The sequence below is a fragment of the Spea bombifrons genome, chromosome 5, assembly GCF_027358695.1.
Source record: "Spea bombifrons isolate aSpeBom1 chromosome 5, aSpeBom1.2.pri, whole genome shotgun sequence".
In the NCBI taxonomy this organism is placed as follows: domain Eukaryota; kingdom Metazoa; phylum Chordata; class Amphibia; order Anura; family Pelobatidae; genus Spea; species Spea bombifrons.
This window is the reverse complement of record NC_071091.1, coordinates 89,016,224-89,088,312: the sequence shown is the minus strand read 5'-3', so window position 1 is coordinate 89,088,312 and position 72,089 is coordinate 89,016,224. Positions and strand designations below refer to the sequence as shown.

Below are 72,089 nucleotides of genomic sequence, written 5' to 3'. Positions count from 1 at the left end.
AAGGCGATTTACTTAGTAACCAGGTGGGTGGATCTGGGGGCTTGGTCTATAAAGATAATAGGGAGAAGCATATGTTTTGCCCCCCAAAGCAAGGACAGAAAGTGATTGCAGCATCGGTGTTAAATGACAAGCTGAAGGTCATGTCTACAAATGCTCGCAGTTTAGGGAATAAGATCCATGAACTTGTAACAGTTGTGGCAACTGAGAATGTTGATATAGTGGCTGTTACTGAGACATGGTATAATGAGAAAAATGACTGGGACATATCAATACCGGGGTACTCTTTATATAGAAAAGATAGAAAGGGCAGGAAAGGGGGAGGGGTGGCCCTATATGTGAAAAATAACATCAAATCTAACTTAATACAAGTTGGTGAAGAGAACTTAGAGTCGGTTTGGGTTACAGTACAATTTGGCAAAAGTAAAGTAACTCGCATAGGTGTGATTTATAGACCCCCAGGACAAGTAGAAGAACTCGATAATCTACTAGTGGAGGAAATAGCTAAAATGACAGTGAAGGGGGATGTTATAATCATGGGTGACTTTAATCTCCCTGATGTGAACTGGAAAACGAAAGTAGCTGGTTGTACCAGGAGTGCGGATATTCTAAACTCCTTATTGGGATTATCTTTAAAACAGGTGGTTGAGGAACCAACTCGTAAGGAGGCCACATTGGATTTAGTGTTCACAAATGGAGATTTGTTAACAGATATTTCTGTAGGTGAAAGTTTGGGATCTAGTGATCATCAGTCTGTGTGGTTTAATATACGAACAGTGACTGAGTCACACCACACAAAAACAAAAGTTTTAGATTTTAGAAAAGCTGACTTTTCTAAAATGAGAAAATGTATAGAGGAGTCATTATCAGACTGGCACAATTTAAATGGTGTTCAGGAGAAATGGGATTTTGTAAAAGCTGTTTTATGGAAGATAACAGAAAATTGTATTAGGTTGGTCAGTAAGAGTAAAAAATTAAGGAAACCGCTGTGGTACTCTGCAGAAGTGGCCAAAATCGTGAAAGACAAGAAGTTAGCCTTTAGTAGATACAAAAATACCCAAAGTGAGGAAGATAGACAGATCTATAAAATTAGGCAGAAAGAGGCAAAGAAAGTTATAAAAACTGCCAAATCACAGGCAGAAGAGCGAATTGCCCTATCAGTAAAAAATGGAGATAAAACATTTTTTAGATATATAAATGAGAAAAGGAAAGTTAAACAAGGATTAGTTAGACTAAAAACAAAAGGCATATATGTAGAAGAGGATAAAGGTTTAGCTGACTGCCTCAACGAATATTTCTGTTCAGTTTTTACAGATGAGAATGATGGAATGGGACCTCAGTTGGGAAAAAAGACTGAATCATTTGAAATATGTGAGTTTATCGAGGCGGAGGTTTTACTTCAGTTGTCTAAGGTAAAGACAAATAAGTCGATGGGGCCTGATGGGATACACCCCAAGTTATTAAAAGAGCTTGGGGGTGTACTAGCAAAACCGTTAACTGATATATTTAACGAATCATTGGTAACGGGAGTTGTCCCTGGGGATTGGAAAGTAGCGAATGTTGTGCCTATACACAAAAAAGGCAGTAGGGAGGAGTCGGGCAACTACAGGCCAGTTAGTCTTACATCTGTAGTGGGAAAATTAATGGAAACCATGTTAAAGGAAAGGATTGTTGAACATCTGAAGTCACATGGCTTTCAAGATCAAAAACAACATGGGTTTTCCTCAGGAAGATCTTGCCAAACAAATCTTATTGATTTTTTTGATTGGGTGACTAAAGTAATTGATCAAGGTGGTGCAGTAGACATTGCGTATCTGGATTTCAGTAAGGCCTTTGACACTGTCCCACATAGAAGACTTATAAATAAACTGCAATCTCTGGGTTTAGATCCCAATGTTGTTGAATGGATTAAGGAGTGGCTGAGTGACAGAAAACAGAGGGTTGTAGTCAATGGCGTATATTCAGAACAAGGTCTTGTTACCAGTGGGATACCTCAGGGATCTGTACTTGGACCCATTCTCTTTAATATTTTCATTAGTGATATTGCAGATGGTGTTGATGGAAAGGTATGTTTATTTGCCGACGACACAAAAATTTGCAACAGGGTTGATGTTCCTGGAGGAAGAAGCCAAATGGCAAACGATCTAGGTAAGCTGGAAAAATGGTCAGAGCTGTGGCAATTGGCATTTAACGTGGATAAATGCAAAGTAATGCACCTGGGGCATAAAAACCCAAGGGCAGAGTATAGACTATTTGGTACTGTCCTAACCTCAACGTGTGAGGAAAGGGATTTAGGGGTAATTATTTCTGAGGATTTAAAGGTAGGTAGACAATGCAGTAGAGCAGCAGGTAATGCTAGCAGAATGCTTGGTTGTATAGCGAGAGGTATTAGCAGTAGAAAGAGGGAAGTGCTCATGCCGCTGTACAGATCACTGGTGAGACCTCACTTGGAGTATTGTGTACAGTACTGGAGACCATATCTCCAGAAGGATATAGATATGTTGGAGAAAGTGCAGAGAAGGGCTACTAAAATGGTTTATGAATTACAAAATAAACCTTACCCGGACAGGTTAAAGGATCTTAACCTATATAGCCTGGAAAAAAGACGGGACAGGGGGGATATGATAGAAACATTTAAATACTTAAAGGGAATCAACAAAGTAAAGGAAGAAAGTTTATTTAAAAGAAGAAATAAAACCACAACAAGAGGACACAAGCATAAACTAGAGGGGCAAAGGTTTAATGGTAACATCAGAAAATATTACTTTACGGAAAGGGTAGTGGACGCATGGAATAGCCTCCCAGTGGAAGTGGTAGATGTTAATACAGTAAAGTCATTTAAGCAAGCATGGGATAGGCATAATGCCAAGCTAGATATAGGATAAGGGCAAGTACTAAAGGAGAGTACTCAGAGGTTGGGCAGACTGGATGGGCCTTCTGGCTCTTATCTGCCGTCACTTTCTATGTTTCTATGTTTCTATGGTTTGAATAATGTTGCAAAATACCCTGCTAGCAAGCAAATCACGTCCTAACAGGAGTACTCCCCAAAAATGGACTAAAATCCACGGACAAGAAAAGTATTCTGCAAAGACTTTACTTCTTTCCGCCATAGTCTGTATAACAAAATTTCAATAGCACTATAAATTATGCTTTTTACAGTGGAGCAAAATCCACTGTATCACAAGTGAATCGGGTTAAGTGTTTATCACATTCAAATACTTCTTGAAAGTGTATTGTAAATATGTTATACGCTACTTTTAAACATATTTATATTCAATATTTTTAGTACACAAAAATGAGTTGGATGGTAAAGTAAACATATTAGAATGGACAAATTAAAAATACACATAATGCTATGAAGCACTCAGCGGCTTATCAAGAAAATGTTAAATGCCTTATTTCTTCGGGCACACATGCCGGCCAAATGCATTTAAAATGTTGCTTCTTATTTTGATTTAAAATGATAAACATTGGTTTGCAACTGTATGCTTTACTCTCTGTCATTTAAAGTAAGAGAAAGAGGGAGAAAGTCAAGAATGAAATTCATCTATGCATCTTGAATAAGGTTGTCACCTTTGCTGAGCTGTTTCCAGGACACTCTTTGAAAGGTTGCTCCTAGGGGAGTGGTTGGGGTATGGTTTGAAAATTGACAACAAAACGTTTTATTCATTAGAGAGAAAGCACAGAAAAAAAGAATTGAAAGACAAGTGAAAGGAGAGACGAGGAAAGACATAGAGGAGAGGCAAGAAAGAAGATATCTAATTAGAACATATAAAGGAGAGAAGAGAGTATGGTGAAAGAAAATAGAATAGGGAGACAAGAGATGAAAAAAGGAAGGGAGAGGAAAGTATAGAGAAAAGAGAGACTGAAGAGGAGAGGGACACGATCAATGAGAGAGATAAGAGGTGTAATGAGACGAGATTGTAGAGAGACAAGAAACAGGAAGATGAAAGGATATAAGGGAAGAGACAAGGGGTGCGAAAAGAGGGAAAGAAAATGAAGAGAGGAGAGATGGAAGAGACATACATTATACAAAAGCACACGCTCACTCTTACAGACAGATAATGCCTTCTCTCCCCGTCATGAAACTCACTTACCCTCTGCAAAACCCAACCTCTCTTCACATGACCCCACGGAACCCTGCATCTACAAGTGGGCCAGAAAGGCTCCCCAGACTGCTTAGAATTTACCTTCCTTTTTCCAGGCTCTCCTGGTCAAACCGAAACAGGTGGCAACCATAGTCTTGAAGGAAAGTTCAGGGTTCCAGTGCTAGCTCATGTCAGGCCTAAGCTTACACCAGCGTTTACAGTCCAGAACCTAGGCTCTACATCCTAAATTTGTGGGATGGTCACCCAGAATAAACCCTTTACTTACAGTCATCAAAGTCAAAGACGGAGTCAAAGTCAAAGATGGATGAAATAATGGTGTGTGAATTTCAATTACTTACCACTAACAAGAATGAGTAAAATGTTAGAAGATTTATAATCATGAGATACAACAAAGTTGGCCAGGTGGGACACTTATGAGTACCTCAAATGAAAGGCAGAAGTTCACTGTCAAGCATTCATTTCCTCTAATACTGGAATGTTTGTCAAGATAAGCAGAACATTCTACACAGTAAAGGAAAGCATGGAATGTTTCAGGCACTATGCATGATACCCATTTTTAGAATACAGTTTTGATTGTGTTGCTAAAGAAAAACACTTTATCAATTGTTGATTTAAATAATATTCAACTGTATTATGCAAGTCTATTTAATATGTCTATTTGATGGGTTTATCCTCATCTGAAACGGGTGAATGGCCTCAGAACATCCACGGGTTCTGACGTTCTCGTTATCACCCAATGAGAAACACAGCACATTGTCTACAAAGCTACATGGCATTTGGACAGGGAAGAAGTCTAACACACCACTAAATCCTGTCCCTGTTTTCCTCATTTCATGCATTTATCGTCCTGGTTATGCTGATATATTCCGTGTAGCACATTTTTTTTCATGTTAGGCTGCCTTGTCATGGTAGGTAAGTTTATGCACTTTGGCTAAAATATAGTATTGCAAGGTATAGCATTATCAAGGTCATCACACTCATACCCCCTTTAAGAGTGTCCACCTTTAAGAAAGAAAATACCCTATTTGGGGCCAGAATCCCTCTGTCCCTCTTACCCCAATGTCTTTCTTTTTCTAAAAACAGAGCGTGTTTGCTGGGTATGACTGTTTCACAGTTCTCGGCAGCCATAAAAGCCACAATAATGTGTTTGAGTAACAGATTAAATGAGTTTATAAATTAAATTGGGGAAATAAAATCCATCATCCTTCTTCTTGATGCCTTTTTTGAGTTATATAATCATAACTGGTCACAAAGTCACCTGAAGAAAACATTGTTACAGTGAAACACGTGTCAGGTAGTTTTCCTGACCAGCCGTGGTTGGGTAACACATATAGTTAATATGTCAGCTAATTAACAGGAACGGCTGCAGCGGACCAGGTTAGATTTTAGTGAGCAGAAGGCCCAGGACCAGCAATTTATAAGGAAGCAAAGAGACCTTTATAATAGTATTAGGCACACAATACGAGTACAGCGTTAGTCCTCAGATTTTAATTAAATAGAGATTCCACCTTTGAAGGCTATTAGAAAGTATTTTCTCTGTACCAAATATTAAGGATTGCTCGTTACATATCAAACTAAACTGTCACAGTGCTTAGTCATAACACAATTTACAATCGTTATTTGTTCACTTTTTAGGCAGCTATAGATATTACTATTATTTTCATTGTAACTAACAAACATGTGGCTTTTAATATATTTTTTCTTCCTGCCCCTAGTCATAATCAGCTTTACTTCTTTGGGTTACCCCAAGCTTATGAAGAAAGTGAAAAACATTCAGATCAGCAGCTTTTTTAATTTAAGGTCACAAAGTGATTCCAATGTCCCCATTTCAGTGTCATAAAGTGCCAACAGTGGCAGTGTTCGCCACATAGAAGGCATGAGCTGGCCCTGTATAATGTATTACTGAATGTGTGAGAAGCCTTAGAAAATAAATCTCACTGATTTAACTACACATTATTCTAGGCCAGCCAAGCTCTCCGTGAGGCGGAAGCTTACTGGAGTTGGACCTTCATAATGATAGTGACGTCCATAGTGCAATCTGTCCTGCTGACTTTCCCTTTAGTGAAATTCCTTTTAGTGATGAAACCCTTTTGTGTGGGATATTATTGTGCCTTTCATAGTGAAAGCCCTGTAACTGTACCACTGGGGCTAATAGAACTGGAATCAAGCAAGGCCACATGGAAGCAGTAAAGCTGATGATTTTGTAAGATAAAAATAGGTGTCTATTATATTTGCAGGAGGCCAATATTCCTATCTGATCATGCTAACAGTTAATATACGTTGGTAATAATTATACATATTTTAACATATGGTGATTTCTTAACATATTCAGTTAAAGTGTGATATTGAAGTCATATGGATTTTTTCTTCTATAATTAATAGCACTTAGTACATATCTGGTCACCTGTAACTGAAATAAATACTTCAACAGTATGTTTACAATACTCTTAGCCTTGGCTAAGTGCTTCTGTAGACTACAAACTCCAACCAGGCTCATTTGAAAAGCTTATTAATGGGTCCCATATGGTACAGCTATCAATATTATAGTATCAGATTCTGCAGCCATTAAAATGTTCAGTTTCAGGCAAAATTGAAATACGAAAAATGCATGTTTACATTTTTGTTTACTGGATTTTAAAATTCAAATTAAAATTACCAATGTACCCAAATATTTGTATTTGCATACAGATACAACGCAGTAAACACATATTTTACCCCAAAAAAAGGTTGTGTTTTTTTCTTTTTCATGATTTTTCCAGTTTGTTTAAATGTGCTTGTTAAGCATCAGGAAAATGCTGGTTATCATCATTGATCCGACCATTTCATCTCAGAGGGATTTGTTAAATAATGCATGTACCCTTGTGAGTTAACCTCCTTTAGTATAGTATGTACAAACCATTAGCCAAATATAGAAACAGTCATATCTCTCAACCTCTTGAAACCCATTGGTTTTCATTTAATTAAATGATCCCATTATGAAAACGTCTATAATGAGATTAAAATTAATTATTTATTAGACACTTATTTGCACTGAGGAGGTTATCAATTATTCATTGCACTACTCAATATTTTTCAATCCATCACCTTTGCTTTTTAAAAGGTGCAATTTATTAAGTGCTGTTAGAATTCTATGCGTTTAATATGAATATTCCTTTAATCAGGGGTCAACAATTTATTGGTCTTAGAATGCTTATATCTGTCAATAAAAAGTACATCAATATAGTTTAACTGAAGCACTTTACTGTTCTCGGAGGTAGAATAAAGCTCCATGGTATAATAGACAGGGTACCCTGCCTAGTTTACCTATTTATATAACAAAACCAAGTTCCTAGACACAAGATGAGAGCCTCATCAGTTTGAAAGTGAAGTCTGTGGACTGCATGATGATGTAGATCTCTAGTATATGACATCACATCCTGACACTTCCTGTTGGTGGATGCACTCATGCTTCATAGTGCATGATTTGCAGGTTAGCTAAACATTTTATCTCGTCAACTACACTATGCATTTTGAAGGACTATTTTCATTCAACATAAAAATGTGCTGAGCTTGCCCTATATATAATTCATAGTTGTTCCAGGATTTTTTTTTTTAAATCTTAGTGCTGTTTAAAGTTTAAACTACTATATACAGGACAAGTCAAGCTCTTCTTGCAGGAGAAACTCACTTGTGTTGGACCTTTAGGAGACAGAAATGAGGCACATCATAAACTGGGGGCACAGAGATGTAACACAAGATTCTGGGTCCCCTGGTAAGGCGGACCCCTGTGTGCAGTGAGAATAAATAATTAGAGGAGAGTATTAAGTGCTAATTTCAAATGGCCATTGTGTAGGAGCCTCACCTTCACTAAAGGGGTTGCAGTGCCTTTTGCCTGTTGCATCACAACTAGAAATATATAAAGAGATCCATGTATTAAAAATACACCTACCATAATATCCCGTTAGGTGATGGTCCTAGATTTTTGACGCGTCCCAGGAAATATGCAGGAATTTTGTCTATTCGGACCGGCATACAGCAGGTGAACTCCTACCGGTACAACTGAGATACATTTAAGATTTCATGTAAATATGTTATTGAGATTTTTGATGTCGGTGACAGTACATGAAACTTAAGGTTCTTCATAGCACCGGGCAATAGATATGGCACTCAATTTAAATGTGTAATACATTACTGCCCTGCAAGCTAATGGGGACTATGAACATCTACCAGTTTTTTTATCCCATGTTCTCCACATTGGCTGTAATAGGAAAAGAAAACACTCTATTTTATTTATATGTAAGAGGCCCAATGCAAGAAGGACAAAGAAAATAGGGCTTATCAAGCAGCTAGATTACCCCTGCCTGTCCGTGTTTATGTATAAGCTTCCCTAGGGGAGAAACTTGAGGGTTAAACTGGAACATGCAAAAAATGGTAATGTGATCGCTCAATGAGGGCGTAAGCCTTTGCTGAGCTGCTTGTGGGAACAGAGAGGAGGTAAGAAATGCTTAGAAAGGGACAGTTAGCCCTGCAAGTAATTGTGTCTTGCCAGTATCCCATATCCCACATCATTTAAAGGCCTCTCAGAACTTTCACATAACATCACCGACAGTATGAAATCTCGCTGACCACATAAAGATTCCTACACTTGATTCTGCTGAGAGCTCTGTATAAAGTGTTTGGACATGGTGATATGCGCTGTAAAGAGTAATGTAAATTATATGATTAATTCACAGTTAAACCCCATACCAATGTTTCAACCCTACCCTTCATCAGGATCAGACATTTTTAAAAAAAAAAAAACAGTTTACGCGAATATTTTATATTTTGTGTATCTGATAAATACCAACTCCCTTTTGTGATTATTTGGAGATTTACAGGCTGATTTTCCGACTTGTTCTAACTGCACTTCCGAATGCATATATTGGTTTTGGATTTTAGGGTCTACTTCTGTTGTACTGCTATAGAACCCCCCTCCAGGAGGTAGTCATGTGACAAATAAAGTGACAAGTGAAAAATACATTGGCGTGAATCTGAAGAAATAAATATACCGTAATAATTAAATAAAGATTATAAACTAGAGAGCTGGGCTTTCTTTACCTATGTAAATTGGAATAGTAATAAAATGGTTTGAAAAGCCATTATTGTCCCTTCTTTACGAAGACACCACGTTAAGTAGCCACACTTAGTGTGAAGCTTATTTTCTAACGCACAACTGGCTACATTCACCTAACCAAGAGATTTATTGTGTAAGTACTCGTATGTATATACGAGACCTGGAATGCTTAGCATGAAACATGGACATTTTTTCCACCCCACGGTGTTCTTTTCAGCTGAGCGCCCCATGTTGCACTTTCCTATGTTTTCCCCATAACTATAACTATATTATCCAGAAAGGATAATAGTTTCAAGGAGTATGAAGTAAAAGGGTGAATTGTAGGAAGTCGGATAGCCGGGTGACATCAACCATAGTATGGATGACCTATACCACAATGCAGAGTACACTTATAGAACCCGAAAGGTATAATTTGCCAGGTGCCTGAAGCAATCCCCTTAGGATTCAATGGTTGCTATGGTGATTAGACCACTAAAAAAAGAGCTGTTTTTTATACATAGTCCTATTTGGTTATAAGCAAAGGTGTTCTTTTAACTCACACAAACTTAACATCTTAAAATTAAAATGGCATTACTGCAAAGATTAGTTAATACAAAAATACAGCATTTGACTTAAAAAAAAGAACCATAGAACAAGTCTAGCCTGTCTGATATTTTACTGATGTAAGGAACATAATCAGAGTAAAAAAGTAATTTTAAGATGATTCCAACTTTAACATGTTAAAAAAAATATTGCTTTTAAACATGCGTATAGAAATGTAAACGCCGCATGCCCAATTAATAGATCATATGAAATAATGAAAAATAAAATTCTATAGAAGGCATAACTCAAAGCATGCACCTCAGGTGTCTGAACCTCCATCATAATTTATAGAACAGCTGTAAAGATAGTGTTACAAGCAGGGTCCTGCTCTGTTCCACATTGTGTTGTGATGGAGTTGTGAATTTACCATTGTCATATGCAAGGGGCATTCCTTATGTGAACGAACAAATTCTAACGATATTGTTTTTAGCCCAAGACGTGTGCCTAGTACAGCTGTCTTGATGGTGACATTTTCCAGAGTTAGTTAATGTTTCTTCTTTTTTTCCAGATCCAAGCACTGATCAATTAGTCCTAAATCCTTGAATAAAGTGCTCTCAGAGAAAAAAAATGCAATTTCTGTCATCGCAGCTGTTGTTGTATTTCAGAAACCATCATCCCGAGTGGAAAGATTGCAGACTTTGAAATATGGGAGTTGTAGTCCTAGAACAGCTGGAGTTATAGGGACGGGCAAGACATGGTTTATGACCTAGTAATTTTTACTTAACCCTTTGACTGACCAAGCTTTGATATGGAATAGGGGCACAACACTGCAGCCTTGAAAGAGTTCATACCAAGTGATAATAGCTCTGTGGCATCAAGGAGGAGAAGCGTGACTGAAAAGCACTTCCACTGCGACTCAAGTCTTGTGAGCTTTTCACTGACCTATGTCTCACAGCTGCTTTTAAGTACGTGCCACATGGCTTAAGTCATCTCTTCGCTGCAGTGATGTCAAATGTACGATGGTCAGACCAAACATGTAGTCTAGAGCTTTTCATATATCAGCTACATATAATTTTCATCTGGGTTATATACATGCTTACTTTCTACCAGCTTCCATTTTGCATATTCTGCTGTCCTTCACAAGGTATTAATAGTCCCGTCCGAGAGAGATGTATAATGTAACTAGGCAACAGTCTGCTCCTGTAAGGGGAAACCAGGTTATAACATCGCTTATCAAATGATCAAGTACAGAATTCAGACATTGTTGCAAGTTCACAAAATGCGTCCGCTGTTCTTCAGTTGTCCAGAGCAACTGTGTGATTTTAAAAACATACTATATTTTGCAATGCAGAGTACTTTCTTCTAGTCTTGGTTTCTTTTCATTGATGTAACATTCAATTTAATTTATATAACAATTTTAGAATATGTATGACTATTGGTGCTCATATGGCATTCATCAGGAACATGTTATCTTTTTGAAGCTGTAAGTAATGAAGAGCACTTTATAGATATGGAAGGAGAGCTTCTAAATTGTAAAATGACCATGAATGGCTTTGCATTGTTATACCTTACTTAATAAAATCTGTGATCATCGGAATTCAATAAAACAGGCAGCCACTCTAAGCCTGGAGCAACATTTAACTCAAAAGAGCGATAAGGTGGATTCATTCACCTTTAGCTGTGAGAGAAATACAACTGCACCATAAGGCTTTATGCAATCCATAGTTAAGAAGAATTTCCTTGATAGGATAGAAGTGGCAAGTAAATGAGCTCAGGTACATGTTGGATTACAAGAAAGGAAAGGTTCCTCCCTGGTTTCTCACCTTGAAGTGGCCCCACCTAAAATTACCAATGTTTGTTAGAGGAGAAGTTTGTACACTGAACTCCCAGAGGAATAATATTTCTGATGTTTTCTGTAAAATAGAGACAGTATAAGTGTGTGTGAGTGTGCATGTGTATACATAAAGGCATGAGAGGGACTGTGTTAGTATGTGAGTGTGTGTTAGTATGTGTGTAATTATGTGTAAGCATGAGTGTGTATGTGTGTTAGCACAAGTGTGTACTTTTGTGTAAATGGGAGAGTGTGTGTATAACTATGTGTGAATTACCGTGTGAGGTTCTCCTGAAAGAAAAAGGGAGTCAGCATGCCAGAAAAGATGACAACTTTCTTGGAGATTTATATATTGGATGTGCCATTTTTTATTGGGAAATTGGGCATCTTTTCTTTCCCAGATCTAATTTTTGGAGCAATTATTGCTTTTCCAAAATTTTCAGAAGGTATTTTTCAAAGGAGGTGAAATGTTAGGACAATATTTTGAACTTTAAGACAAGACACCCAGAGTCATAATGTTAGGAAGTTTTGCTTAATGAGAGGGTTAATTAACATAACAGTCTTTAAAACAGAAGTGGTAGAATTTAAACAGACATGGGACATCATGCTATCCTTGGTATACCAGAAGACTAAGAACCTAATAAAATTTGAAATGTCCATAGCAGGTAAAAAGAGGCAGACTAGATTGGCCAAGTGATTCTAATCAGTTCCCAAATTCTATGTTTCTATGTTTGTTTTAAAAACAATGACTGATTACGGTCTTTAAATAAAAAAAAAACAGGCATTTGAAGTTAACTAGACCAAGGGTTACACATACCATACATTTATAACATCAGATTTAAAGTGATTTAATATATTATATAATTTGTTGTATATTTTATTTAAAGTTCAGCTGTAATATCATGTCATGTATTATCCGTTTTATTTTACATAGCAAGAGGAGGGTTTAGGTTTTTACGTTGTATTTATTTGAACAGCCTCCTGCATTTCCTTATATTTGGAACAGACGGGTCTCTCCAAAACGTTACAACCTGAGGCCCTGGGTATCTACAGTGTAATTTTACACCTATAAGTCTGTGCTACATATATTTTATTCTGTTCTAAACACAAAACGTTTCTATTCCCTGCCTAGTATTGTCCTACGAATGCCCCACCCTAGTAGGCTGTTTTAATTACCTAATGCTCTGGGCCATATAGATCTTTGGTTTCTAGTACACAAAACAAATTATTACTATGGTGTCGGTTTACCGCAATGGCATAGGGACAACGCCATGACCTTTGCACTGATTGTATTCACTGATCTTGAAGGTCTTGAGACAGGGAACATTAACATATCATGCCTTATACTACAAATACAATCTGCTTGTATATGTAATGTTCTTTCATTTATATTTCCTATTAATTTGTACAGTAGCCTAACAACAATATTTGGGTTGTGGCTTTTCTAAGGCTTAATGTAAAGAAGGAGCTATGCCTTCTAGCCACATAAATAATAGCATGAACGGGACAAAGTACCATAAATTTCAACCAAAACTGCAATGCGCTGTAGGGCATCATGTTTCAATTTATTTTGCCATTATAAATGTATGCAAAGAAATATATACATGGAATACATAACTTAATCAACGTACTTTATAATTGAATAAGTGGGTGGCTGGAGAAAGAGATTTAACAGACACACCAGCTATTACCGTAACAAATTATTATATGTTAGCATGCAGAAATCCAGCATGTTACAGAAGGTTCCATGCTTCCTCCCAATCATAACATATAATTACAACTGGATTCCAAGAAGACTACAATAACCAAGGAGGCGCTGGGATAGGGCCACTCATTTAAAGCATATCAGCTCACAGGTTGAGTGATTAAATGTTGCCTGCTATTATTTTCATTAGTTATTGGTTTATATAGTGCCATGAAATTCAGCAGAATTGTACGATTGAAAAATAGGATTTAGTGGTTCCACAGCGGCTTAAGAACGCCTGTAAGAACCGGGTGAAATAGAGAGCTCAGCGGTCATGCTATAGGGACATGTAGACAAAAGTCCCTCCCCCTCCACGAAGATTGCAAATATGACTTATTTGTTAATGTTAATAGTGAATAGAGTGAAATCTGCAGAATATGTCATCTGTTTTTGCAATATTTTGCTATTTTTCTGCAGCACAGTTCTCTGTCACTCCCTTCATTTATATGTAATACGCACCAAAATGTCTCAATAGGCTGGATTTATCTATCTAATTGAATTGCAATCCTCGCATGGTTTCTTGTAATGGAAAAGAAATAAGATAAAAATAGCGATACATTTTATCAGTTAATGAATCTAGGCCATTTTACCTCTGCATTGATCCTATTTTCCCAAGTACATAGAATCCAGGCCAGTGTGAGAAAAAAATGAAGCCGCTTTTCCTTTTTTTGTTCAAACACATGTACAAAATTAATTAAAAGGAGACTTCAGCCATACGATACACTGTAATACATACCATAGCTGACTGGTCCCTCTAAAATGTGGTGGTTTCCCCTTGAAAATGCATGGGGGGATTCTGCAGAATACCCCCTGATCCATTAGCCTCTTTGCTAGTCCCCATCTATTTGCAATGCAGTTGATGTGTTTGGCGCTATTCATAAGGCAACCTTTTATTTTTAGATAATGTCTTTATATTAAAATGAAATTACTCAAATTTGTTTTTTTGCGCTGCTTTAGGGGCATATTAGTTATTAACAGCTTATGTTTGCTGTTATTCCTCTCCTTGTAGTTCGTGTTAGACATTTTTTTGCAATGTCAGCAAAAACACATAGATGCACAGTGCTTAAACATAAAGAATATGTATACTGTATATATTGTATATAATTAGGAGCAACAAAAAATGCAATGGGAGAACGAGTAAAAACACATGTATTATATATACCGTATATTTCTTATATTAAAACCACTGAAATTCCCAGAAAGCCTTACTGTCTTAAAAACGATATACATATAGGCATAGTATAGTAGGAAAAACAATTATACTAAATATCACACATTAAATCTAGTTTGACATTGTTGCATATTTCGCTTGTTCCCCTAATTCTTTCTTTCTGCTGGATTATGTCTGGCCTGGGTCTGGAACCAGAGGAGACTTTTCACCTCCCTTTTGATGGCTATTATCCATGGAGCTGGCTAGACACGAGAACATCAGTAGATACAAGGAGCCTCCTATGGGGGCAACGAGGAAAAAGCAGCTTTGCTCTCTGTAGTATGACATAGCATGTTCTCTGGCAGACGCAGAAAGCACTGAGAGTTTTGAAGAACAAAAAGAAAAATACTGAGTGAATTACTATCATGAGAAATACAGTATGTATTTAAAATGTGCTTTTTGAATCAAATTTTCTTTAGTATCAATGCATATTTTTCCTTCCTGTTTCATTGGTGGTTCCATAAAAATAATTACAATTAGAATGACATATAGATATAGTCTGATACCAACGATGCATAGGGGCCACAGTATCACACATGTATTTTAAAGCTTGTTTACACATACTGTATATAAAGCTAGCCATGGTTTTATGTAGAGAAATACCCTGGTTGGGTGGGGGGAAAAAAATGAAAGTAGAGACAGGAAAACAAAGTGTTATATTTCACATGCACATCTGTCATACATTCTCACTTCATTTTCCTCTTGCAAATATTATCATAATAATGTATTTATAATGTGCCAACATACCGTGTTGTGCTGCTCAGTCATCTGTGTCCGTAGAAAGTAATAACCAAATACATTAAACATACTAGTACAGGATGTAAAGAAGGGTCTAGTGAAAGGCTAAGGATCATACGTTTATGGAGTGTTAAAGGCGCTGTTCCACTTCAACACAACATTAATTGCACTCTGTGGTATGTGACGTAGATCTATCATTTTATTCTTGCCGCTGAATAGAGAAATTTTGAAGATGCTTTTCGAGTTTCTATGGCAACAGCTAATCGATGCCTGCTTTTGTGTCACATGGCAATTATGTATTCCCTGCAAAAACTATGAACAAGGAAAATTTTGACATTGTTAAATTATTATTTTTTAGAAAGGATATGAGCTTTCAACACAACTAGAAAAAGATGTTTCTAATGCTGTATTTAGTTTTAAAAGTGTAAGATTCAATCAGTAGATGGAACCACACGTTTACGCACAAGGCTCTTTTATTTGTGTATAGGTTTGTCTTCTTTATGATCTATTTATTTATACAGTTTTTACTTTATATTAGAATGCCTAGATACAAATAATTATGCGTACAAATCAAGTATTTGATCCAAAGCTGTAGTGCTTTTCTTTTTTGTTTCGATTGTAGAGTGCAGACTGTTTGAACTGTACACTACTGTCTGTTTTCTGGTGGGATCATTTCAGATACATGGTGTTGGTGCAGCCCTAGAATATGAATAGGGAGGCTCTGAAGAAGCCCATTGACAGAGCTTCAACTGGGCTTTTTTACACACACACAGCTGTATATTCAGACAGGGCTATGGATTCATTTACATAATACAATTTTCTGAAGTTGCAAGGTTGGATCAGACAGTAGTAGCTCAGCATTCATCACTATTGTTCTACTTAAACCAATAAGGTCTGAACAAGAGAATCACTGTGGTTTGCTTCCCCAAAACAAAAAAAAAAGCCCTCTAGCTACATGGGCTGATCTACCAGAGAAACCAAACAAATAGGAGGGAAGCCTATTCACATTCTTTGTTTAAGGCTCACAGATATTATCTGTATTTACTGTGGAAGGAGCTCTCTTCTCAAAAAGTGACTTGGGAGTAAAGGCTGATGGGGCTGATGCTACGTTACGGGCAGCCTTCCACTGCCAGCGCCTGCTGCAAGTTTTTCTACTAGCATTCATCCTTGGAAGTGTTCTTCCCCCCTTCTCCCTCCCAGAAACTCGGGCTTCAGAGCCTGGGACTTTAATCAGGCATTTCTTTCCTTCTGTAATCTGGTTTTGCCTTAAAGAAAGCGGACACTTCAGCTCTGATGTTCGGTTCAGAACCTTTTGAAAGCCAAACCCTTCAGAGTCCAACTTGTTAAGGAGTTACTGAATGTGAAGAAGGAGAAACATTATTGACAGTCATCATAACTGTGAGTATATTGACATCAGGAAGAGTAACTTTTTTTAATAATAAATAAAATGTATTTTGGTGTAAAAGAAAAACACTACATTTAGTTTATCTCTCTGCAGTGCCAGTGGGAAGTCTGCTTTCTCTGTGCATTATTAATAATGTGATTTTTTTTAGTTTTGAGGAATAGTAAAACTGTAAAAATATAACATAATTGTTTAAAATAAATAAAAAGAATATGTCTGAATTATTGCTTAAAAAAAAAATCAAGAGTATAAATGCTTAGGCCAAATTTCCTAGTAATAGGTTATCTCTTTATTTAGAGCATAATTAGTTCATCTGGTCCCTTTTAGTGAAAATATTAATAGAATATCAGCTAGTGTTGATGTTTAATTTATTGTTTAATTACATTTCTTTTCACTATTCTCAGCATTTATCAATAGTCCAATATTGAAAACATAACTTGTTAGCACATTTTTTATTTAATGCACACCTATGTATTGTACACACCTACTCTATATATTTTTCATATTTTGCATCTTATTTTTTATTTATTTATATTTTTGTTGGCATGTATATAACGCCAGGATATAAATAACCACCATTTAAAATGTCATTTGATTTTTAAAAAGTGGACGTAGAAAACATTTTACGAAAAATAAGGATGATATCATGCTATAAGTGTGTATACGCATATATACAACTTGGCAGAAAGGTATTTTTATGCTAGCAACATAAACTTTGATTAAATAAAAAAAAACATAACTAGCTTATAAATTAAATTCCTTATACGTCCCAAAAAATGTAGAAAACGTATCAAACTTTAATTGGTAATTTTTGGTTTTATTAGGCAATTTAGTATTGTCTTTATGCTGAAGCTGAATTTTTCATTTTTTTCTAAAATATCTATTTTTTAAATGCTGTAGTGAAGTAGGTGTCTGATAAGTATAACAATGCCAGTATGTATTTTAGTAATTATTCTCTAAAACAACCTATTTTTATTTGTAAGCTGTTAAACCTGCTAGAATAATATTTTCTGTTATAAATGGTAGGACATGTTTTTTCTTTTTCCAATATCTTCATATAAACTAATTTAAATCTTTGAAAATTACTCTGCTCTGGTCTGTTTTCTTTGGAAAGATTAAAACTACAACTCAACAAAAATGTCTATCACATCAGCTGAATTTATTTTGATAAGGCTGATACTTCCAACTCGAAAACATTCATTGCCTTGGAAAAAAAAATGTTTTAAATTATAGTCATTTTATAAAAATTGCTTTAAGTAAGCAAAAATACAAGGCTTAGAAAAACCCATAATTTACATAGATTCTGTTTTTGCTTTGAGATTTAAAATCCGTTCCCATCTACGATTAATGTTACACTGAACATTATTAACTTTTTTGGCTTTACACAGGCACTGCTGTCAGATTTTGTAATTTCACAAAGTATAATAAACAATATAAGAGTCATGAATTTTTTCCCCCGCATCCTGAGCTCTGTGGTAGGGAAAATGTGAGAAAATCTAAACCTTAAAATCTTGTTTGATGATCCTGAGACGCAAGTCTGCCTTCTGGAAATCATTTTTTTGTAGGCTGAAGAGCATGGTATTAACAGATTTAATGTGGCCATTCAATGGATTGCTCGGATACTGGGTAACGTTTAACTCTTACAATCCTATGAGGCTTTTCCACAAACTGCATGACACATTGCAGGTATAATTCCTTCCAATCCTGCATAGGTTAATGAAAGTAAAAGTCTGTGTCACCAATCAGCGAAAATCTACATCTGTGAAGAATTATATGTTTAATTACATAAAACAGGCAACTTAAAGATCCTCATTAACTAATCAGAACTTGTATGTGCTAGCCCTAAATATACTTCAGAGGAATCGGCTCTTGTTTTTCATTGAATGCCATGAGAAAGTGTCAGTGACTGCTTGTGTCCCATATAGTTGTTATATTAATCCAGAAACAACCCAAAAAAATATTTTTGTATTATTTGTATTTTTTACACACCGAATATATGACATCAGGCTTTTTTAGCACCAAAAAATCGACAAAACCTGTGTTATGTCATTTGGGCTAGTAACAAAGTGGAAATGTTCCATTCGTCTATCACTTATCAACCTTAAGTGTGGGATTCCTTTAGAATAACACATACAGTGGTGAAAAAAAAATAAATGTCAGCACTAAGCAGAGATGTATTTTCCTTGTCTCATTTTTTCCCCCCCTTTTCCTTTTTCAACATCATAATTTTTTTACCACGGATGTTGATAGAGCAGGGAAAAGGAGAAAAAAAAATCATGTGAAGTGTAGCATTTTGTAAACTGTAACTAATTTGACTCACATCTGTATCTAATTGTTGTCCGCTCTCAAATTCTTAGGACCCCATTTATTTTCTCTGGGCCACTATGTGGACTCAGCTGACCAGCCTAAGTGAGGATTAGTTATCTTAAAGTTATTTTGATTAAGGAGTCATTTCTTCATAATTTGGTAACACAGAACATATGGGTTTAAATACAAATAAATCACTTGACTTTTTTTGTATAGTTTTTATACACCTAAATACAGATATCCCGTACCTAGTGTTAGGGGTCACGTCAATTCACTTTTCATGGTTAAATGAAATTGTAGTGATATAATATGCAGGTCTGTGTGGCAATCACACGTTTTAATATACAGGTGACAGAAATATGATTTAGCAAATAGCTTTGAGATATTTTAGTGCACAGGATTTGGAACAAGATGGATGAGAAGGCCACTGAAATTATTTTGAAGGCATCCTTACATTTAAGATAAAAAATGTACTTATTTTAAGTTAAAATTATTACATGTTATTTAGAAAGTCTTAGGGGATCGTAGCACTATTACAATATCGCAGTGAAAATTAACAAAAATATTAACAGTGGCAATATACATAATTGGCATACAGATGGAGAAGAGGGCCTTGCTCTTGTGAGCTTATAGTCTATTAGCATTTATTTTTCTTGAAATTCTGTTTCTAAATGCTGTATTCTTAGATTAATATGACCTTATTAGTCTGCATGGTTGTGAATTATAAGGCTGCAATATCACCAGTTAACCTATAAGGTCTTGTGTACTATTCAGCATTGCATCAACACGTTAGAAAGTCTATTAACTAAATACACTCAGAATATGCCTCTTCCCTCAGTTAAGTAAAGGATGCCATCAGTCATGACTAAATATATTTTTAATGCAGAAAATTCAAATAAATATATATGTATGCCAATATTTGTTCCAGAATATTCAAATTGTTTTAAGGATAAACCCAGTACAAATATTTTACCTATGACAGACCATATTTCGCAGAAAGATAATTGATATAACATTGAAGTGTTTGTTAATATTAAATTCTCATTAAAATGTATTGAAAGGGTTCAGTCTTATTTGCTAGTGTTAGATTACCGCACCAATTTATTGTGTCACACACGCTAATGAAGCATTGTTATATCCTTTTAATGTTCCCAGGGTTATGTTTTCTTTAGCAAGTTGTATCTGCAGGCCATATTGTTTTGGCTTCTACATTACAAGTTATAATTGCCTCTGTGAATAAGGCAGAAATGTCTTCTCCCGTGGTTTACTAAAACTTGACGACTTGTGTTTTATTTTCCTTTCGACTGTTTAAAGAATAGCATCTGTGAAAGACAAAAAACAGACACAGAAGTGAAATTTGCTCAACTGGTTATGTTGCACTTAAAATGCCTCATCTCTATCCTTTTGTGTTGTGATCATCAAAGAGATCTCAGTTCATTCAGGTTGAGTGAAAATGCACATCAAAGTTTTTCGATGCAGACCTTTCTGTTGTGAAGTGTTTGTTGCTGGTTTCAAGTCTTTTAAAACCTTTCTTCACCTGGATTTTTATCACCTGTCTACAGTAGGCCTAGTAACACTGTGGACCATGAGCTGTCTTGGCACTAGGCTTTGTGACCTCTTCAGCCAGCCAATGTATGGTTGTGTATGATGGATGGTACCACAAAAGCCGTATTGCAACAACAGCTGGCTGAGGAACAATCTTTGGATATACATATGTTCTCATAGCAGAAGCTATATGTGTCTGCTTTGGGCTCGTAAATAATAATATTAGTACCTTTTCCAACAAACCTTCTCCAAACATATTTTTTGTCCAGCCACATATAACATGTTCTATAGACTTACTACAATCTGTATGTGGTAGAAATATTGACCCGCGCTGGCACGATTGTTTTGCTCTCTTAGTTTAAAAACACTTGCTGGAAAACTGCTGAAAGCTCTGATTAAACATCATAGAATTTTCAATTGTTTACATCACATTTCTGTGTTTACTCCAAAATGTGTGGTTTTCAGGTTTGTCTAGTTAGTATTTAAAAAAGAGGGCTACTGTAAAAAGGATAATTCCGGTTTTCCTGAGCAATCCAGAAACCAGTTGTGCTGAAATTAAAATGCCTACTAACAAATCGAGGAAACTCAAGTTGATAAGATTAGGACACAGTCAAGAGTTAAAGTGTGGAAGGGGGATGTATTTCATCCAGTGATAACAGAAGATGAAAGATTCTTTGAGGATGCTGCTGTGGGTTTAATGGTTTAGATACTTCTCTTCCACATGCGTATTCCTTTAATAGCTACCTTTTCCAAGCACCTTGTCTTAACTACCTTACAAAAACTGCTTTGCATGTTGATTGGGGGAGGGGTAATCCATTTTGCAGCTGTCATAGGCCAATGATGAATCACTATCCCTGCCATTTGGCTGCCTTCCCCCTGACGGGGAGAAAGAGGAGGAGAACAGCAGGGAGAATCCACAGTTGAGAGTCCTAACAATATGACTTTCCTGCAACAGTGTCCTCTTCTGCATTTGGTCACACTAACATTAGGCTAACGATATTGCCATCCTGCCACAAATTCCGACTAAGAGTGGGTTTGCCACTAACAAAGCCTTCATTTTGTAACTCATAGGTGCAACAACCTCAGACCTGTTCAGATGTTGCTGTTTCCCCAAATCACAGGTAAGGAAAACCACCTTGTCTTCCATAACAAATGATCGTTGATAATGTTCTAGGTGTAACAGGACAGAAGCCTGATATTTAAGTATCAGTTCTACGGGCTTTTACGTCAAATATAATTGTGTGGGGATTTATGTTTCTAAACTCTAAAAAAGTTTATATATATATATATATATAATAGTCTTACCAATTTTTTCTTTGTTTTTCTGTTTTGTTCAGTGATCTCTTTTATTTTATTATTCTATATTTACTTCTTGAAGGTGGTTCCATGAGATCCTGATTATTTCTGTAATTAGATCAGTTTTAGGTTTAAGTATGCCATCAATATAATATATACACGTGTAACTCCCCTTGAACCGTAACTCCGCAACTGTGCACTGTTTTTTAAATGCCTTAGTCTTATTGTGTAATGTGAGTAGTGGGAATGCCACATATTTGTAAGTTAAAATGTTGTAAAACTGTCCCCGTGCATTACGTGTACAAAAAGGAACAGTTTTTCCTTTTACGTGAATTGATCATTTGCACATACAATGTGAACTATGTCGTGGCAATGGTTTGGTGTAAATTATTTTAAACTCAAAGTTATAATTAGCATGACATATTCTAATTGCTATAAATAGACAGAAAACATCATTAACCTTTACAAAAAAGTGCTTCCTCCCATAAGATTAACACACACATTTTGTAAATTAAAAATAATAGTATTTATTAGCCAATATATTATAAATTGTTATATTTGCATATTTATCTTAATGTCTACTGTCATTGTAATGTTATTTTTTAATGCATATCTCTAATCTAGAAACAATGAGGGTAGATACATTTGAATTCACTAGCATTAAAGTTGTAAAATATTAATAAATTATTAGCATTTATTTTAAAAGTACTAAAATATCTAAAACGACTATTTTTTGGTGTGCTATGAACAGAAATTATGCATTTAACATCATGTTTGAGCACGTTTTATAAAAATACATATTCTAGAATAATTATTTACAGCTAATAATCGTTTTTCGTGGGCTGTTTGGAATAATTTATTTCTCGAATTCCGAGATGATAATATGACGTGCTTTCTCTCGAAACGCATTGTTATCTGCGGTCTTTACCTAAGTGACAGCTGAGCTACCCAACAGTGCTAAAGCAAACTAAAGCCAGTACGGATCCCCTGTATGTTGGCTTTATCCATTTAGAATTGGCCACGCTTTATGTAATCCTCAGAGCAAACAACCAGCAGACATAATAATGTTTAATGCTGCGTTTGCTTCAACGGAAACTGGGGAACAATTAACTGGTTTGCCAGAGTAAACATGTGCATCATGAATGCCTCATTCCCAGTCAGAGGACTACAACCTAACATCAATGGCTTCAAGTGTTTGTCGACCCTTTAAGTACAATTGAAAGATAAATCATGGGAGGCTGTGGGTGCTGAGTGCTAATAATAGTAAATTGTTTACTCTAATATGTTGATAATGTCAATTACTATCCAGATTAGAAAGAAGGGAGGAATAATGATTGAACCATAATCTGTTTGTACAAATTCAATATGGTTTCACATTAGTCACACATAAATAGTCTCTGTGACATCAAAGGCTTATTTTCCTCCTGGCGTATTGCTAACATGCACTTAAAACTGGTTGGCGTTTCTGAAGTATCGTTTAATATGATTGGCCCTATCGTGCTGATTAGATTACATTAAATAATGTTACCGTTTTGTGAACCTACAGTGTGATTAAAGAAATGTTGCAAGGCATTAAACAAATCTCTGCGTGGTATTGAATAATGAATGGACGCAAAGCAGATGTTTACTACACGTGTAGCTAGGCCTAGTTGTACCAGCAGTAGATCGTTTAAACAGCACAGCCTTTTATGCTCAATTAGGGTTGCCTTGATTATATTCTTAGAAGGATTCACCAACATGCTCTGGAAAGAATAGGATACACTTGAAGGAAATCTGATTACTTCCATACCTTGTGCACCATGTAGACTATATTGTGTTCTGATGTTTAACACACAAGGATCTTAATATTTCAACTGTGGTACTCTGCTCCAAAGTGAAATTTGGTTCCACGTTGCAGGTCTATGGAAATGCAGGATCTAGCAAGTCCACAGAGTCGTCTTAGTGGTAACAGTGATTCTCCAGGCGGTCCAAGCCTTGATAACTCTCACATCAACAACAATTCCATGACACCAAATGGCACAGAGGGTAAGTTACAGTAAACCTGTTCTTTTCTCCAAATTAAAATGTATTTTATATAGCTACTAGGACTTATCTGTTTTTTTGTAATTTTCAGAAATAATTCATGGATAAGCGTGATCTGTGCAAAATTATAATATATATATATATATATGAGTTAGGATTTAGGAATGCTTTTCTAAAGAATATAATTTTTATGTATTTGTGCTTTATTAGCATAGTCCATCACGTGCAAGTGTTTAATAAGAATACATTCAGTCTGTTCAGCTAAATCAGCTTGATCCCATAGAGCTTACAATCAAACTATATTGTAATTATAATTACAAAGTAATTACTAAGAATCTTGTTAATATCAGGTTGGTATTCAAGTCACTCAATTGTAAGGCAATTAACGGCTTCCCGTTTGAAAATGTTATATTTATTAATTGAGTTTGTTGTCTGTTATCATCCTGTTGGGGATAGGCTTTAACAAACTAGTCATAAATACCAGTAACATGAAATAATTAATAGGCAGTGTTTTTAATCAATTCAGGGTTTTACAGGGATAATAGACTGTCACAAGGAAGGTTGTTTATTTTTTTATTTTAATGTTAGATTTCAGTGACCAAAGCTTCATTGAATAGTTGTGGATCATTAAGTACTGATTTAAAAAGGTCAGGATTACCATGAGAGTCTTTAACCTCATCACTACAGGGGTCCATTAATACATTTAATATGTTTAGGTGTTTGCTTTTTTATGGTGCCCTGGAAGTGTCCCCAACTCATTATTACTCATGAGACACTCATGAGTATTTTAATCCTACGTCATGGCTATGAACATATTTTGTCCCAGATGAATATGATCATGGACACATTTTGTATTTTTACATTGTATGTAATGCATTTGTTTATCTTCAGGTAACGTTTGTAATGTATTTTTAAATCTTTTATTAAAAGAATAATATGGAAGTTTTGAAACGAAAAGAGAACGTGGCATTTCTACAGTAAACTGCTATTTCATAACCTGTGGCTGAAATTCACAATATAACAACCACATGCTTTGCTTTGAACCTATTATTCTCATTCTTGTAATAAAATATGTATTTCAAGAAACGCAATCGACAAAATTATTATCTTGCGTTGTTTGGCATGCTTCATTTAAAATTGACAAATGTTAGGTTTCTATAGGATATATATAGGATATATGCATTACAATAGATAAACAGGTATATGCAAGTTTCATAAAGCTTTGGCAGAGCATACAATAATTTATATATATATATATGTATTACTGTTCATTGGTTTGTGGGACGCCATTTTCCCTTGCACACATAACTTCCTGATCTCTCTAATGCTTTAAAACAAAGCATTCTAGAAAAAAGTTGCAAAAGGTATTTCCAAACTTGCTGTTTGTATTTTAGTACCTTTAATTACACTATCTTTTAAATCTCAGTAAATCTAAGCAAATTTAAAGTAACTACCCACTGTTATGTAAAGTCGTATACGCTGATTTTACTTTGGTTGTCTTCACCTACTGTTTCTCTTAACTTAACCTTAAATGACATATGGTAAATATAAGAAAATCAGGTTTGTAACGTGTTACATCAAATTTTGACGACAACTAAGAACATCCATGAAGTTCAATAGTCAATTATTTTAAAACAGGTGGCATTTGATTAGAAACCCCAAAGTTGGTCAATATGGATTATGGTAACTGTGATGTATAAATATTGAAAATGCGAAGAACATTTCTCAGGTTGCATTTATTCCATTAGAACAGATATAAATACATAGAAATTATTTACTCTAGTATTTTTGCATCGTTGCAAAAAGTAAATTTTTACTGTGATTATTAGAAGGAGCTTATATATAAAAATGTCATAGATATACGGTAATATAAAGCATGAAAAAATATAATTATATTTTCTCAGCCAGCAGAAAGACTTATTGGCCGGGAAAAGTTACCTGTCATCTCAATAATAGGTACAGGGAAAACCTTCAACTCACATAATGAGAATCCAGTGTTTATCCTGAGACACTCACTTTTTAAATGCATTTCTTTGAACTAATCACTGGTAGCTTCCCTTCCAGAGAAACCAGAAGAGGAGTGAAAGCGTATTAAGATATGACCATGTATCACTGAGATTAAAAAAAGTTTTCTTTAAGATATGTTTGAAATGATGCCGATGGGTTCTTTTGTTTGCGTTTTCCCTTTAGGGGACAACATGACTCTTCTGAACACTGCAGACTGGCTGCTAAGTGCCAATACGCAGACCTCTGCAGGTTTGTTCGTTTTTTATGAACCAACATTGAAAAATACGTGAATTGTGTTATATTTCTGTATATCAGATAGGCCTTGGCACCAATTGTGTGTTTACATGATTAGTATGTCGTATTTCTGAAGGTTCTTGTTGTACTTGGAGGCACTTAAGACTTTTGGGCATTTTCAGATTGTGTGTAGGGGCACTGGTTCTTAACACATACGTCTATAGTCTTTATAGTCCAGTTCAGAGAGACGCAGTCTGCTACCATCCAGCAGTGACTTGTGGTGGATCATGGGACTTGTAGTCTGACAGTTGCTGGGGACCTGCAGGTTGCCCACATTTGAGAAAGGGTTTTAAAGATGAGTTAATTGGAAAAATGTTTTTGTGTTATGTCTTACTTTATTTTAAACATGCTGTTAATACATTTTTGATTGTTGTACTTGTAGACATTTTTCGAATCTTTCACTGAAGCAGCTAATACAGGTGTAAATACCTACGACTGTCCATGACTCCCAAGAGAAAGTGGCTTTAAATTTCACTGCATGGTGGGTCAAAACTATCCTTTTGTGGAATCTGACAATAAATGCGTCCACCAAATTAGGAGTTGTCTGCACTCCTGACAAACCAACCCCAACACATCTAAGAGCACTAGTCATCCATCCCTTTTTACATCAGTATGCAAGATACCTCAATGAATGGGGCAGGTGGTCAGGGATCTTTTCTGGGAGTGTGATCAACCTCCAATTAAGTCTCACTTAGGCCACCCCTTGATCCTTCCAGGGGCACCTCCTGAATGCACTCCTGTTTTATCTAATGCCAGTTCATGCCTCCCCTCCACCTTGGCTATTCCAGGACTTCACTTTCATACCGAACAACCTGTGAAAACTTATTCTACTTATTTTCTTGTTGCAAAAATACAGCTTTTAGACTTACTGTCTACCATAATAAAGCTGCTGTGTTGAAAATGGCATGTTATTTTTTTGTAAATCATTTAAGTTCACATCATTACTTTAGGAGCCCGAGGATAGTTATAAGACCATGATTGCTTCTGTTTATGTTGCCCTGGTAATTTGTGATCCTTGACATGCCACTATCAAGATTATATTTTAATATACTGTTATTTTTTAAAGCAGTGTTTTTATGTCACCCATCATCATGGCTTCTATTAGCATACGTCATATAATGCAAATCTGTAAGATAGTCTACAAGTTCTTAAGACTATTTCAGTGATGGAAAAATCAACCACATTGTCTTTCTAGCTACCATTTCTTCACATACAGTAAAGACAATTTTATTTTAAAATCATTGTTACAATGTAAACATCATGTCCCCTAGGTGACTACACATGTCTAAACGGGCTGGTCCATTAATTATGAAGAATTCCCCGCATTCATTGCATTGCTAAACATAGTAGTGCATTAAACAGAAACAATGTTAGACTCAAAACTAATTAGTCACAGGAAAAGACCATGTGTCCATATTGCACACCACTGATGGGTACCATGCTTATGCATATAGGTAATCATTTCTGCCTGTTGTTTTTTAGGGGTTTCTGAATTCAATCTGAGAGGATTTTTCCATTTAATATGTGTCATTGAACTTCTTTTCTGTGTCATACTCTGATACATCTAGGTCCTACATAGCCAAAGAAGCGTTAGTGGGTTTATCATGAGCCAACAATAATATCATTGAGTGAACGTGCCTTCAGTAGATGTGTTTCTGTCCTAGCAGAATATAGCTTATCTGTATCTGGTCCTACTGTCTTTATCAAAATTAATCTTTTATAAATCTTTTTTTATTCTTTTGTGGAATGGACTTCTCTCCTTCCATTTGTGAATTCTAATTTTGTATATATTACTATTTCTACCGCTATTAGTCTGTCTGACATAGAAATGACAGATAAGAGCTATGCCTCCCATGTCTTCCTGTTTTTCTCTGTTAAAGATTCAGAGATTAATCAGTCCTTGGTCGTGTCTTCGATTCAGGATAGTTTTATGCCTATCCCATGGATGTTTAAATTCCCTCACGTGGGGCCGTTTCATTTATCTACCACCCTGACTCTTTGGCTTATTTAACCCACCCCGGTATTATTCTGAAGCCATTAGCCACAAGCCAAGTTAGACATGGCAGATCTAAAACATCCCAATGTGTTACTTAGTAATAAAACAGTGATATTTTGTGCAAATTATACCTTTATATAAGCCTAGCAGTAATTCATTATTGAGTGTCCCTCTGCTTCTCCCCAAATGCAATTAAACTTGGCTAACCGAAGATTTCAGGAGAACCAATTATAGTACAAGTATTTTTGATTTTAGGAAGTTTTATTTTTGGAAGTCAGGCATATAAACTTTGGCATGTTATTAGCTTTTACAACTTGTTGACGCTGTAAATAACGTGATGGCAGTAAAATAGCTTGTTGCTATACTGTAGTGGTAGTTGTAATATATAGATTTTATTATTTCTTAGGCAAAAAAGTTCTGGCAAATAATAATTGAGCCATTTTTTTTGCAGTTTTTCTTCTGTATTTCTTAACAAATTTGCAATCCTATTTGGACACAATTCCTTTATCCGTATTATTGAGTGCCTCATTGATCCTTACTATATTGATTAGTGTTTATAATCAGTTATGGCTATGGCTGGTTGCATGTGGCAGACTCTATAGGAAAAGGCAATGCATCAGGCATTGAGTTATGCAGGTATGATCGCTCTAGGTGTATACAAGCCTGAGCTAAAGATCTCAGGCCATTAACAAGATGACTTGAGCATCTTTCTTGAAACTCTTTAACCTATCTCACTTTAGTACATCTCTCCCCATTACCGGCTTTATATCTAGTGTAGATGCAAACTTAAGTCCATTCTTCAAGACCTTCTTGTTTTAGCCTGTGTTTATCTTTGACAGCTTCATGAATTTTTCATCCAATTGTGTTGTGTTTATGTCTTTTTTTTTTCCTTTTCAGTTAAAACTGAGCCAATGAGCAGCGCTGATATTGCAGCTACGACTGCAGACGGTTCATTAGACAACTACTCAGGGTCAGGTAAGAGATGCATGTGGTTTCTCCAGGTTTTCTGTCTATTTTTCAGACTATGATATTTGGAATCATACAACGAAAGCATACGTATACCTTACATAGACATATAAGCATCAGGGGAATTGTTTTCACAAAAAAGAGGACAGCCAAGAATGATGCTACTATAATGCCAACATGTCTATGCCCATTCAGACATAATGTAATTAAAGACCTTAAAATACACACTTACCAGATTTTCTCTATTGTTTAACAATAGATTGGATTAGTTCATCTAAACTATAAAAACAAAAGACACGTGTCTGAGTAATTTTATAACTAAAAGACCAAACGATGAATCATTGTCACTCCCTTTCTCCATGTTGATTTATATTTAAGTATTTGGTGCACCAAATTAAAATTATGTACGTTTGCATTTTTTACCCAACATTTTTTTCTAATGGTTTCTTAAAATGACGATTAGTACACACAAGAGTGTGTGAAGTAAATTGGAAAGTGAACATTTCAGTGAAAATGCTCCATTTATAAGAATTAGAATGTTTTTTTTTATTCCTAAATGCTTTACCATTCCTTAACTATACCCTACTATGTTTAGTCTTTGTGTCTGTACAGGTGTTTAATTTTTAATTTCCTTTTTTTCCTGTCTACATGGAGTTATTGGAAACAGTGGATTTAGCCCAAGACAGACACACCAGTTTTCTCCACAAATATATCCATCCAAGTAAGATTTCATTTTCTATGCAATAATAAAACTATCAATTAATCCTATAACGCTATTATTTGTACGATTATACGTATTGCCATTCCATTCTCGGGAATGATTGTAATATCTTGCAATGCATCAATGTGGCCGCTCCTTCCTTAAGAATGCATTGGCAAATGTTTTGTGTAGGTCCCGAAGTTCGTTGAATACATACTGTAACCGGTATGATTAATTATCCGATATAATCTTTCTTCTAAAAATGATTTGCAATTGCCAAAATGGCCTAAAAATTTGAATAAAATTACTTAACTAATTACAGTGAAATGTTACAATACCATCTTTAATTTCCAATGCATTGTGTTTCTTTTTTGTTATTTTTCATAAATAGCAGAGCTTACCCACATATTCTGCCTACCCCTTCCTCCCAAACTATGGCTGCGTATGGTCAGACTCAGTTTCCGACGGGAATGCAACAAACAACAGCATATGCTGCATACCCCCAACCGGGACAGCCTTATGGAATCCCACCCTATGGTAAGCAGTCTGTCACACCCATTCAATGTGTCATTCTATGCATTCTTAAACAGCGCTATGTTGCTCATCCTGCTGGCATTCAGTGAGTTAAAAATAAAATCAGAAATCTATTTCTGTTCTAGATAGAGCTAAGGTCTGTGCTTTCAGGGTTTACAGAAATTCTGTGATATCAGCAAGCAACAGATTTGTATCAGAGAGGAACGGGACAGTTTGTGTGATTTGTTAGCCGAGCAGTACAAAGGCTGGGTATTTCGTAACAGAATACAGACTACATAAGTCTATTCACTAAAGGATGAGTCTACAGGAGAATTTGCAGGAGGATTGTGGTGTCAACGGCTTTACATCACTATACAATATGAAGGTCCAACCCCAGTGAGCTTTTGCTGCAGGAAGAGCTTGGCTTGCCCTTGATATTGCATTCAATCAGTGAGATTTCTTCCGCGTCTCTTGACCCATATATATTATACAGACGGCCAGCTAAGCTCTTCTTGCCGAAGAAACCTGCCAGTGTTGGTCCTTCATAATGAATAGTGAAGTGAGGGGCTAAAAATCACACTTCTCCTCCAGCAAACTCTCCTGCCAACTCTTCCTGCCAACTAGTCAAAGCATACGCCGCTGTGTCCTTAACAGTACTGACTTGCAACTCATGGTTAGTGCTGACCTTAGGGTTTCTAGTACTCTAAGTAACATATCTCCAATGCCCCAAATAAGCCTGTACTAGCTTGCTAATCATTTTAAAAGCAAATCACTACAGGTACAATCAATCTTTATTATTGTTTTTAGCTTTTTTTTTTTACATTTAGTTAATGGTTCTACTTTCTACTACAGCAAATCTGCGGCATGTTCCTTTATGTAGATGTGCTGACATTCACAAATGTATGTATGTATATTGTGCAAACATGTCTTTCCGTACTTGCTTTTAACACACAAGGGATTAAGGAAAGATCTGGACAAATCCCTAGAGACAAAAAGTCCTGACATTATAGTATAACTTTTCAGGGTATTAGCCATAGAACCTACTCTTCAACTCTTCTAAGAGATTTTTTTAAAAAAATGTACAAGATTTTGGTCGATGCCTGTGCGAGACACAACAGGAAATGAAGAAAAATGTGTTTGCTCCAGTTCATTCGGTTATAAGAATTGTAATTGCTACAAAACGTAACCTATATATGCGATTGTTTTAAATGGAAATAAATTATTATTTGTTTTATTTATTTATAGTTCCACATCTAACATCTTTAAATATATCAGCTATTTGTTTAATCACAATGTTGAGCACTAAAGTTTGCTGTAATGTTCACTACGGTTATAGTTGATTTATTGAATGCGGCTCATTATTTCATTACATAAAATTCAATTCTATTTCCATTTCCATTTTGGCCATTTGTGTCTAGACTGGATTTGATTGGATTGCACTTGGGCTTTTAGAATTTGAGTTTGTGATGAGTGATGAGTAAAAGCCTTGGAAAGTCATTTTTCCCGTCTAGAACGTAGATTCTAGGTTGCTTGATTATTTAAAATCACATCACACACACACACACACACACATATATACATAAATATATACATATATATATATATATATATAGATAGATAGATAGATAGATAGATAGATAGATAGATAGATAGATAGATAGATAGATAGATAGATAGATACACACAGACCCAAATTGATTTGGTAAAGATCCTTGCTACATTGTAACCCAGGATTAGATTCCGCCAATCCAATACAATGAAGCACTAACAATGTTTTCATGTAGGAAGCAATATTCATTTTTATATGTCTGAAGCCTAACTGCGATGAATTCTAGTTTTATCAGTTAAAAGACAGTTAAGTAAATCAGCTTACCATCTATGTTAGTGGATCACAACCCAGACACACTTTCTTCTATGTCTTCTGGTTGGAGGTTTTGCCAGGTCACGTCTTCAAATGTGTTGAAATACATAATATTTATGTTACTAATAGAATAATAATAATTAGTTTATTTCTCATGGTTTAATTAATATGACATCTGGTGATATGTTCTGCTGACACTACCATTAGTTGAGATGCTTATAAGACGGCTTTTCAAACTTTGCACCACAATAACATTTTATGGGTATCACCCTCCAAAGAATTGGGCAAGGAAAAAGGGCTTAAACACTGGAGAACTTCACTGTTCTGTATACCGACCCTTAATTATCTGGAGCATGTAGTTAAAACATTGGTATTCCAATACTAGTGTTTATTGGCAAAGATAAGCAATATCTGGAACTCCACTCTAATTATCCTCAGCCAGATACTAAATGACCATAGCAGCCAAAAAGCCAGGCGCTCCCTGTCTGTGCCCATTGTTCTTTTCTATATCTGCTGGTGTCTGGACACATGGATCTGATATCACAAACTGATTTAGGTGCATTATGGGCAGGAATCAAGACTGAAGGTGGATTACCGCAATCACAGTCACCAGGACAGACAGGATTTCTCAGCTACGCATCAAGCTTCAGTGCCCCCCAACCCGGACAAGCTCCATACAGTTATCAAATGCAAGGTAGGTAAAAGCTTAATTCATATATGTATAATTACTATTGTTATTATCAGTTTGCCTGTTAGACGTTAGCATGATCGTGCCTATTTGCATCAAATGTTTTATTTATTTTTTTCGGATTCCAAAAATAGTATTGGAACAGTGGAACTTTTTCTCATGTTTTTAAGTTGTTATTAAAAAATACAATATTTATGCATGTTTGTGTATGTATTTTATGTTTTAACAATAAATTGTTTTGCCTTGTTTACAATGAAAGTGCACGCTATGTTAAATGTGTAAAAATGGGCAGACTATATCGGCCGAATGATTCGTATTTGCCATCAAATTCTATATTTCTCTTTATTTCTTTATAAAATAGTAGAGAATTCCACAAGTTTCCTGAGTTTTTTGTTACTTTCCATCAAACTGAACTAGTGACGATTGCTGATGTCCTAATAACTAGGAGACACAGCACTTCTGTTTGGCAGCTCTTAATGTATATTGATTTTGTGCTTGTCAAAAAGAGGAGAGACGTCTTTCCCTTTGAACCGTTAGCTAAGCAACTGCAGTAGGGCTGGGGTAACCATCTGATACAAATTCCCTTAAGTGAGCACACTCTGCTTGATCTGCGTTACAGATGGTTGGAGTGAAAACACTTTATGGAGTTTGTAGAGGTGCCCTTCAGTTGCCCTGATAAAAAAAAAAAAAGTGCTTCTTGTAATTGGTTTTACTTTTCATATAGAACACGTTTTTCATTATGGAATTTTGCATAAAATTATATTTAAAAAAAAAAAAACCCATAAAACAGATTTTGTGGTTTTTACATTTATGTATGACGTAAATCTTCAATGTATGTAGTGTTTGTGTAGTACAGAAAAAAGTTGAGGATATTTTTACAAACTGGGAAAAAGACGCAATATAAACGGCTGTGTTTATTGTCCGTTTGTTTTGTAGGGCTTGCGTGGAACGTATACATTTTTTTCCAATCATATTGGCATACATCATTGAATTTTATATTAATTTTAAGGTTGATCTTATTTATTTTAAAATATATTAGCCTAGGTTGGATCTCTTATTTTCTGCCTTAAAGTTTGCCTAGCGGGGCCTTTTAATGAAAACGGATTTTTTTTTAAACCGGGGGGAATGTACTTTGTGCTTGTGTCTAATGGCCAGGAAAAGAGCAAGACGTTTTCAAAACAGTGCAAATGATGTCTGAACAGCAGCAAACATAGGAAGGGGAGAAGAAAAAAAAGGATGCAGGATTAAAAGCCCATCTGGCCTTCATAGAGTTTCCCCCAGTGGATTGCTTCAACTTCTGCCACATATATTGTACGCTGATGATAGACATAGCCCTTGGCAAGGAGGGCTGATTATAGAAAGCAAATGAACTTCTGTTCGAAATCTTAAAGTGCAATTTATGTTCTAAACCGACAGCCCAAAAATAGAAGTGCGCGTCCCCCCGAAATCTAGAGAATGTTGTGCTTTTGTGATCTGAGCTTAAAGCTTTTCACTCCTTATTTTATCACTTTCACTGCTAAAGAAGTAACATCGGATTGCAGAACGCGGTACCCCTGTGCTGAAATAGTAACGTGTAACTAGCCATTTAAAGGATCTCGCATTCCCTAAGCAAAAAAATATCCCGTGACTTTAAAAAAAAAGTGGCAGAAGGGCACAGTTGCTTTGTAGACATTTTTGCTGTGTCCTTATGCCAATGACGTTTAATGGGGCCACACATTAGCAATCTGTTTCAGGTTTGCTACGGTCTCTGTAATCTTCTCAGGATTTAGGGATAAGGAGAACACTGAATTAAAATCTTGTTCTCCGAACAGTACAAACGTTACGCCAAGCAAGGAATTTTAACTAAAATACTCTTTTTTTTTCTTCTTCTTCTTGTTTTCCTCTCTCTAAATTACTATGGCCTTTCAGAAGATTTATCAGGCTTAAAAATCATGAAGCTGAAAAGTCTATAATGCGTATATTTTGGTATGTTAGAATTAGTAAGGTAAAATGAACTTTAAAAAAAAACATATTTAATAAAATTAGAAATATTTCAGCAATAAAAAGTTTGGGATAAATAATGTAAAGCAGACATAAATTGCAGAATGTGTTCATTCCTCCTTATTACAGTGGTAAATATTAAATGTTTAGGTTTTAATTAAGACGTTATCTTCAAATGAAACATTTGTACCTAAACGACTAAAATATTCCAGATTGTACATGGTCAAGAGATTGTTTTTTGTGAAATATTGGAGATTCCCATGTGCTAAGTCAATTTCATGTCTCAGAACAACAAGTTCATATAACACGATGAGCCTAGAAATCTATATGTAGTTCATACAGCCAGTTGGAATAGCCCGTGACATCTAACAAATAAAGACGTATCGGCAGGATGTTTGAGATTTGTTTTGCTAAGAATTTTGTATCCAGTTTTTTTGGCCCCCAAGGCTTCTTTTCAATACAATGATTTTGTTATTAGGGCTATTTGGGATTTTTTTTCTCTTTTTAACCTTTTGGGTGACCGAAAGTGCTAAGCCTTCATGGCGTTCTGTGTTTCCTCTAATTAAGTTTAGAACATAGTTGACAACACGCAGCGATAGAAGCTTGCCTAATTCACATTTTATGTTTGTGCTCATTACAATCTGTTTCTTCATCTGAAAATGGTCCAAAGACGATGTCATAGTGGACTCAGATTGCAAATATTTGATTTTTCTGTTGTTTTTGTTTTACTCTTACCAAAATACTGATAGATGAACATTTTTACATTTATAACAAAACTGCAATTTTTGTTGTATTAGCTTTTTTGTGTCCTATAAGAGGGGCTGTTTATGGTTACTATTCCAGAGTTAAAAGGTTAATTTTAAAACATGTTAAGAATTGGATTATTTTACGCGGATATCACTATAGCAATAGTACAAAGCAGTTGTGGAAAATGTATTATTTCATTATCACCTCCCTCGTGTTTTTGGATTGTTCTGAAACGAAGTAATTTAACTGCATTGTCAAGTGGCTTAATATAAATCAACAAATATTTAAGTCCGGCTGTATATAGTATAATCATATGTTTCATTTTTCTGGATAGATAATATAAACCAGCAGCCATATGCAAGTGAGGAAGCCCAAGTATCATTGGGTAAGGAGTTAACAAGTGACGCACCTTGGGTCCATATCTGTATGTCGTTGTATGGAATTCTTAAAGTGCATCGGAAACTTTTTTTTAAATTGAGAACTTTTTTTTAATATGCGTGTGTTTTTCTGTATAATGTTGACATCTCAATGATCACAAAAGCTACTTCAATTTTGATAAGTAAGTTCAGTTGGTCTTTGGAGAAATACGCATTCCAAACAGTCTGTGAGTTGCAACCAGTAGCTTTAGCTTCCCTGGGGTGGTGGTGTGGGGGAGGGTAAAACAGGCTGCTACTAAGCTTTTTTAAGATTTCTGATTTTCTAGATCAATTATTACAGTCACCACCTTAAATGCCAACTTTTTCTATTTGTCTTCCCTTTCTTTAGATGAGAGGAAAGGCCGTGTGCCATTAAGTGTACATGGGATAGGTATATTGTTATTTTAAGTTTAAGACAAGGCTATGGACTGATTAAGGATTGCGTCTTTACATCATGAAAATCAGGCAGACTAGATGGGCTGAATGGGTTTTATCTGCTGTCGATTTCTATGCTTCTATGTCTCGGTAATAATATTGTATGGTTCTTTATGGCTTTCACACCTGATGTATTATTCCCAATTGTATAATGCCTATTACCGATGCATTTATTCTCGTTGGTCGGTCCTGAGTTTGTTAACGTGTTTCTTTAGAAGTGGCCTCATGACTTTTTAATCAGTGTTTTGTTTTTGATAGCATTGCCGCTTTTCTCCGTGGCTTCTGAAGTACACATGGAGCCTATTGATGCTTCATTCTGGGAGGTCTACGTACACTTTTCAGTAATTTGAAGCATTTTTCTCATTTCATTTCAGGGAGCAGCTTTACCACCACATCAGGGATCTATGCAGGAAGCAATTCACTCACAAATTCAACTGGATTTAATAGTTCCCAGCAGGTAAATGCCAGAAAAACAAGACTATTTCATTTATATACAAGTCTTCTGTTCTGTCTTCCAAGAGCTCATGCTGTAGTCTTCATCCTGTTTTCCGGAGTCAGCGAGTGTGTTAAAAAGTCAAATTCTTTATTTCAGCAGACAACAGAGGAACTTATTACAATATGTTTCTTTAATGTGCTAGTGGAACCCTCACACAGCCATTTACATTTGTATTGTATGTGAATGTACACATGGGATCAAATCTTCTACATGACTTCATGATATAATTAATCCCTGAAATCCAGTACAGCTATCTATTTTTATGTACCAACAAGTCGCCAGCCAATGCTTCCCATGTGTTGGATGCTGAAAAGCTCACATGTGCTTGTAGTTAGGTTTTGGAATTCATTCTCTGAAGTAGCAACATACTAAAAAAGAATCTTTGTTACTTTTTGTGTGGCAGGAATACCCATCGTATCCTGGCTTTGGTCAAGGTCAATATACTCAGTATTACAATAGCTCACAGTATCCTTCACATTACATGACAAGCAGTAACACCAGCCCAACGACACCCTCAACGACAGCCACTTACCAGCTCCAAGAACCCCCGTCAGGTATCACCAGCCAAGCGGTTACAGATCCCTCCACAGGTATTTATTTCTGCCTTTGACCATCTGATACTTAAGCCATGGAAAAGTATGGTGGAAGAGTAGACATTAGACATGGGAGCATTAGTATTATTATTTGAAGGTTAGCGATAAAAAACAAATGTTTTCCATTTTCTATGTTCTACTTTTACCATATAAAGGTTAAAACCTGTATTTCTGCATTTTAATGAAGACCATGTGCATTTTATTGAGAAGAAAACATGCATCCCTAATTGATTCCTGTAGTCTATTATCGGTCCTATTAGCACTCAGCATGTGTGCTACTGTTTCTTTAAGATGCTTTAAGTATCATAGTGGGTGTTACAGAGAACAAAGAAAGGGGACGAGAAAATGAATTAGCCAAGATCTGGCAAAATTCCAGAGACCAACTGTGAAATGTAAACAGAAGTGTCTAATGGCAATGGGGATCATAGAATGTAAACAATAATGGAACCTTGATGTTGGTTTTTTGACTAATAGTATTTTTTTATTTAAGATTTGTATCTTCTGCTACACCTGAAAGTTGTAAGATCTAAGATGACCACATTTGAAAGCCAATATTAGAGAGGGTGGAATTAATATTTTAATTAATAATCAGAGGCTCATTTCCACCTTGATTTTATTTACCTTGCTAGTTTTGCCCAACATAGTTTTTTAGGGTGTTTGGCAAACTTCATGAAGCACTGGGTTATCTGTGCGTGGTGGCAATGCCTTTAGTGGATGAGGAGTGGAACGGAAGTAGGATAGGAGGGTAGCACAAAGAAAGAAGAAACTGACCTAGTTTTGGGGAAACAGGGCTTCGTCCAGCAAGTCTGGGTCAAACTGGAGAGGTCCCAGGTATGCATATGGGGGATTGAAGAGTATCTAAGAGCTGGAGAGAGAAACACTGGATGGTTCAGCCATATTTATAAAGAGCAACATATGGAGAAATATGTTAAAATGCTCTGCAGTCAGTAATAGAACTGGATTTTACTGTTACGTGCTTGGAAATAAAGGGCACTGCTCATTAGACCTTTGCGCTTTAGAGCTGTGACTTTGCCTGGTTTCATATGAACTCAGCAGATACATGGTTTTTTTCTTCTAGATAAAGCAAAAGTGATAGGAACAGGGCTGATGTTTACAGAATGATCTCTTCTTTTGTGAGGCAAAATAGTACAAAATAGCTCTAAAACATGGACACAGATTGAATAACAAAAAGCATATGAAATACATTTATTTAGATATGCTATAAAGGGATAAGAAATTAATCCTCCTTTAAACCGTATTGGCAAAGGAAATCATGATAGCATCCCTTTAAACGGTTACAGAATTTCTATGTAATTGGGTCCATTCCTTGGCTGTTCTGTTTTCAGTGGATGTTACAAGACCTCCGGCATTGTTAAGTAGGGTCTGATATCTAAGCGAAGGCATCGTCAGGCTTATAGATAGACCTATATACTGTATGTTTCCTGCTTCGAACAAATGGTGAGGTCTCTGCAAATGGTGGCAAATATCTAAATAATGTCTACTTGTGCTCAGCGGGATAGCCTGTTCTGTGCACTTGTAAATAAAGGCACAGCTGCAGAGTTGCTTTCGAGAGACATGCCCAAACTTTTTTCGGGCCTCAGAATGATCATTTTTCAGGAAACAGAGCTTGTAAAAGAGGTTTAGCACAATCTTTAAGTCATACGGAACAGCTGACAGTTCTGGCTTTTAATCCTGCAGAACACACATTACCATCAGCTTTTCCTCATAGGACTGGGCAATAATTGTAATTGTATAGTCGTAAAGTGAATTTTTCGTTTAAAGGTACGTTCTGGTGCCCCTTACACCCTTCAATAAATAATGCAATTATGTACTTTGTAAATAATGTAATATGCATTCTTGAGCTAAAAGAAAAAAACAACAATATAATAAAGCATGCTTACATTTAGAAGAAGCTGCAGCACCCCTCCCCCATGTTGTCCAATTTTCATGCCAGTTTCGGATGCTTGAAATAGCCAGTCCCTACCAGAAAAAGGCTCCCAACTGAAAGCAATGGAAGTCCTTTGTGAGGATGCACATGGGGGGTCTTGTTAGACTTCCTGGAATACTAATGTGCGTTAGAGCAGGCTGGTGGTGCCAAGTGTGCCAACCACATCTCGTGCAAGCCAAGAAACTGAGGGATGGGAGGATGGGGCAAATGCATGAAGGGATTCTGAATCTCACTATGCATTTGCAAGGAGGAAAAATGTTAATGTAAAGGGGACTTTTCAAGAACATACAATGGCTGGAGTGTCCTTTTAAATACTGCCCATAGTTTGGTGGCTTGCTCTCTCTTTTATCTATAAATAAATTGTATCTGGTCATATGTTACCTTTTTTAGGGAAAAAAAAATCCCTCCAAAAAGCAGTTCAGGTATACCAGCCCCTTAAATAAATGTTCCATCAATAAACCAAGTGTGGCTTCCTTCCATATATCAGTTTGCAGAGTAAATTTGGTGGTGTTTACGATAAAACATATCTTCTCTCTAGTGTGCTATATTTATAAGAAACGCTGCATGAATACATGAAATGTTTGTGGTGTAGTTGGCTGTGAAAATCCGAACATTCCATAATAAGAAGTCAGAGGCCTGTCTGAGAAACAGGACTCTTGTGGTATGAAGATTTTCTCATTCCAGCTCTCGAGAGTTTCAAGTAAAACATACATTGTGATGAGGGGATCAGTTTGTGTTTCCACGCCGTTCAGCACTTGTTTGATAGAAGACAAGATGCACAGGTGGATTTTCAGAAGGAATAAGAGAATTGTACAGCATGTGTGTTTATTTTTGCATTAGTCAGATAGGGATATTCCACTTATACTTAATCCGTCTTCGAGTGATGTCATGAAAATGGCAGGACCAGAAGTGTTATGAGATGCCAGTGTTTAACCTTTACATTGCCAAGCCATTGTATCCCTTTCTAGCATTAAAAGCAGTAAAAAGTACCTACTGTTTAAAGAAACTATTAATTTGTAATACGCTGAGATCTATACTAGTAGAAAGTAAAGGATTTGGACAGACTATATATATAATTTCCTGATTGGCTGCTGCAATTGCCAATATATTTTAGGGAATTTATTCATAACGTTTAAAAGATTGTTGTGCCCGTATAGTCGTATTGGATAATATATGAGTTTTCAATATGGATCTTCAGAAGAAGGGGACACAAGATGCTGTTCTGTAGCCTAATGGTTTGGCTATTACCCATTACCCTCTTCTGTCCTCTTATTGTACAGATATTAGTTACAAGCTGTCTAAGTAAATTGCTTAAGATTTAATACTTGAAGGACTTATTTTATTAATTAACACATGTATAAACCAGGCACTCTCAAGCATCACATGTTGGGAGAAGGACCTGTTTGGGAGATCATCATCTTTGGTAACTCATTGATGAGACACATATGGTTCAAATTCAATATATGAAATTCAATCAAGTTGTCTTATAAACCCTATTATGTTACTGATTAAGAGGGTCCCATAAAAACCTATGCTGATTATCTCTGTAATCCATGCAGGTATACATTATTTAAATTCTCTCCTTTGTTGCTAATGTTTCATCTAATGCATTAAGCTACCTTAAATGTACAGAATGCCATATTTTTAACAAATAACCATAAACAGGGATTAGTGAAGTAACCCTACCAAAAAACAGCATCTCCCCATTCTTGACATACCATAAATGATAAATAGTCTAGAATTCTGGCAACATCTATAGTATGTATCACTGTGCAAATGCATGGTAGCAACATTTACAGCATGTGACTGATTTCTTCTCTCGTATTATTTTTGCTTTCTTGAAGCAGAATACAGCACAATCCATAGCCCATCAACGCCAATTAAAGATTCAGATTCAGATCGATTAAGACGTTCTTCTGATGGAAAGTCACGCGGACGAGGAAGGAGAAACAATAACCCGTCCCCACCTCCAGACTCTGACCTTGAGGTATGTCATATAGTAACTTGAGTCCCATCCAAACGAGACATGTTCTCCAACCTCAGACGATTCTTATCCTGTTGACAGTAAAGCTCTTATATTAAGAATTGACATAATAGGTGGATGTTTTTGTCTTTTGCTGTTTGATGACTACTTCTTAAATGCTTCAGCTTCACTTGATCAACTGCAAATTTGTAGTCGTGCGTTGTAGTTTTGCGTTATGTTAAAAACTATATGGCTTTTGCTAATGAATAAAGAAAGGCGCTGAAATGCATGCTGTGCCTGAGAATGTCCTGATGCATTGTAATTAAGATTGTTGCCCATACTCATGAAGAACTAGAGAAGTTCTGGGTAAAAGCCCTATATTTAAAGAAATATAATAACCAGAGTAACTAGCTTTCTGCCAGATTTAACACTAAGAATCTTACCAAGTTCTTATCTGGAGATTTGCATTAATTCTGGCATTGTATGGTTTCCACCTACTACAACATAAGTACTACTATATATTTTATACCTTGTTATATATGTCATTATATTAGTAATAGTATATTGCCCCTTATATATAGCCATTTGCAGAAATTGTAATTTTCTATCCCCTCTCATTTTAATAAATGTGTAGAAAAAATATGAATTCTTGTGCATATAGTAAAGTGAATAATATTGTGCATATAGTAAAGTGAATAATAGTGCAGCTAATTTTGCTGATATATATGATTAATTTGCATATGTAGGTTTGCATTTAGCTAAACCGATACATATGCATATTTGTCATACTTCATTTCTTGTTTACAGAGAGTGTTCATATGGGATTTGGATGAGACAATAATTGTTTTCCATTCGTTGTTGACCGGATCCTATGCAAACAGATATGGAAGGGTAAGTGTAAAAATATTTATGATAACTTCAAAAGCACTATTAATTGTACCTAGTTACGAAACAAACATCATGAGACTGTTGATTGTTAGAGTTGCTCACTGCAGTGGTTAACATAATGTCATTCATCCCATGTGCACTAAAAGGTTAACCAATAAATATTGGATCCTCTCTTCCATGCACTACCTCTGTGGTTCTCTGTGCTAAGCATCCAGGCATGATGTCATATGCTGTGTTGGCTAGACCCAGAATTACATAATATAAATGGGTTGTTTACAACAGACATCTCTGAACTCTTCAATTGGCCCATTGGACAGCGGTGCTCCTAGTAAACTAATTTTTCAATATGGTGATCTAACCCTAATAGTGAAGCATGATGAAGGCTAGGATGAGTGAACCTAAGCTAGTATACACTGTCTATCTTAAGCAGGCAGAACAGGTACACTAAATGTTTTAATGTACAATAGGGCTTATGTCAGTGTGCCAATTCAGACAGAACGGTACACAGACTTTGTTCTGTATATCTGCATTATATATATATATATATATTTGTATAACTCCACATTTATTTGGTATAAGCTGTTTAAATTGTGTAATAATTGTATAAAAATCAAATATGACTTATACAAAATGATCAACTGACCTATATATGACAATGTAGGTTTCCAAAAGGTTTTTTTGTTCTTATTCTGCAGAATTGCATTTGGCTCTTTTATTGGAGCCTGCCCAGTAATCAAACCATATTTAAAACATGTTCTTTTGAGTGCTTTAGTTTGTAAAATAAAGTTTTATACATTTATAATCAATTATATAATCATACAACTTGTGGCAGCCTCTGGATTTTTGGCAGCTGTCATAGTTCTTTAAACACACCAAGTTTTACAGACATTTTTTAAATGATTCAGATTTTGTTTTCCATCTTTTTCAATTACAGAACATATTTTTCTGTTTATCGCTAACACTGGGGGCAATCTGATTTAGTATTCTTTGTCAGGTGACCAATTACTTTATTTTTGTGGGACACTCAACTGTATTTGAACATAAGTACATGAAAATAGTACAGACTTATAACTCACAAAAATGCGTATGTTCACAAAACCAAACATTTAAATGTTGTCTTGATTTTGGAATGATGCCATTTCTCTTTTGGAAACAAGATATATTGAATATGTACTGGAAATAATTTGGAAAACGAAATTATCCTCCAACAATTTTACCAATAGGCGTGATCACATGCCAGAAACACAGGCGGGGGCGGGGGGGGGACACTTTGAATTCTTTTTTAAGAGAATGGTAGCCTGGGGCTGTGCATTGAGTAGGACAAAAGGTCAATTACTCTACCAATAATACTGTGTGAAAGGTGGGGGTGATAAGAGGGGATTCTGCTGTTATCTCATTAGATGGTACTTATTTCGCCTAATGCATTGCCAATCTTCAAATTGGGGGTAATTGCTACTGTTGTGTGGAGGGGTAGATGGGAGATAGTAGTTTGTGTGCTTGGATTCATTCATCTATATCTTGCCAAAGCTGTCTTGTATCCCAGAAACAGGTGTTCAGGTCTTCAGGATTTTGGGCCCTCATGAAACATCACGATAAACACCTTGTTTGCATAGTTTATTGCCTTCCAGAAAGAAACTGTCAGTATAGAAACGGTATGGTTATAGTGTACATACGTAGCAAAAACTGGGCATAGTTTCTAGAGCACCTTGGTTTAATGTCACTGTGATGTGGAGCAGCCAGCAGTCAGGTTCTACTGGTTTCCACCATAATTGCCCTCATTTAGAACTTTCCCCAAGAATTGCTTTTTATAAATATGAGTCACTATGTATGAGCATTTATGTAGCAAGAATAATGGGCAGCAGTTATAGATCAACTGCTTTTCATCTGTTTATATATGATGTGTTTGCATAGAATACAATAATTGGTAAATCAAGCTTTCTTAGCAGAAGAGCTGGGTTTTTGGGGTAGGTGTCCATTTAAATGAAAACTGTCGCCATTACAGGTAAATTCATTAATTGAGCTACTTATAGCTTGTGCTTTTTGTTCGTCAATCAGCGTCATTAGATTGCAGTTATTTAGTTAAAAAGTTATCTCATCAGTTTCCTTTCCTGAACGTCTCTACCTTCTCATCCCCCCTTACAAAGGCAGCACAATTACCAGCTTGACAATAGGGCAGAGATAAGTTAAGAGGGAGACAAATCAAGTAGATCCTGAGAAAAGAAAGCCAAGATACCTTTGCCTATGGCATATATATATATATATGTAAGATGGGTTTTAAATATATGTGTGTATTGCGTGTTTATTCCGTGTATAAAACTGTAAAATGTGATTGTGAAAAGTGCCTGATGCGCATTTAGATCATTTGCAAACTCTCGAGCATTTTTAGTCCATAATAAATTCTTGTGGTTTTTCACACCGAGATATAAATCAACGCAATGTTAGTCTTGCAACATTTAGGTGTGCATTAATTATTTAGTGGGTTCTAGCTCTGAATATACCTGGCATGGTTTCATTAAAATGTGTTTTTCCATTTCTTATGGAATCCTACACACGGGTCTTGCTGTGGTTGAATTCTCTGTGGTAGAATGTCCCGCAATCAGACTTCTGATCAGCTTGCGAATATCAGATACAGCTTTGTGCTAAGACGTGTGCTTTTACGGTATCACATAGTTGAAGTCATTTGCATTGTACGGCTGGCCCTTATAATGGACACTAGAATGTACTATTGTGCAAATATTGCGATGCTGAATTATGTAGTGGTATGTTTTTTTGAAGTATTGGGTAATAAGAGGCCCTGCAGGTCACAACGGCCCACAATATATATATATGTCACCTACAATGTGGACACTGTAGCTATCAAAGTGTTCTTCTGTCTTCTTTCTTCAGCCACTTCTTCCTGATACTTTAGCTTCATTATCCTGGTACTTCTGCAAATCGATGGAGCCTCTGTGCACACCTTCTACCCTACTTGGAGGAACAGGGAAGAGGCTGTCACCGTGGTGCGCGCAATGCCCTTTTGAAGTACTCTTTTCAGAAGTACTCCAAGAGGCCAGAATATTGCAGACAGAGTCGCGGAGAAAGAGAAGTGTAGAAACGCTTCTCTTTCTTCGATAAGCTGTCTGTAGCATTCTTGCATTCTTGCAGTGCTTACACAAAAGGGTGGAGCCACGGCACGCACCATGGGGATAGCCCCTCCCATTCCTCCATTCAGGGGAGAAAGTGTGTGTGGATGCTCCGCCCTTTTGTAGAAGTACCTGGATTACAGAGTTGATACCGGAGAAAAGCGAATGAAGCAAGAAGAAAAATGGAGAAGCATTACGTTTCCTCTCTTCCATGTTCTAATCAGGCTTTCTTTTGCATCAAACAACTGTGTAATCAAGTGTAAACATAGATTAGAATGTATACTTTTTTGTTATACATGTAATATATGTGCAGTACTTTATATTATCCTAATTTTTATTCTATTCATGTTTATACAAATTATTACATATTCGTTAGATTTTAATAAGTTGAAGACTGAGTTAACATTGCTATACTTATCTTTTATAATAATTGAAATCTGAGCGTGCCTGCTTTTTTTTCACCTTCCACACTGATGTTTTGTGCCAGCTGCTGCTAGGTCTTGGAAGGTAGAATGATGTTGACACCCCATTCATAACAGTGACAGCTCAAAACAGGTGGACAAACACTGAAGCGTTGTCGGTGCCTTGGTCTAATGACATATCTTTAAAATTATATTTTTTTCCAGATATTCTTTTTTAGCATTTTAGCGTTCTAAACTAGTTGAAATAAATAAAATATATTTACAAATAAAAAACATAAAATATTAAACCTTTTACATTTTAACAACAATTAAGTATGGATAGCTTGCATGCAAAAATATTAGTTGACTTTTCCAGATGAGACATTCATTAGCAAATCTGAATGCAAAATGCATAATGTTTGCAGTTTTAATCCAAACCTGTTTCTTTTTGGATACAAAATGAAATGAATATTTAGAACAATATTTACTCAATATGTGAAGCATTAAGGGGAAACTCAAGTGCTTAATTATTAAAGTTCTTCATTAAATATGTTTAACCCCTTCCCCCAGTGCATACTTTTCCTAGGCCTATGTATAGGTCAACATACAATATTGCGCTATATGATATATAGGCCAATATGCATTCCATAAATACAATATGTACAAAGCCTAACCTCTCACGTTTGCTGATGTTTCAAGGGCTAATACTGTGTTGTAGGTTTGTTGCCAGACTCATTGAAACACTGCCTGGATTGCAGAAGACTTAGGGCAATATTTGCATAAACTTAACATACTAAATATTGAAACGAGCAGTATGAATAAACGTATGGGTTGCGTTACTAAGATGGGAGGTACTCGAGTGCAATGATATTATATGGAGCCTGTGCAAATAGTAGTTTTTTGTTCTACCTTGAAAACCTGATATGCCATCAATTTACATGCATCTTCCAAAAATAATTCTTCAGAATATGACTCCTACATGCAGACTTGCCAATAAATGTGGATTGTAAGATCACAAGAGCTGGGCTCTTTTCTCCTTATGTACCAGTAATTCATTTTTAATGTTAATTTCCACCGTCTCCAGTGGAGACTGTAACTGCTGGTTTTATGTAAATAAATGTAATGTTGTGTAGTTTGTCAGATTTCCATGTGTAAAAATGTTTGCTTCACTGATCCCTGGGGGGGAATGGGGCATTATTGTTCTGATGTTGGTGTATATTTCCTATAATAATTTGATTTTAATTATTCTTACAATTTTCAATAGCTGAATTGATGTATACATCCACTGATGTATTTCAGCACTTGATCATAGTTACTACCATTCCGATTCTAATATCTAAAATAGAACTATATCACCTATATTCAAGGACTTAGTGTTTTTTACAACTAGATGTTTTTTTAGACAACGCCGCAAAATATTTTTACTCATGAAGGACAGAAAGAGCCAAACCAGCAAAGTTACTTGACTTAAGAATATTTTTTCTTTGAAAAAAAAAACCTGAATTATTCTGAAGTATTCTAAACAAATTTGTAGCCTTTTGCAGTTTTCTTAACAACTGCCAAATACATAATCCAACAAATATATTTAGGGCACAATGCATATGTTCAAGATATAAAAATCATGAAAATATTGTACAAATGAAAACAAGACAGACATCTGCATTTTATTTAGTAACCACAATTTTGGACACTGTTTTTTATTTTATTAACTCAGCACGGAGCTAGTTGATACGGCAATTTCTACGGAGAACATAGAGTGTGTTATACGTTAATCTCAAACAAAAGACCTTAGTCTGTGTGGGTGGCCAAATTCATATAACACTCATAATACTTTAAATGTGTGTTTTTAAGATGTTTGATTAGCTTGAAATATCAATAAGCTTTAAAGTAAATTTAATTTCTGTAAATGACCATTTTGAATACTCCTATTCTGATCATGCTATGTACTATAATTATGTGCTTTTAAGCCAGCAGAAAATGCAAAATACAGATTTTTTTTTTTTTAAAGGATTGTTCAGTTTTTAAAATAATAAGAATACATTTAGATTTTTTTTTCCTCTGGAATAAAATGCAGTCCTTGTTTTAGGAACAGTAGCTTCTTTGTAGCCAATAGATTCTAGTAAATCAACAAATTCTTGAAAACAGTCATTGACAGAATTATTTTTATGATTATATATATATATATATATATATATTTTATATATATATTAATATTGTTTTCCTTAAAATAGCCATTTTGCGTCTCCTTAAGTTCATTCTGTCCAAGCGGTGGGACAGGCAGTGTTCAAAACTGTTAATAGTCCTTTTTATTATCATTTTGTCACTGGAAACTCCACTTACTACTGCTATGTTATGCTATCGTTTGGCATACTCATATATTTTTTTATTATTTTTGTCTTTCTCTTGAAGGATCCACCTACTTCTGTATCACTTGGGCTTCGAATGGAAGAGATGATTTTCAATCTTGCGGATACTCATCTGTTCTTTAACGACTTAGAGGTAAGTAAAATTTGATGTTTAAAAAGCCAACTGCATATTCAGCTTTTAAAAGCAATCAATAATTTCATAGAGTGAAAATGTTTGTGTTATTATTTTGTCTGAAATTATATAAAATACCGTCTTCACAATACAAACCCAACAAATTTCTTGGTAACAAAATAACCTGTTAAAAGTGGCCTGGACTGCAGTTAAAAACCGTTGTTAAAATCAAAGATATAAGTCAAGCCCAATGTAGCCGCTGACATTTATTAAACTTAAACATATATTTAATTAATTGTAAGCTTGCAGGAAGAGACCTCGTTACCTAGAGTATTGGTTTGCCATGTTTTGTCATACCCTTTAAATGTATGTACTGTATAGAAGCACTATATAAATAACAGATAATAACAGCATTTTCTTAAACCCATTACTGTTGCTTTAAAAGAGCGGTGGGTTCTAGAAGCCAATAAACGTGCTAATGATGGACGAGACTCCATTCACGGACAGTCTATGAAATATTAGCTATTAAGCCACACTCTGGTTTATTACAAGTCAATATTTACTGCAATCATTTTCACAGCACTTTTATTTTTTTCTTCTCCTAAATGCCTTTAGCCACAATATGATTGCCATATTAACCCAGTAAGCACGCTTTATTGAGAAAGTCAATTTCTTCCATATTTAACTGTAAGACATAAAACAAGCCACATTCAGTTTCACCAGGATATAGACAGCTGTTTATTTAAAACCCAGTCGTTAAGCAAGCTTGTGGTAGGGCTGCCAACAGACATTAATCATCAAGTTGCTGTTTTGCTAGATTTTGGAAATGTATGTTATTTCAGACAGAAGAAGGAATCTGAAAGATTTGAATACAACTTCTCCTGATCAAAGTTAATTGGCAGCAATTGGCCTTTAAATATTTCCTGATGTTTCCTTTTTCAAAATCAAGCAAAATGCACCTTATTTAATGGATGAGCCAAAATCATTTTAAAAAATGCCAGTATGTGACAGACCTTAAATGTGGTTTCTGCAACATCTGTCCTGTATTTTGATTTCTTTTCATCTGTAAAGAAACTACTCACATATGAATTGGCAACTTATATATCGCAATCAAATAATTTACAAGCTCTTTATTTTTTCTTCCATCTCTAAGAAAACTGCTCCTTTTTTAGTCTACGCCGGAATATTAGAAATTATTATTTCTACCTTTTTTATTTGGCGTAGAAAGCTGGGATTTTTAGTTTTCTCTCTGCATACATGACCTACATTTACCAGCGTTAATCGAGGCAGCTTAGCTTTAACATTCCCCTATTATGTTGACCTATGTGTGTTTCAGAGGGCTCATCGCCACTATGGCACCGAAAACGTTAAAAGAAAACTGTAATACAATTGTAATAATTTTAACTAAATTGTTGTTGAGCCATCCCATCAAAGTATGTTTTTCTTTTGTGTCATTTCATATTTTTTATATTTTCTTAGATTTTATTAGTTTATTGAAATGTACAGCACTGCAAGTGCCACTTTTGGATAAATATGTAATATTGTGGATTAACTGTACCATAATATCTTGAGTTATGGGTTTACATTGGCCCGTGACTCCTTGTTGTGGCGTCGACTAACTTTTCCAGATCTTCTGTCTCTAAGAATTGTTACATGTTCCTCTTACGTGACATGGTATGATATTACATTAATGGAAAGATGATGCCTCACCTGTTGATTTTAATTTAGAATTGTGTTAAAACAGATAATGAGATTATAAGCCAGTCTGTGGGTATGTATATCACAAATGATTTGTAAAATATATCAATTATCAATTCTATGTGGCTTAACTAAGTATTTGTTTAGGTGTTTAGTAAAATGAGTGGTAGGCACCAGCAGATATATGTGGTGGTGGTGGAAGCATCAAACGGAAACCCCAAGTTCTAGTTTTTATGGTTACTTAACTTCGTTACAGACTGTTTTCTCAAATCTTAAACAAATGTTTATATCAATTGGAAATTTTCTTAATTATCATACCTATTTTAACAGCGAATTCATTTTTCCTTCTTCAAGGCTTTAAATAGATATATATTTATGAAAGCTGCAAAAACCATAAGGCATACCTCAGGGTTTAAAAAAAAAGACATGTCACCTCAGATTTAAACCACCTGGTGATATCTTTCCGTCTTCTGTTCTGTGTCAAGAAAACAGTTACCTCATCTTAGATTGCAGGGGGGGCAGCTTCTGTAGTTTTGGGGGTCTATTTGACAATTAAGACAATAAATGAAAGAAAAATGTCACATTTAAAGTGCAAATAGATCACATAGTATAACTAGCTCAAATTGGCAGAAAGAAAATGAAGCATACAAACAGAAATGGAGATAATGAGATTTGTAGCTTCAACTCACCGACTTCGCTGTGTGTTAAAAAAGGCCAGGCCCGGTAAACCTCCCCTATATCAAGAGCTTCTTTGGCCCTGTATAAGGCATAGTGAAATAGTTTATGTATCTCGGACATCACCTCACTATTATGTAGAGCCATCGTGCTCTTTCTTGTAGGAGCAACTTGCCTTTCAAAATGCATAATGAAGTCGATATTTGAGTTGAAGCTGCAGCACTCCCACAAGCTCCCTGTTTAATGAATACACCTCAGTGTGTTTTAGGGTAATATTGTTTAAAGTGTTAATTAACCATTCTTTGGGTGCCATCCTGCGCTGTTCTAAGCACCGCAAGCATTTGGCCAGGTTCTATATTTTATTTTACCTAAAAATCCAAACTATGCCATTAGAAGTTTTCAAATGTATATATTTTTTCTCTTTATTCGACGTGTCTCCATCCCCTGTAGAGATGTCTGTTAGTGCATCTAAAATATGTTGGCTTAATCCATCTGCTTTATGCAAATCAGTCTGTTCTTCTATAACATCCCAATGAAAGAACCATAGAAAGAGGCATAGTTGTCATGTGAACCTTTTGATCCTACTGCGGAAATAAAATATTTTTTCATGCAATGTAAAGACACCCGATGCTCAGCTAAAGAGAACGTTTTATGTACGTTGAGGCAACTGTGAACATAACCAACAAAACTGTCAAAGACATCAACGTGCTTAAGATTAAAAATATGGTTGCTGTTAAGTCGTACTGTTTATTAAATCAAGTTCCATGTTAATAATTATTAGAGGCCCTAAACATTTTTGGCCTAGTCGTTTTTTGTAGTTTTTTTTTCCCCTAAAACTTCTGGGTTCTAAAAAAAAAAACATATATCAGTTTTCCCATTAAATATTTATTTAAGGAAAATAAAAACAAAAAAATAGTTTATGCGTAAAGAACAGAAAAATAAAAAGGAAATAAATAAATAATTAAATGAATTTTAAAATTTTTAATTTAATAATACTTTTGTCCTGTGAGTTTTTTCACTGTAGGAATGTATTATAGCTCACACAGTCTGCGCTTAGCATAATGTGAGCATTTTGTATGGTTTTACATTAACTTATGCCAATATCAAGAAAAAGTCCTTATTTATGTAGATGATAATGAGCATCATATGGTATATATACAGAAAGACTATACAGAATACCCAGTGGTACTAAAATCAAAATGTCACTTGTCTCTGACAATCTTTTCAAATTATTTTTTAGTTAAAAATGCTTGGGAGTAAAACAAAAGAAATGTTTGAAGGCTGATAATTGAGGTACACACTTAACTTTTTGAAATATTTTAACGAGTTGCCCCTGTCAGAAGTTAAAGTGATGAGGCGAGATAATGGAAGCTTAGTACACAAGAGGTGCTGACATAACAATTAACTACCACACCCTCTGTTTAATTTGTTGAAATTAACACTTCAGCCATCCCATGCCTCATTGTTATTTCAGTGCTCGGGCTCCTTTTTTTGAATTTATTAAAAGTAAAATAAATGGGGAATGCTATTCTACGCTCTTACCCACAGTTAAGGTTTCAAATCTCCATATATTGATATTTACTTTATTAAAATTAGAAACTATTTTTGATGGACAGTGATTATTTGCATAGCAAGTGGTGTGATGGGGGGGCTGCCGAAGACAGTTCTCAGGTTCGGAATAGAAAGGAAACAATGTATAAATTACAATAAATTAATGATGTATCAATTGAATGGCTTCAAACGCTATTGTGACCGAGTTATATACATAAGTATACACAAACAATTAGGCGACATTTTAATAGTTAATATCCAAGCAACATTTATTTTTTATTTCTATCCAAGCGACATTTTAGCCATTAATTTAAACACAAAATTGTGTTTTGTTCATGGCAAAGCCTCAACTAATTGCATCCTAACAATTCACCCCACTGTATAACCATCAATGGTCAGGAGTACTCTTTAGCCTTTGATGTCTCCGGTAACGTGGATATGGAGAGAGGACATCTCACTGCAGATTTCAGTTTCTGTATATACTCTTACCCTCACACCCTTTGAGGCGCATGCCATATGTGACTTTATCCTACTGTTTGCATCCATTTCACATTAGTTGATGCATCTCCCTTGATTTTGTTGTCCACCTAGTCTTTACAAGTAACTTTGACTCTTAAATTTGTGACACTTTTAAGCATTGGAATTTGTCCTTCAGACTTCAAAGTGTATATGACTTTTTCTTGAGCTCTGGAAAATAATGCACTTATTCAATATTCAGTGGTATGAAGTGTTTCTGTTTTGAATATGTATGTTCTCATTCTTTAAACCCCATTTGGGTGGATGAAAACAATGTACCTTTTATTTGTCTGTTCAATTCTTAGTCACAGTATTTCTATCATTTTTTCCCAGAGAAAAAAATAAAAAATATTGAAATATGAAATTATATTTTTCTTACTTTTGAATAATCTTGTATTGGGAGTCACACTTAAAAAAGAGTAGATTACATGGGCTGAATCATTATTATATCCCATCATATTCAATAATGTGGACTTTTAAAGTCATGAAATTGACAGATGTATCCTGAACAGCACAAAGGGTTACAAGATATATATTAGCTGTAAGCAGCATTTGAGTTCTCGGGGTTTGACCCGCTGGTTGAAGACCTGCTTCTCCAGCTCTCTGGGCCAGTTTCTTATTTCTCATTAACTTAAAGTATACATATTTTCTTGTATAATTTTATTTATTTTATGTGTTTGTTTTACCTTAATGGCGTTTTCAAATTCCCAACAAATCAGATTTGTTTCTGGTCTGCTCTTCTCCCAATTGTCAAGCCAAATACGGGAGATTTTGAGAGCTCTTTGTTTCCTTACATCCTGTGTTGGACCCACAGGTAATCTGCACCTTTTTTTCCCTCCTGTATAGAATAATTGTGGTGGGAAAGCATAGAGAATGCAGGGTCACAGAGTGCACAGCAGACAAGGTGTGACAGGTTCAGCCAATTTACTGCCAGTCAACTGAAGAATCCTCTCATTCACACGATCCATTCTCGCTGCAAAAGCAATTGAAGAAAGACGGCAAGAAAATGGGCATAAAGATGCCTATTTTTACCTCTTTTTTTTTAGCAAAATCTATTTTTTGCTGTGATAAAGGAAGGGTTGAGGGTGTCCCATGGACTTCATTAATATTCAGTATTTACAGATACACACAGTTGTACAAAATAATAGTGTGTGTAGAGTATGATGGTGCTATGTGAATCAATAAATAGTAAATACTATCTGTTATCTGTATTAATATTCACACTATAGTCTTTATATTATTAAAGAAGACAATAAACATAAATACCTAAGCAAATGCTTTAATATGCCTGCATGTATTTTAGCTTAAATACTTTTGCAGAAAAAATGCCCAGAGGGTCATATATCAAAAGTGCATTTAAATTACAAGGGGTCTTTTTTTTTTCCAAAAATGGTTACATCTGATAATCAGGTTCATTCTGTCTTCTGTATATAATATATATACCCCTGTGTATATGTTCTACTGATAGTAATAAGATATTTCTCCAGTTGTGATTGATGTTACGGCTTCAGCAGCTTCCAGATCTATTGCCGTGTCAAAATCTGAGATGTCTTTAGGCCCTTATCCCCAGGATAACTGTAATGTATAAAGGATAACTGTAATGTATAAACACGTATCCATGTGCGGCGTTCCTGCGTTTCTTTCCATCTGCTCGCTTTCCGCAGTGAACCTTCTTTCGAAGTATAGAATATGGTGGCATTTTAATGTAGTGCAGGTTCTCACAAATACAGCCAGGGTCTTTATTATCCTGCACAGAGAAGGAAAGGAGGGGAAGTAATTGCCTACTGACAGATATGAAGGGAACAGAGAATGCACTGATCATTTCCTGTAAGCTGGCCCCATTCCAGCCAGTCTCAATGGGCCCGCTGATGTAAAAAGGAAAAAAAAAAAAGTAAATTGCAGCTTCTACTGGGAGTTTTCTCTCGCTCTATTTTACCGAGCAGAATAAGGTATTGAAACAATTAGGCAAAAGTACGGTGTTAGTTTTCTCACGATAAACTGGGAATTCAGAACAAACATGGAAATGTTTGGGTTTGTTTTTTTGCCATAATAGTCATACTAAAAAGGATTATAATGCTCCTAAGCTCTTATTGAGAGTTTGTTTTTTACACGAAAAAATTATATTTCATTTCACATATCAACGTTCAGTTCTAAATACTCATTTCTGGAATATGTGCCTTTATATGTAAAATGGAAGCTATGTTTTGTTAGAAAAAAAACATTTATTACAGACACTGAATTGTCCTAATTTTACTAAAATGAATGTTGTATACTTGTTTTACACAGCGCTGCCACTTTCACACGTGCAGTAACTATGCATGATCATAATTTGCCCGCAGCTTACTGAATGGGCCTGATAACATGTGGTGATCTGACTGGATATATATCGTTTATATTGGTTAATCCAAACTAAATATATCTGACATGCAATGTCAGATTTTTTTAATCAATAATTCTTGCTTTTAAGTTTTATTTTATTTACTTATGGACTGCTTATAATGGGGCTATGTTCGCTTACTTGTGTGTACGGACTGTTTGGGTGAAATATCTGATACTTATATTGTGGGTTTTTTTGTGTGTAATACGGCTATAGAAAATGTTATTAACTTTAGAAGAACAGACGTTAGAAGGTAAACACAACTGACATTTTTTCAGATGAAAAGCTCTATATTCGACAGCTACCGCATAAAAGCGGGAATCTGCTCCACAGCTGGGATACTTATGCAAATCATTTGCCGTTTCTTATGGCACCCTAGACTGTGGTATAAATGACAGGAATTCTCATGAGCTAAATATCAGCATTCACCGTTACATCCATAAACGGTTTATCAAAACCTAATGAGTTAGGTCGATTAATTGCAGATTGCGAGCTGTTGACGTTTATCTAAACCCAAGCGTAACTTCCCGTGAACAAAAACAAACTGGAATCTGCCAAACAGCAGGAAGCAAACAGAGCGCTTCACACAACAGACTCATTATCAGCTAGAAGATAAGGAGGTCATACAGTAGTTAAAAGTAAATATGTGTGTGATGTTATCACTGCTATTAAACCGGTACATTACAATGCCAGAGATAATAGCCCCCAGCATAGGATTCTATTGTATGAATCCAGTGTGTTCCCTATTTTGTTTTATATATATATATATGTATATGTATATATATAGTAAGTAATGAGTCTCTCCGTCTTGGCAGAGCAGCAGTTATTGGATCTCAGAAACAGAGAAAAGTTGAATAAAAATAATTGTTTTCTAAACATGTAGTAAGCTCGAGTGAACTTATTTATTAGTTATGTTCACCGGGCATCTGCTTTTTTTTCTATACTCCATACAATATCCTACAATGCTATAGAACTTGTTAACAGATTAAGGGGATCTGTACCTTGTTATAAGTGTCATTTATATGTTTTTGTGTTTGTGTGTTTGTAATAGAAATCCAACTTTTTACAAATACCTGTGAGATTTCAGAAATCTTGTTAGTTGGTCAAGCATATTAGCTTTTCTTAATCAAAAAGGCGTTTTTCGAAAAACTTCACATCCTTGAAAATAATTAGATAGAGAAACAGAGAGAGACAAAAAAAACCATACATTTTCCGCAAAAGACCATGGTGGAATAGGCCCCTTGGTTGATCTTTTGAGTTTGCCGTATGTAAACCTGACTGCCAAGCACATACTCAAAAAGAAAAATAAAAACAAAAGGCACTTCAAAACCTTATTTTATTTACATAATTATGCATTCAGAGCCATCATGTGAGGCCTTCTATTCCTGTTTTCCTTATCTCAAGCAGTTGACCTCAGGAGAGGAGTAAAAGGTCACAGGGTCAAAGTCTTTTCCTTCTTGGATCTTGCTGCTTGCTGAGAGAAGGGTGCCTGGAAAATAGATGTTTTAAAAGTGAGGTTGAGGGTCACAGTTTAATTCTGTTACAGAACAGCTGGTTTGAGTTTTCTCCAAATTCTGACTTCCCTCCCCCTATCTGAAACCTACTGACAAAATATATAAATTCTTAGTGGCATAGTAACACAGACTAACTGATTGCAATATCTCTAAAGCAGTATCTAAACTGTCGTTTGATTCAATACTTTCAAACAATGCTACTTTCCGAATTACTACTATAAACTAATATTGTTTCTGGAGAGAATTCAAAAGGCGGACATTCGGCAATGCTTATGCACACAGAAGAAAATCCGTTACAAGTTAAGTATTTATTTGGTTTTAATGAGCAATAGGGGAAGGTCAGTGCATCAATTTATATGTTCCAAACGTCAAATTCTATTTCTTAATGTTTTATAAGAAAAGTCTTTGTGCAACTCTGCTTTCCATAAACATATTAAGGATTAGTCTCTTAGCATAGTGTACATCAGGGCCGGCCCAAGGCATTTTGCTGCCTGGGTCTTAGGATGAAATGCTGCCCCCCACACAATCTCTGGAACCACATCCACATCCATTATGATTAATAAATTCACTCTCACTCGTGCTCACGCTCTCATTCGCTCTCTCTCAGTCACATTCATGCTCTCTCACAATGTCTTCCTACCGTCTCCACTGATTGCTTTTGTGTCGCTGTCCCTTTTCTAGTATTTTGGGACCCCTGGTTCCTCCGCAGTTGGCCTCTGCTCCTGGTGCTCTTCTGCAAGAGGGCGGAGCTTCTGGCAACCCTCTTGCCTGATTGGAGGAATAGGGTGAGGCTTTCCCCGTGGCTCTGCTTTTTTGGTAAAGTGCACAAGAGGCCACAATAAAGCAGATTCCTGGAAAAAGAGATATTGAGAAATGCTCTCTTTCTCCTCTAATCTATCTGGATAGAACATGGGCTAGCTCTGGTATACTTACCTTCATACTCTCTAGGTTTTACTAGGAGTCTTCAGGTGAAACTAGGGTCTCTGGGTCAATTCCTCTTGCTCCAGGAAGTAAAGTGGTACGTGACCCTCCGCCAATGTTCTGCCTACTACCTACCCACCTTTTCTTTTCTCCGCACCCAGTTCCCTACCTGTAAAGGCGATTAGGGGCTGGGCCAGTTCAGAAAAGGGAGAACTCTGGGTAACCTACCCAGGAAAAATACCAGGTATAAAAGTCTATTATTAACGCCCTTATTTACATAAATCAGCTTGGGTACCCTTCAAACTGTGGACTGTTCCCAACTATTCATCCAGCAGTCTAGAGGAGATTACCGGTGGGAGAACACGAGAGGCCACTAAATGCTTCTCCATAGCTTGCAGTTTCATCTTCGTCTCTGTGGAACATTTTTAAAATGTAGAAACAAATCTTTATAATAATCTTATGTGATACCAAAACTATAAGAGTTAACAAAGCCTGGCAAATTTACATTTTACATAAACACTTCTGTAAAACTTTTAGTCCAGTTTTCTGTAGCTCAAAATATTTTTGTAAAATAACAAAGGAAAATGACCTTATGAAGAAAAGCATAATAATTTTTTTGGCATAGCAGTGTTTACACAAAGAACATCTGAAGGGCTTTTTCACCACTGTTGTTTTGTTTTATATACAAATACACTTTAGTTCTAGGTACAATTTCCATATTTTTGACGGCAGTCTAATCCCTACACACACTTGACATGAAGCGTGTTTAACAAGATGTATGTTTTTTTAACAACCAAACATACGTGCCAATCCAGCTTCACTTTATTGAGATTTATAGAATTTTGGCACATTCAATCATTGGTTTCCTGCATATGGAAGGCCAGCATAAGGTGTTATCATAAGGCATTCCTTAATAAGAATTTGGTGTTCAAACAGGGCATAAATGCCAAAATCCAAACTTCAATGAAAGTGTTTAGATTACTACCATAAATACTTAATCTGTTTTTGAGTATTTTAGTTATGTGCCACCAGTGTTCTCTAATTTTGTAAGAATTCCTACCTCTTAATTCAGCTTATTTATTCTTCTAAATATTATTAGGAAGGGCCCTGTGTGGTTGATGGACAATTGAAATAAGGTATTTAAAAGGAAAGCGAGAGTGAATCCATTTGGCTTTACCAATTCAAGTTAGAATTTTCTATATCTAAGCACACTTTCTTAAAATAAATAGAACTTGCAAGTCTTGAATATATGGCAAAGCAATAACAGATTTTTGTCTGCACTCTTCAGAAACATTGGCCTCAGGCTGTGTTAGTGTGTGGCTCAGAAGCAATCAGAGGTCATAATTTCAATGGCGGTTAGCATCAGGTTTAATTTTTGTAGCATGTTACATTACTAAAATGTCTGGTTTCAGTTAAGCTAAGTACTCACTGCATCAGACTTAAACAGTACAATATTTTCCAAGTAGCTTCAAGAGTAAAGGGACCTTTATAAAGCACATATGCTAATTGTTTTTAGCAGTTTAGTAAATATTAAGAATAGCCTCCAAATAAGAATCCATGTGTCAGTAAAAAGTAATGACAGCTGGAGTTTTCTAAGGCACTTAAGAAACAAAGTGGATATTTTACAAGGCTGCCACCTACTGCTTTACATTTAATAAAATTCCAAGATCAAGATGTTAATTGTCTGTTCTGTTTTGGTTAAGTGGCAGACTGACTATAAGTTTGTGTCTTGTCTTCCTTCAGGAATGTGACCAGGTTCACATTGATGACGTATCTTCGGACGACAATGGTCAAGACTTGAGGTAGGAGTTCATGTCATTTGCAACATTATTCATTTTTGGAGTTCCAGAATAAAAATAAATAGTTCATTGTATGAATATTTCCAACAGCACGAATAGGAGGATAAAGATATGTAACTGTACGGTGGTCTTAGAAGAAAGCAAACTATGACCACCTTCATAATCCTTCAAGCATGTTAACTTTTGCATTTAAACAATCTTTAACTAAGGTGCCAGTGTTTTTTCAAAACAACATTGGCTTATTTTGAACAAGTTAAAGTTATTCTGGGACCTAATCACAAAGAACATGTAGTTCTGCTGCACATGTCCTACAAAGAAAACATATCACACTTTCATTAATAGATCGAACAATATCTTCACAGCTTCCATTCCCAGCATTATTGAACATATAGACTTTGTCCAGACATTATAGCTGCTTTTGCCAACACAGCAGGTGTACATGAATATGTAAGTGTATGTGTGTTAGCATGAATATGCATGTTAAAGTGGTGTGAGAGGGAGTATGTGTTAGTATCAGTGTGTACGTGTGTGTTACTGAGCATGTGTATGCTAGTGTAAGCATGTTAAGTGTGTAAGTTTGTGTAAGTGTGTGAACATATGTCTGCCAGTGCGTACGTTGGAGGGAAGGAAATAGCCAATGGGGCCACATTCCGTTACTTGCCCTCTGGGCCAGAATGTGCCAGGCCACCCCTGCTGTGTCTGACTGATCCAATGTGCAGGAAGTGCAGGTACACGATGGTGGGCAGGGCCACAGGCAGGCTATTTTGTGGCAAAGGAAGCAGAGACAAGCTGATTGGGGACAAAAAAAGCACAGACAAGCTGTTTGCAACACTGACAAGCTGGGGCAAAAATGGCATAGGCAAGCTGTTTGGGGCTAAGTTGGCACAGAAAAGCTGCCTAGGGGCAAAGGCGACACTGGCAAGCTATTTGGGGGGCAAAGGTGACACTGTGGGACATGTTGCTTGGTGATGTTGGGGGCCCTGTGGCAATTTTCGCCCCAGGGCCCTGTGGTTTCTAGCTATGCCCTACTCTCTGTCCCAAAACTTGTTTTCTGTGTAATGTCTGTTGAACAACAAGCACATACCCAGGTGTGAACTAGCCTAGGGAGCTATTGTGTCCACACAGCCATGTATGTGCTGTCAATAGCCAATGTTTTATAAGTTGTAAGCACGTATAAAAAGAGCTTGTTAATTCATAAAAAGAAATCGCAAATACCTACAGCAAAGCGTTTTTAGCAGGGCCTTTTTCCCTTTCATTTATTGTTTTCTAGGGTTCTATTTTAAAAGAGCTACAGGTTTCTTCCTGGTCTCATATTACATACTAACAACTTCAGCCTCAATGCTCGGTTTCGTATTGTATACTTAATGGGCCTTTCTTTCCATTAATGCAGCACTTATAACTTTGGGACAGATGGCTTCCCTGCAGCAGCGACCAGTGCAAACCTCTGTCTGGCAACAGGGGTTCGAGGAGGTGTGGACTGGATGAGAAAATTGGCTTTTCGTTATAGAAGAGTAAAAGAAATCTACAATACCTACAAAAACAATGTTGGAGGCAAGTAAAAAATTACATCTTGTGATGTTTTCTTTTTAAACTGGACCGCCCTTTCAATTTATAGTGTAATATTCTGTTTCCAGATCAGTGCCATTGACCTAGGTCTGGGAATATCCAATGTGAAGTCATTTCATTATGTTGAGTTGAGGAACTTGTTTCTAATATGCACATGTGTATGACATCACATGTTAAAGCATCGCCTACAACTGCATGCATTTCAGGTAGCATGTGCTGTTATATCAGACATCACAGCAAACCTTTGGCTCATCAGTCTTGCCGTCTATTCTTGGAGATTGAGGAATGGCATCTACAGTTACAATGCAGTTTATTCACAAAAGGCAATAAACTGGCAAAAGAGTTGGCTGAGCTGGTCCTACAAAATGCACAACTGAATCAGTGACAAGACTTATTTCGCTCTACATTATACAAAGCCAAACAAGCCTTTCTTGTATAAGAAGCTCACTGGGATTGACCCTTCCTAATCTATAGTGAAGTCAAGGAGCGGAGACCACAACTCTCCTTTTAGTAAATTGACCCATTGGTTGTAACTATATAAATGTATAAATGCTCGATGGAATTTAGATTATTTTAAAACAGGTCTTTTAGCAGCCATAAAATGTGATTCCCAATAAACTTAAGATTGCACAGCAAAATTGATGCAACATCATGTAAATAAACACACTTTTTTTATAATAATGAATGTAAGCACAATGGTTCCATGTAAATGAGAATGCTTTTTGTGCATTTCAGGTCTGCTTGGCCCTGCAAAGAGAGAAGCCTGGTTGCAGCTTAGGGCAGAGATTGAAGCTTTGACAGATTCGTGGTTAACTCTGGCTCTGAAAGCCCTCACATTAATTCATTCAAGGTATGGTTCTCGTACTGGGTGCCTCCTATAAGGCATTATCCCAATAGCTTAATAGCAGTGAATTTCCCAACAGGTTCTAATTGTAGAAGTACACACCATTTTTTGGAGACTTACTCAAAAAGAGAGACACCAGTAGGAAGACTCCTGTATAATTAAATCTATGTAAATCAAAAGCATAAATGAATCATAGGAATGTAGTGGACGTTAGAATTTACAATTTATCCATAAATTCAGTTTGTGTTAAATACCCGAGAGTACTTTTGAATCATGGTTTCGGAACCAGGCGTCATCTAGGTGTGAGAAAGACCACTACTTACAGTATAATAGATCCTTCCTTTAACCTATTTTGTGGAAATGATTAAGTGTGGTTTTACTCTTGCCCCTAGCATTTAGTAATATCATGGAATGTACAACAATGCACCATATCTATTTTTCAATCAAAAGCTCAAATGTTGTTCTTCCTGTTAAAACTTTAATGTTATGTGTTACAGGACAAACTGCGTAAATATACTTGTCACAACTACACAACTCATACCCGCTTTGGCAAAGGTTCTGTTGTACGGATTAGGAGTTGTATTCCCGATAGAAAATATTTATAGTGCAACAAAAATAGGTGAGTTCATTATTTTTTTTGGAAAAACAGTGTAGATATATCCCAAATTACAGTGATTTATTTATGTGGGGTGTTACCCTAGGTCTGACCCTGTGCAGTCCTCAAACTGCCTCCAATGTCCTGCCTTGTAGAGGGGATCCTCTTTCTCATGTAGCACTTGACACCATATCTCGACACTCTGTTTTAAACAGCCGGTTACAAGTCCGATCTTTGTAATAGCTTTACATCTTCCAATTCTCTCAGTATCAACAGTGCATTCAAATTTTTACTTTACAAATTTGTATTCATTTTGAAGGTACATACAGTAAATTATAAAAATGTATGCATGTCTGCTTGCAAAACAATAATAATAACCAACATATTTTTTTGCACAGGAAAAGAAAGCTGCTTTGAAAGAATAATTCAACGGTTTGGAAGGAAAGTTGTTTATGTAGTGATAGGTGATGGTGTGGAAGAAGAACAAGGAGCCAAGAAGGTAACACGGTTTATAGAGTCATTGCATTCATGCTTATTGTTAATTTGCTCAACTATATATCCCTATGACAATAGCATCTTCTGTCCACTATGAGGGTAAGATTTTGGAGAATGATCTGCATGGCACCTCTAGTACTATGTGCCACAGCAGGAGGAAAATCCTTTTTAATTGCTTTCTTGAGGCACCCCTGGCACTTTAAGACCAGCTATGTTGTTATGCTCATGTAGCGTGCAGCTGGGCATGTATAGCCCACTTTGGGCCAGTTAGCAAGGGTCATTGTCTGCTTCAGTCTACAAAATAAAGAAATATGTTCTCAGCACTTTCTGTTGCTATTACTTTTTTGGCTAGAATACATACTTCTGTATACTGTATTCATGCTAGACAGAGAAATGTGTGTGTGTCAAGCATAATAGTTCTTTATAGAGGAACCCTACATATGTTCCTCACTTCAGTTTTCATGAACTATTATATTGTTCTGCTGAAGTGCATCATAAACCACAAATTGGTAGGAATACATGTCTATGCTGAGATCAAACTCAACTGTACATATGTGGAAAAATAGAATTTAACGCAAGATTAGAAACACTTGGACACACCTAATTGCTAATTTCCCTGTCTGCCTCTCTTGTTATCTGATTTCTGTCTTAGCGTCCAACTCTCTTTGTATTTATTTACATACCCAAATGATCTGATGCTCGGTGCCAAGTTTGATTCCAGCCCTTGAACGTGAAGGCGAATGGCGCATTATTCTCCCTGCCCTCAAAGTTGTACATAGACGTTTTTTTTATCTCCACCAAGTCACAAATTAAGTTAAGATGGTCTCAACAGGCCACAATAGACATTTAAGCATTGTCCGCACTGTGCAGCACAGCAAATTACTAAAGACCTCTAAATAAAAGCAGCTATTCCTATGACTGCAATAATGAAATACTTTTTCAAAGCAACACTTATACAGCTTCAAGTTGTGCTCACATTGTAATGTGATTATACATTTTGATAGTTTTCTTTTGTGTAAGCAATATTCCATTTATGTTAAAAGTGTGTATAAGAAATATCTTCTCAAAGAAGGGAAATCCTTTACCTTTACCTTTACACAATGTCAGCATTCTGTAACGTATTTAGAGTAAATAAAATGATAGTATTTTATTACTGTCCTACTAAGAGGTATTGGTGCAGAATAACACTCACCTTCAATGTACCCTTCTCAAACCCATAATGCATTACACACCACTAAGCAATGCAATGTAAGATCAGAAATGATGGACCACCCACATGAGTTTAATGACGATAACCAGAATCCTAGTATGCGTGGGACATATTGGAAGTCCTTCCAATATATAAAAAAATACTTTAAATAGTAAACCTTAACTTTTTTAAGAGTGTGTTTCCGTAATATAATCATAACACAGAGTTAAATGTTTATCCCAAATATATTTGCAAGTAAATATGCCATCAGGTTTCTGGACTTTGAATGTTAATTTCCTTTTTTTTGTAGCATTCAATGCCATTTTGGAGAATAACAAGTCACTCGGATTTAATGGCGCTCCATCATGCCTTGGAACTTGAATACTTGTAGCAGTGACACAGCACTTCAGGTACCAGAGTAATTGCATCTTGCTAAAGGATTAAACATCGTCCTCATCGCCCTGTGCAACTCGGTTACTGTGCATGAAGATCCTAACATTAATGTTACCAGTGTAAGGTCTTATATTTACTTGCCGACCTGCTGAAAATGTGAGTTTTGGAAAGTACAAGAAAACAGAGCATTCGTGTATCAGCAGCAGAAAATCCCACATTTCAACCGCACAGCAGGATAACCAGACTTTCAAATGTAATGGAAGACAAGTAAAAATGGCAGATATGACGATTGGCAATATGAGTGCGAGAAGGACAATACTTGTGCTGAATTCAGATTTGGACACCTAAAAAAAGGCTTGATATTTGTCTTTTTGAATCCAGAGCACTCTCGACATGTTATTTATAAATTGACTTGGTAAAGACATATGAACTTGACACACAAGACATGAAGAATACTGTATGATACGACAAGCAAGATTTTCTGTGGGACTCGCTATTTTACTTGCAAAACAGTCTAAAGTATGTATACTGTAAGTTAAACAAATATGTACATCACTGAGAAAATCCTGTACAGAGATTTTTTGTGTAAATTTGTAATAATTTTACATACTGTTTAGGTAAATATTAATAAGGTTGCTATGCCTTGTTAGAAGAAAGAAGCAAGGCAGCGTGTGTACAAACTGTTGTGCAGTGCCTTAACAAAGTGTTAGATATAAATATGTAGATAATGTTTTATGTTGATTTTTTTTTTGTTTTGATTTTATACTGTAGTTGATTTTGTTAAGACCAAAAGCATGGATGTCAAGTGTCAATACTATTTTATTCTTTTTAACATTTTCCTCATGAACCTCTAAATACAGATGTACCTGGTTTAACAATTCAGTGGAATCATGCAAAAATGCAAGTTTCTTCTTTACTTGAAGAGAGTTTTGTAAGATTACATATATAGATATGTGTTGCATATATGTATAGGGGAATCGATCACAGATTTTAATCTTTCACTTGAAGTTTAAAAACAATAAATTGCTACATTTTGTATTTTGTAAGTGCCAATTTGTATAACATTATATATTTATTAGGTCACGTCCAGCAAGTTTGCTGTTCTATATGTAACCAGCCCCCCCATCATTTCCACATTAGACTTAATTTATTGTGGATCCATACAAAAGAGAACATTAAGCATCTAAATCTCTCTAAATCACCAACAAAACTAGGGTTTATTCACTAAAGAGGTAGCCAGCAGGAAAGTTCCGGCTTCAACTCAACAATTTCGTTATGCATTATGACAGGCCTACTTTAGCTTTCAACTTCCCTCAAAAAAGGCTGAAGTGACTCTATGTAATTCACAGTTAAATCATTGACATTTCTAAGGCTCCCCAAGTACTTACCTGCGGTCTCACCTAATAACGCTCACTTTAATAAATAAATCATAAAGTGTGATTAAATAAACATAAATTTCATTCACAACTAATATCTGTATTTTAACAGGAATATAGACACAGTGGGTTCTGGAACAATTATAAAAATAAGCCTTTCCATCCTACTATTTTATAACACTGACCTTTATGTGGCCATCTAATACCCGAAAAAGTATTTTTTCATGTCCTTCAAATATTACATTATACACGTAATACATAAATGTTACATATTACGTAATACAACTGCTTGTTTTGAATTGTGTTTTCTTGGCATGTAGGGTAGGACTTGTCCTTTGAGCTAACACCCCAGGAAGCAATTGTAAGGAGCAGGAGTTGGCTAGTGCAAAGCAAATATGCTACCCCAGCACACGCCATATGAAAGTTTTTCATTTTGATTATGAATTGGTCAATGTTACAAAACGTTCTTTAAAAAGATAAACAGATTGTATCTAGGTGCAGTCTCTATGAGGTAGACAGGTTCAATAGGTCGTGACATTTCCTGAACATTTTAAATATAAGAGGTGCTTTCCACATTAAATGGAATTGGTAACGATTATGTATAGTTCTCGTATAAATGCATAATATTGAAAATATGTACTTAGGCACAATATTACCTAAAGTACCAATACATTTTACATCTGTCTTTTCTTTAAATTTAGATTATAGCATATCACTCAACTGCCCCTTTTACAGGATAGTCCTGATTTTCAGACACTGTCCAACTGGCCCAGCAAGTTGTGAGATCCATAGCGATGCAGACCTCAGTCACACCTACCATATGGCCGCCTTGCAGCGAATTGAAGCTGAAATCCTTCTTTGCCTCTAATTACACCCCTGGTTCTACCTCTATCCCCCCAAAAAGGTGTCCTGCTTTGGACACCTGACATTTTGGAGGGTAAATAATAGAGACAGGATTATTAACCTGCATTACCCTAGTTTTAATGATCCATGATAGAAACGTACGTAATATGTCTCAAAAATGTACATAAAATCATTGTACAGGCCAGAAAATCTCTGCCAATTGCAGTACAAAGTGTTAACATGCATTAACATTCTGTCATCATTAAACATGTCATCTTCCCTAACCTCCTTATTACTTGGAGGATCTACTTAGGCTTGTCCTTTGTTACAAATGCATAAGCTATCACGACCTCAGAGATCATGGAGAAGGAACCTCTGTGGTCTGGAATGTGGCCACATCTTATTCTGTAAAATTTGGTCCGCCAAATGGTATCACACATTTCTGTAAACTTTACTGGACCGGAACACTGATTTATGATAAGTAATGATTAAGTCGTTATTTTACTTTTTGTGTAATGTGCAGCAAACACAGCTTCTAACACTTTTAGCACCAATAGCACGAGCAGTGCTGTAATGCTCAGCTTTCCGGCATCCAAAGAGTAGCCGTTATAAAGAGTGGTATGTATAGAAAAAGCAAATACCTCTTGCCTGAGGGCTTGCTTATATTGCTGCTAGGATCAGTAATTTGTGTATTTAGCAAATTGCTTGGTTACCAACACTTTTACATTAATATTTGTCTATGTTGTTCTGAGGACAGTAAACAGGGTTTGTTTCTTAGTGTTTTTATTGGGGGTTGCCTTTCATACAGTCACCATGCAGATGAAAACATTGTGCCGTATTGTACAAAACGCATGTTGTATCCACAAATATGTACAGTTTTCTTTCCTCATTTAGTTTTGTGTTAAATTAATAAATTTAATTTGTGAAATGTTAAATTGTGCTTAATTTTATTTTTACATGAACTAATGTCATTGTTGGCAATGCTTGCGTTTTATGTTTGGGAGCTTATGTACAAGAAAAAAACTAGAGAGAATAAATCACTTTAAATAAAATTGGAAGAATAAAATCATGAGATAATACCTTTTAAATTTGCTGTCCATCAGGAGTTTTTTTACATGAATGGCTATGTTGGTAGTATAGTAGTAATTTCAGATTGTTAAATTGTAAAAGACTAACTCATTTTGTATCAGAAGCACATACAGGGGATTTGAACAACCATTCACTAAAAGCAGAAAAAGCAAGGCCTTGATTACTGAGGAAGCTGCGGAATCCTGACCCAAAGTGCTGGGTTGACCTAGACCAGATTTGTCTGGTCTCCAATGAAAAAAATACCATCTCGGGGTAACCTAAACCAGAGTCCAACCTAAACCAGGTCTCATCTAGTCTATCAGCCCATGTCTGGCTATAAGTAGATAGCACAGTCAGTAAGTGGGAGCAGAAAAGAAATCTGTGTTCCCCATCCCCACTAAATTGTGTAAACCCTACTTCGAAAAAAAAATACTGATGATCTAGTGGTACCCAGAGGAAGGGTTGCGGTGCAGGCACACATACATCGATGAACATTGTTTCTAATGTACAATGTAATATTTGCTCAGGAACAAGAGATACAATCTAAGTTAATTAATAATAAAAATAAAAACAGTATGTAAATGTTGTTATCTCTAACCCAACAGAAGGCAACACCGGATGCAGTGTTGTTTCCTCTGGAACATCCAGAAATCGTATAACCCACATTCTGCACTCACCATTGTCTTTCGTTCCACTGTTATGTAACTAGATCTCCCAGAGATGCAGCCAACACTAACAGAAACACATCTTGTATAGGTATTTCTTAAACATTTGGTAGTAGGGTATTATGGGTTGCATTGTTCTATAGAAAATTATAAATACAACTATTCTTATGCCTGAACAAGAACAAAATCCAGCATTGTATACCTAGTTTTATGTTTTTATACATATTGGTATACTAATACGTAGATATCGCCCCACACACATTTGGGTCATGTTTTACTAATTACATATACTTGAATACCATATGAAATAAAAACCTAACATGAACTTGAAGTGTATTATACAAAGGGGCCTATTCACTAAAGAGCAGATTGACTTCCCTATACATATAATATATAATTCTGTATAATTTATAGTTAAATGAGGGAGATGTCTTCCTCACCCATTAAGTTACACATTATGAAGTGTCAAGCCAACCCTTCACTTGGGAGAAACTTTCCAATGTTGCCTAATACATAATGAAGTAAGAATTAAAATCATTACTCTCTTGCAAATATCTATACTAGATAATAAAACCTTTGGTACCACAGACACAGTGGATGGGATGATAATTCTTACATATCAAAAATCTCTTCGTAAACAACATTAGGGGTATAATCTGTTTTACTTGAGGGTTCTAAAAGAGTACGAAGACTGCCTTGACTGCCTTTTCAACTGTAGCTCTAAAGAAACAGATTGGGACAAATATTTTCCAACCTTACTTAAAGTCTGACCCTGGATTTTGTTTCTGCTCATTGGAGAACTTAAACATACTGGAAATTGCTTTAGTTTCAAAATGAATGAAAAATCAATGAAGGGCCAAATCTGTATCATTTAGATAGCCTGACATTTGCAACAATGCATGGCCTAAAGGGCTAATCACGGTATAATATCAGTAAAATTGTCTCAAGGACGTAACGGCAAAATGGCAGTAAGATTGCTTCTCGAGTGTGACACTGGTTATCTATCAATTTTCCATGATCCCCATTGGATCAATTAAGTGCGGATGTTTCCATTACTGTATATTTCATTGCAGCATTGTAGAAGTTGTCATCTAGAGTCAACCCCTGAGAAGTCGTTCAAGCCGTTGAATATCAAACTATGAGTTACTCACCTCTGTTAAAACCAAATATGGTTTAGAAAGGTCACTAAATAAAGCCCACTGTGCGCAGAAACTGCTACGTGATGATACGGGAAATAACATTAGTAAATCCAACATTTTAGATTTGAGGGAAAGTTGGAGATATCAATCTTATTTAAAGAACAGATAGCAGGATGTAATTACTAAAACATCTGGAGTCAGTTGGCAACATTTAGCCTCACTGCAATAATAGGAGTACATAAAGAACCTTATTATGGAATCAATGCTCTCTGAACTCGTTCTGACTTAACCGTGATGGTTATATGTGGAACTGCATGAAAAATCCCCCCAAAAAGGCTCTTGGTAATACCCCAGTATCTTCAAATTGGAGCAGCTCAGGGACAATAGCACCCCTCCTTCCATGCCACCTCTGGGTTGAGCATCACTGTTATCCAACCATTTTACCAGATCCATGGGAGCGGCAGCCGATCTGCCACAGGACAGGGAGCCTCAGGCTGTAGCATCACTGCACAATGGTCCGATTATTGATATCCCCAACCATCCCACTAATACTATGGAGGACTCTACTGTGTCGGCACAGCCTCCATAGTTCATTTCTGCATGGTGCTGCATATCCTTTCATTAGGGATGGAGGCACAGAAGGGTTGCTGGTGACGTTCCTGGGTTAGACTTAGGGCAGTGCAAAAGATTAATATGGCCCTGTACTTTATATAAGTCACTGGCCTCATACACCATGTTACACCGTGAGAGCGTAACGTTATACACATACGATTGTACTAATTTAAATATATATATATATATATATATATATATTGAAAAGAGATAGGATGAAGAATTACCTTTTTTTTTTTTTTTTTTTTTACAAAGGTTCATACAAAATTCAGAGAACATAAATTCTTTGAGCATATAAACTTACCTACTTTGTATTTAAAAATGTAAGTAATTTCTTATTTTTTGGAGACAACCTGAGGCTGGAACTTTATATGATTGTTTAAAGAAATTATATTCTTGCTAAAACCTCCAACAATCTGCATAATGTATTGCTTTGGTTTAATTTTTCAGATATATGTGCTTTTAGTATTTTTTCTTCCATTAATCGTGCCGTGTCAATTGTTGTAAATTGCCTAGTGAGGTTGTCATTGGGCATGTTAACCACCGGAACCCATGTTCACTCTTGTGGTTATTCACATGGAAATAATATATGTTCTACATTTCAGTTTGTAGGCTGAATGGATTTTCACATAGAATTTTGGAATTTGATATTTAATTTATTTATGTTATTAAATGTTATTTTTGACATTGTATACTATATATCTTCTAAAATGAATATTATTAAATCATTTTAATTTTATGTAGTTTAGAAATAAATGAGATGGAGGAAATGCTTTCTTATGAATTTTAGATATTGATATTTCATGCACATTTAATTATCATATACATTAAAATTCAATATTCATCAAATTACAGAGCATATAGTGCACAAAATTGTTCTACTGAAGCATTTAAATTTGAAACATATGAGAGACCACCTGTATTTATTAAAAATTGATAAATGTGTACAATGTATCATGTATACAGCTCTAAAAAAGAAATAAAAAATATAATATTGCTGTAGGTTACTGTATGGGAGTATAATTAATGTGAAAAATAGTAGATGAGAAAAACAAAGTATTCCAATAAACATATGTTTGGAATATGTAAGAAGTTGATATTGTATACTTAGGGGAAATGTTATTGTATCCATACTTACAATAAAGACTTAAAATTAATACCAATATTACAGATATATCCAATGTTATAAAATAGTAACCACCTATTCTTTATTGGGATACCACTTTGCTATTACAAGTATCACATTAAAATAAAGTTTAAACATATTGTATTATTTTCCTTTTGAAATTGTTCTAGTTTTTATATAATACAGTTTTTTTGCTGGGTATTTGACATTTATACGTGCTCTAGCGCTCTTTTCTTAGCCCAGTCACTTGTTTTTTTAAATAATAGAATGACTTGGTGTTAATCAACCTGTTGGACACACTGAGTAATGAGGTCTATGGAGGACTTCATTAATGTTGCCATAGAAATCAGCTTAGTTTGAGCGTGGAAAGTCATCCAAAATATCACACAGCTGCCTACAATGGTAGTCTTCAGGTCTGCAGATAAAGACATTTATTGGAACAAAATTAAATAAAACCAAGTTTATTTCAGTGCTAATCTATAGCTGTATACTGCCTTGTATTTAAGGCTCAACAAAAAATGTAGGGTCTTGTTTTTGTTTATTTAGGGTTTGTTTAGGGTCTGCAACTCTAAGGGTCTGGGAAGTCTTATTAACAGTTGGTAAGTACAGTTCCTGCAGTTCTTACTGACAGATGGTTCTAGTTCCCCAATAGCTTAAGAGCTTAAGGTTACCTATTTCTGAAGGCTTTTAGGAATTTTATCTAGAAACATCAGTCATTTATTTTTTTATTTTCACAAGTTAATTGAGTAGCCTAACAGGTATCCATATAAACAGGGTTAAGTAGATGCTTAGTGCCCCTGTTCTTAGGGACCTATAGGCG

At 35.7% G+C, this 72,089-nt stretch overlaps 1 protein-coding gene across 14 annotated transcripts; it reads left to right on the top strand.

Annotated features, from left to right (window-relative positions):
- The first annotated feature begins 16,329 nt into the window (after positions 1-16,329).
- On the top strand, positions 16,330-65,478 carry EYA1 (EYA transcriptional coactivator and phosphatase 1). Of its 14 annotated transcripts, XM_053466895.1 has the most exons (19): positions 16,330-16,641; positions 21,569-21,618; positions 23,691-23,818; positions 26,006-26,071; positions 29,010-29,087; positions 29,733-29,799; positions 30,170-30,315; positions 32,709-32,846; positions 36,793-36,875; positions 37,318-37,504; positions 41,300-41,442; positions 42,226-42,309; positions 48,239-48,328; positions 59,303-59,361; positions 60,749-60,909; positions 61,660-61,774; positions 62,266-62,387; positions 62,762-62,862; positions 64,358-65,478. In XM_053466895.1, exons 3-19 carry the CDS (start codon positions 23,695-23,697, stop codon positions 64,436-64,438), a joined length of 1,845 nt encoding a protein of 614 aa, XP_053322870.1. In that variant the 5' UTR covers positions 16,330-16,641; positions 21,569-21,618; positions 23,691-23,694; the 3' UTR covers positions 64,439-65,478. The 14 variants fall into 14 exon arrangements, with proteins under 14 accessions (XP_053322870.1, XP_053322873.1, XP_053322872.1 ...); XM_053466898.1 differs by lacking the exon at positions 16,330-16,641 and having other exon boundaries at positions 21,423-21,618; positions 30,173-30,315; positions 41,303-41,442; XM_053466897.1 differs by lacking the exon at positions 16,330-16,641 and having other exon boundaries at positions 21,423-21,618; positions 30,173-30,315.
- The last annotated feature ends 6,611 nt before the right edge of the window (positions 65,479-72,089 follow it).

Coding starts and splice junctions, on each gene's coding strand:
- EYA1 (XM_053466895.1), top strand. CDS start 23,695: ATGGAAATGCAGGATCTAGCAAGTCCACAGAGTCGTCTTAGTGGTAAC. Junction 23,819..26,005: donor GACACCAAATGGCACAGAGG/GTAAGTTACAGT, acceptor TTTTCCCTTTAG/GGGACAACATGACTCTTCTG. Junction 30,316..32,708: donor TTATGGAATCCCACCCTATG/GTAAGCAGTCTG, acceptor AAACTGATTTAG/GTGCATTATGGGCAGGAATC.